Source organism: Lactuca saligna, chromosome 9 (genome assembly GCF_052625555.1).
Source record: "Lactuca saligna cultivar CGN05327 chromosome 9, ASM5262555v1, whole genome shotgun sequence".
Classification (NCBI taxonomy): domain Eukaryota; kingdom Viridiplantae; phylum Streptophyta; class Magnoliopsida; order Asterales; family Asteraceae; genus Lactuca; species Lactuca saligna.
The window spans coordinates 172,706,848-172,778,936 of NC_136425.1; the positions used below are offsets into that span (position 1 = coordinate 172,706,848).

General features: G+C 38.1%; 2 protein-coding genes across 2 annotated transcripts; both read left to right on the plus strand.

Moving 5' to 3' along the window:
• The first annotated feature begins 18,062 nt into the window (after nucleotides 1–18,062).
• LOC145017887 (uncharacterized) lies at nucleotides 18,063–22,551 on the plus strand. The gene is made up of 5 exons (XM_078975841.1): nucleotides 18,063–18,196; nucleotides 18,451–18,593; nucleotides 18,713–18,842; nucleotides 18,948–19,139; nucleotides 22,121–22,551. Exons 1-5 carry the CDS (start codon nucleotides 18,149–18,151, stop codon nucleotides 22,325–22,327), a joined length of 720 nt encoding a protein of 239 aa, XP_078831967.1. The 5' UTR covers nucleotides 18,063–18,148; the 3' UTR covers nucleotides 22,328–22,551.
• A 7,909-nt stretch (nucleotides 22,552–30,460) lies between these two features.
• LOC145017670 (uncharacterized) lies at nucleotides 30,461–32,379 on the plus strand. The gene is made up of 5 exons (XM_078975662.1): nucleotides 30,461–30,699; nucleotides 31,088–31,230; nucleotides 31,326–31,455; nucleotides 31,571–31,762; nucleotides 31,968–32,379. The coding sequence occupies exons 1-5, from the start codon at nucleotides 30,550–30,552 to the stop codon at nucleotides 32,178–32,180; spliced, it is 828 nt and encodes a 275-aa protein (XP_078831788.1). The 5' UTR covers nucleotides 30,461–30,549; the 3' UTR covers nucleotides 32,181–32,379.
• Nucleotides 32,380–72,089: the final 39,710 nt, after the last annotated feature.

Genomic DNA, 72,089 nt, shown 5'->3' on the forward strand with positions numbered 1-72,089 from the left:
ATAAAATTCACCAGATTAGAAAAAAAGAGAACCTGCGATCATAGGTTCTGCCATTGCAATCGCAGGTTTGTCAAATTGCCTCAAAATAGCAACGTACTTCATTAAATAATCCTGTGACACGTTTTTTATTGATACCTGTGATCGCAGGTTGTCCCTTTGCAAATCGCAGGTATGGCGTTTTGACAGCTAGACGTATAAATACTGCCTGATACCCTTCTAGTAACCCTAATTGGCGATTCCTGGTGATTCAGAGGCAATTTTCAAAGGTTTTCAAGTGAAGAACGCAGATCTGAAGGAGATGATTCAATTCCAATTCATAGCTTAGTAAGATCTATCGTTTATGTTCTATTTTCACTGTTTGTAGTCCATTTTTAGCCATGTCAGGCTGAAAACTCATATTTCAGTTTCGCAAGACATAACCTTTTTGTATGATTAATCGTTAGGCACTACGTTTGACTATGATTACTGTTTAGTTTGATCAATTCTGTGTTAAGTTGAATGTTTGATTTTGATTTCAGTTTCTGTTGGCCACTTAAATTGTTTGTGAATCATTCTACTCATCTAATTGTTTAGATCCGTAATAGTCTAGATTAATTAGTAAAAAGTGACAAGTATTAGATTAATTCTGATTTTAGGGTTAACTCTAGTATGAAATGATCAAACAAGTTTCTACGCCTCCGAGCTCATGAGAGGTATTGAACTTTATTGGGAGTTATACTGTGTCTAATGCAACTTTTCTTTATTAGTCAAGAGCTTGTTTGGTTAATTTAGTAAAAAGTTTGATTTAATTCATAGAGCTTATTTTGATTAAATGATTTTTGTAATAAAGGTCGTTAGAGCTTGTTAATGAACCTTAGTACCAGTTTAAACAAGCGCATAGTTAAATATTGTGTCGAATATTAATTATATGATTAGGGGAGTCACCGCAAAATTGGAATTGCTTTCTTATATTTGAATTTTCATCACTTTAAATTTAGTTGTTCTTTTGTAATTTTCGATTTCTATTAGTTTAATTTTCAGAAATAACCCCCCCCCCCTTTTATGTTTATTGCATTCATCAAGAATTAGATCACACCTTATGCAAAAGGGTGTAAACATTAGGATGTGTCCCTAAGGATCCGACCCTGCTTACTTGTACTACCTGTTAGTGCAATCAAGCAGTTTATTATTTATTTTTATTTGTTAAATCGTGCACAACAGCGGTCTTAACAGTACATGTGGGTACGATGAGCGTACTAGGGTGCGCCCTAGTATGCTGGACGAACAAATATGTACGATGGGCGTACTCACGTCTGGAAGTAACCCTAAGTTTTAGGGTTTCAGGAGTATTTAAACACCCTTATGGTTCATTTCTCTCCACCTTTTCAGCCTTCATACTCTTTGAGTCGTTTTTGGCAAACCCTAGCCCTTAGTGAGTGTGTTTTTAGCTCAAGAGTGTGTTTTTGATGTGTTAAAGGAAGAAGGGGTTTCATCAAGGAGCTTGGAAGCTTGAAGTAAGGCTTGGATCTGGAAGTTTTTCCCTTTCATTTCAAGGTATAAAGTTCATACCTTGATGGATTCTTTTCTAGATCTCTTTATTGGGTATTTTTATGCTTCTTTTAGGTCCCAAATGCTCCATCTTGAGCATGGCATGTTCTGTATGTTTTGATTTTTCCATTTAGACCCTTGGAGGGGCCCTTAGTCATAAAAGTGAGGTCCTAATGGCTAGAAGTGTCTCATGCATCTTGTGGAGTGTCTTAATGAATTAAGACCATGTATTAAGGACTTTTTAGACGTGTAAAGTCATAAAGTTGGAGACTTTATGACTCTAGGGTGAATTTGGACCAAAGATCTGAAGTTTGGGCTTAAGTGCTTAAGCCATTAAGCACTTAATGAAGTTGTGGATTTTGCGAGGGTACGCCCTACATAGGTGGGAGTATGCCCTGCGTACTCGGTCAACCACCCTATAACTTAATCAATGTGAGGCCTTGTGTACTCTAAGCATACTTCTGGGAACTCCTCATGTACTTGGATGGATCAACCGATGTTAAGTTAACTCGGTTGAGTTGACTTGGCTGGATTGACTCAGTGGGTTTGTTGAGTTTGACCATGTTTGACCAATTTTTGACCATGTTTTACTACACCGAGGAGGCCAAAGCAGCTCCAGATGTTGTGACAAGTATGTTTCTATCCATTGTTCTGTTGATTATGTTTTATGTTATGCTTACATTCCTACTGAACTCTTTGCTTGATATAGTGTTTTGTGACTCTGGTGCGAGTCGGTCTTTTTTGTCTCGATCATTTAGTATGGAGTTTGATATGCCCATTGGGGAGATAGAGTGTCTGTTGCGAGTTTCTATCGCCCACGAACACGGGGTTTCTGCATCATCAGTATATCAGGGTTGTATTCTGGAGATCTCCAGGGTGCCTTATTTGATCAATTTGATCATTATCCCCATAGGGGATGTCTGCGTGATTGTGGGTATGGACTGGCTTAGCCATTTCGGTGTTATAATTGATTGTGAGGGTCAGCATATGGTAGTTTGAACCCTAAATAAGGGAGAACCGGTTATCTATGGAGAGGGCACCAAGATGGGTTTAGGGTTTTGTTCTGCAGCCACAGCTCGACAGTATATTCAGCACGGGTGTGGGGGTTATTTGTCATATCTGGTGGGTACGCATTAGGTTTCAGTTTCATAGGTCCCATTTGTTATGGATTTTGATGATGTGTTTCCGGAGGAGTTACCCTGTGTGTCACCTGAGAGGAAGGTCGAGTTCAAGATTGACCTTGTGCCAGGTGCGACCCCGATTGCCAAGGCGCCGTACTGCTTGGCGCCGCCTGAGATGTTGGAGTTCTCATCTAAGCTGCTGGAACTGCTAGGCAAGGAGTTCATCAGACCGAGCAGTTTTCCGTGGGGATCGCCTATTGTTTTCATCAAAATGAAGGATGGTTCGCACCGGATGTGTACTGATTGCCGAGATTTGAACAAGTTAGCAGTGAAGAACCGTTATCCCTTTCTACGGATTGATCAACTATTTGATTAGTTGTAGAGTGCATCTTGGTTCTCCAAGATAGATCTGAGGTGCAGGTATCAATAGGTCAGGTTGAGAGAGGAGGAAGTGGAGAAGACTGTGTTTCAGACTCGTTATGGACATTACGAGTTTGTGGTGATGCCATTTGGGGTCACCAATGCGCCTGCAGTATTCTTGGATTTGATGAATCGAGTGTGTAGGCCGATGCTAGATCGCTTGGTTATTGTGTTCATTGATGATATCTTGGTATATTCCAAGACCAGGGAGCAGCATGAGGAGCATCTTCGTGAGCTTTTGGGGGTTTTAAGGCGAGAATGACTTTATGCTAAGTTCTCGAAGTGTGAGTTTTGGTTACGAGAGGTTCAGTTCCTTGGACACCTCGTTAACCAGGATAGGATATTGGTCTATTTGGCCAAGATCAAGGTTGTGATGCAGTGGGAGGTTTCGAAATATCCCTCGAATATCATGAGTTTCTTGGGGTTGACAGGGTACTACTGGAGATTCATTCAGAAATTCTCCAAAATTGTAGTATCCCTCACTCGTCTGATAAGGAAGGGGGTGGATTTTTTGATGGGGCTTTGAGCAGCAAACAACATTTGAGACTCTTCGGTAGAGATTATGTGAGGCCCTGTTTTTGACCTTCCTAGAGGGGATTGAGGATTTTGTTGTATTTTGTGATGCATCCATCACTAGTTTGCAGGCGGTCCTTATGCAGAGAGAACGAGTAATACTTTATGCTTCGCGACAGCTGAAGCCGCACAAGACACGATATCCCATGCATGATCTGGAGTTGGGGGCAGTGATTTTTTCCCTCATGATTTGGAGGCATTATCTTTATGGGGTCCACTGTACTATCTTCACAGGTCACAAGATTTCCAGGCATATTATGGACTAGTCAAACCTGAACATGAGGCAGCACAGGTGGCTGGACGTAGTCAATGATTATGAATGCGAGATCCTTTACCATTCGGGTAAAGCGAATGTTGTGGCGGATTCCTTGAGCCACAATTCAGCTGGACCTTCTTCGGGGATATTGTGTATGAGGATATTAGTGGATTCTCCATTGTTGGGATTGATTAGACAGGCTCGGGCATAGGTTGCAGACTACTCAATGCCGGTAGAAGAGCTATGCCGACCGGCGCTGATCCGAGTTGGAGTTCCAGGTTGGCAACATAGTTCTACTAAAGGTCTAACCTTGGAAAGGTGTGATACACTTAAGGAACTGGGGAACGTTGGGTCCTCGTTACATTGGGCCATTTTAGGTTATATCTAGGGTTGGCAAGGTTGATTACAGATTGGATCTTCCTAAGGAGACCAGTCAGATTCACAAAACTTTCCATGTTTCGTAGTTGTGGAAGTGCGTGTTGGATAAGGAGGTGGCGGTTTCATTGGATGACATTCAGTTTGATGAGCTTTTGAACTACATGGAGAGGCCTGTGGCTATTCTAGAAAAAAAAGGTGAAGGTTTTGCAAAACAAGGAGGTACCTTTGATAAAGGTATGAGGATAGCACTGGAGGAGTTCCGAGTGGACCTGGGAACTGGAGGTTGAGATGAGAGAGTATTATCCAGATTTGTTCTCTACATCAGACTTCAAGGTCGAAGTCTAGTTTAAGTAGGGGAGATTTGTAACACCCTGGTTTTCAGGCATTTTAAAATTCATCCCTTGGTATTAATTTATGTCATTTTAGCCCTTGGATTGGAATTAAATAGGCATGAGATGTCCTAGTGGCAAGTTTGTAATTTTAGGGATGAGAGGAGTATGCTAAGCGTACATGTGGGTACACTGATCGTACTAGGGCGTGCCCTAGTATGCTGGGCATACACATATGTACGTTGGACGTACTAACATCTGGAAGAAACCCTAAGTTTTAGGGTTTGAGGAGTATTTAAACACCCTTATGGTTCATTTCTCCCCACCATTTCAGCCTCCATACCCTTTGAGTCGTTTTTGGCAAACCCTAGCCCTTAGTGAGTATGTTTTGAGTTCAAGAGTGTGTTTTTGGTGTGTTAAATGAAGAAGGAGTTGCATCAACAAGCTTGGACGCTTGAAACAAGGTTTGGATCTGGAAGTTTTGCTCTTTTCTCCATCATTTCAAAGTATAAAGTTCATACCTTGATGGCTTGTTTGCTAGATCTCTTTATTAGGTGTTTTTATGCTTCTTTTTAGTCCCCAATGCTCCATCTTGAGCATGTCATGTTCTGGATGTTTTAAGTTGTCCATTCAAACCCTTGGAGGGTCCCTTAGTCATAAAAATGAGGTCCCAGTGGCTAGAAGTGTCTCATGCATCTTGAGGAGTGTCTTAATGAATTAAGACCATGTATTAATGACTTTTTGGACGTGTAACATCATAAAGTTGGAGACTTTATGACTTTAGGTTACATTTGGATGATATATCTAAAGTTTAGGATTAAGTGCTTAAGCCTCTAAGCAATTAATGAAGTTGTGGGTTTTGTGAGGGTACACCTTGCGTAGGTGGGAGTACGCCCTGCGTACTCGGTCAGCTACCCCGTAACTTGGTCAATGAGAGGCCTTTCGTATACTAAGCATACTTCTGGGAACGCCCCCATGTACTCGCATGGATCAGCCCATGTTGATTTAACTCGGTTGGGTTAACTCAGTAGGTTTATTGAGTTTGACCATGTTTGACCAAGTTTGACCATGTTTGGACCTATTTGACCAATTTTGACATTGTTTGACCGTGTTTGACTATTAAGGGTGTTTTTGATATTTTGGGGTTTTGATGGGGTTGGTCACTTGGTGGATGTAGGCATTAAGTAGGGAGCTGAGATTCGGAGTCGTTCCTTATCAGTTATGTTCAGCTTGTGAGGTGACTTTTCCTCACTGTACTAATAGGGTCTAAGGCACCAAGGTCGGCCCTTTGGTTTGATAACCTGTTATGTGTGTTATTGTATTGTAGAGACCTGTTAGGTTATTATCCTGGTAGATAGGACGATGTTATGTGATCTGTAGATTTGTCTGATTGTCTGTAAATTGTTTTATGATTATCTGTTATATGTGCTGTAATGCTTGAATCTCGGTAAGTTTTCTCTTTAGACCTTATATTATTAAAATTGTCCCATTTTGACCCTTGAGTTGTACGCAGGGCATACAACAAGGTACGCTTAGCGTAAAAAAGTGTAGCGAGTACGCGGGGCATACCAAGTTGTAGGCTTAGCATACTCATGCGAGGGTTTTGATCAGGGTTCCAGATGCGTACGTGGGGTGTACAACTTGGTACGTGGGGCGTACACGAGGTTTAATGAAAACCTTAATTTTAGGGGTTGGCCACTATTTAAGCAATCTTATGGACTTGAACTCTCATTTTTATCAGCCTCCTTAACCTACACTCGAACCCTAATCCCCTCTTGTTTGATTTTGGAGCTTAGAAGGCCATTTGTAATACTTTTTGGTGCTTGAATGAAGGGTGTTCATACTTAAAGCTTCATTGAAGGAGTGAAGGCTTATAGATGCAGAATTTTAGCATCCTTGTGCACTCATTTGAGGTATAAATTCTCATACTTGATGCTTATTATCTTAGATCTCTTTTGGTTTGGGTTTATCGAACCTTTTGGTCCCTGTGATGATATCTTACAATTCCACATCATTTTTGGAGCTTAGAGTTTCCATTCTTTGTGTTTCCTAGGTCCTTGAGTCATAAAGCTGTCATTTTTTGGGGTTGAAATTCATCAATGCATGAGTTAGAGTCATTTCCATGAAAGTAGATTGTTATATTTTGAGTTTGGATTCATTTATGGCATGCAAAGTCACCAAGTCAGTGACTTTATAGGAGTACGATGGCCTAATCAAACAAGTGTGTACTATGGGCGTACAAGTGTGTACTATGAAAGTAGATTGTTATATTTTGATTTTGGATTCATTGGACCTTTGGACTAAGCATTAAATTCTTAATAGTAAAAGATGGCCTAATAGAGGAGTACGATGGGTGTACAAGTGTGTACATACAACATACATGCCCACAAGCGTGTACGCACAACATACAACTGAGTACTCCCTGCGTACTCAGTTAGAGTGCACTATGCACAAGTGGGCTTCGGTTTGGGTCATTTCTTGGACTTGACTGCTTTGGGCCTTAGTAGGCCATTAGGGAATAGGCTTTTAGAATAAGTAAATTGTTGGGCCTTAGGATAAGGCCTATTGGAGGGGTTTGGGCTGAATTTGGAAAACGGGGCCATAAGTGGGCTACTAATGGGCTTTGGTGGATTGTTTACAGTTAGGCCTTTTATATTGTGGATTGGGCCTTAGTCATGGATCAAATTAGGGTTAGGGGTAGAATGGTCATTTTACCCCAAGATTGGAGTATTGGATATTGACTAGGTGTTATTTGTACGGCTAGCTCGGAGGGTCATCAGGGCAGTAGCTAGAGATTCTTTCTGTGAGATTTAGCATTTGAGGCGAGTTTCCTCACTCGGTTTAGCAGGTCTAGGGCACCAATGTCGGCCCTTACTGTGTATGTTAGGATGTTAGGAGTCGGTATGACCCTGACATGGGTTATGTGCTACTATGTATATCGGGCGGGGCTCGATGTCAGGCGAGGCATGCTGGAACATATGCTAGTGTTTATAATTATTATATGTGTTAGTATGATTATGTGATATAAATTGCATGTGTATAACAGGTGAGGCCCAGGGACAGGCTAGGCCTGAGAATAATAGATTTGTATACCGAGTGGGGCTTGATGTCTGGCGAGGCCCAATGAAGGCTGGGGCCCAATATGTGATATATGTATATGTGATATGTGGTAACTTGGGGAACTCACTAAGCTTTGTGCTTACGATTTTCAGTTTATGTTTCAGGTACTTCATGCGGCAAGGGGAAGAGCTCGGGGTGACTGCATTGCACACACCATTGGGATTCCGCATATGATACTTACTCTGATTTTTATGACATTTGATACTTGGATTTTGATTGAAATGTATGGATGATATATGAAATATTATTTTATCTATTTTAAAAATGAAATTTTCGGGACCATATTTTTGGATGTTACATGTACATATGTTTGGCTGATGGTTGAGGCTTTACTGCTTTGTGCGTGAGCCAACAGACCAGGGAATTCCAACCCAGTGGTTGAATGGGCCCGGGGATATTCCATCCCGAGGATGATTAGAAGCATAGTATGTTGGCATTCCACCCCGGTGGTTGAGGGACCTGCGGTATTCCAACCTGATGGTTAACTGGACCCAAAGTGTGTTGACATTCCAACCAGATGGTTGTGGGGCCTAGGGTATTCCAACACGATGGTTGATCGAACCCATAGTACACATTTTTTAGTTTATGTGATATTTGTATGTGTGTTGGTATTTTGGGGTAACTCACTAAGATTTGGGATTACAGTTTTGGATTATGTTTTAGGTACCTCAGATGATCGCGGAAAGGTGAAGGCATGATCGTGTACCTCCTCGTGTTTTGTTTTTATGATTTTGGTCAAACTCTGATATTGAAATGTTTTGAAACTATTTTGTAAACAATGAGGATATATGGGTTGTTTTAAAAGTTTAAAATTTTCATGAATTTTATGGATGTTACAATGTTGCTCTATGTTAGTCCAAGTTGCTCTAAGTTGCTCTTTAGCCCCGTTTAGAAGATCCATTCCTTTGTCAATTGATTTGTTCCTTTGCCTGCTAATCCATTCCCTTCTTAGATGATCCGTTTCTTTGTCACATGCTCCATGAACCTCAAGTGCTCTATTGAGTTCTAAGTGCTCCATTGAACTCAAATGCTCCATGAGAATGCTCCAAATGCTCAGGTCACATTTAGCATCTATGATCAATGGTCAACATCCTTCGCATCATAACTAGCTCCATAGTCGTATCGCAGTCACTATCAAATAAAACAGTCGCGATCCAAACACAACACCACATCGCAGACGCTCCTTGGTTGTGTCGTGTTAGCTCTAGTAGAATCCAAGTTCGTTAAGCGCTTAACCCTTTGAGATTAAGGTTCCAACTCTCTGGATAATATCAAAATATCAACTTAATGGATAATGTTTCCAACTTCATCCATTTGCATGCCTCAAAACACATAATATTCAATGTAGGTTATGAATGGGGATAAATGCTACAATCTTTATCCATGAACCAAATAGCAAGATAAAAATTTCTTCTCTCTACCACCATGGGTTCAAAAGTAATCAAGATGCAGCCTTTAGATCTGGAGTTGTAACGCCCGCAGATCCGGGCTAGTCAATTTAAAGGCAATAGGGGTCGAAAAAGACTTTTCGACAAAAAGATTATTTAGAATAAATAATCTTAACCAAGTTGTAGAATATGTCACAAGGTTTCCGTGCATATAAAGAACGCCGAAATCCGAGTTATAACGAAGAAGTTATGACCCGTCGAAGTTTCGCGTTGGAACCGGCACGGCACCGGGAAGCGTAAATAGTAAATTTATGATAGAGAGAGATTTAGCCTTAGCGCTCTAAACGAAAGTCGTATAATATGTTAAACTAAGAACATCGATAAAAAGAACGCCCAAATCTGACTTCGTATGAAGATGTTATGATTTTTCGAAGTTTCGGATTAGCGGTGTACAGCCCGAAATTCGAATTTTAGATCGATTGATTTTTAGCCGACACAACCTAAATAAGAATCGAAGATCTCGTTATTAGTAGCATAACGATAAAAAGACAGACGAAAATGGACATCGGATAAAGAAGTTATGAGATTTTAACGGACCAATCCTGTCCTGGCTTGTTAAAAATATAACTTTAAAAATAAAGTCAAAATTAGCCGACGGAGTCTAAAAAAAAGTTGTAGAGTACGTCTCCACCTACGCATGGATATAAAGAACGTCAAAAACGGAGTTCGTATGAACGAGTTACAAATTATAATAGCATATTTACGTATTAAAATAAAGTATAAATCATGTATACGTACACATATATATACATATGTATATATCATTAGAAAGGTATCGACGATGCGATCATTATAAGACTAATGTTGAGTTCTTTCGACATTAGTTTAGTACAAATATCATTAAATCCATTTCAAATAGTATTATAGAGGGGTGTTTAGTTGTTTATATAACTAAAAGGTCATTAAGTAATTATGGAGGGTAGTTTTTGAAAATTCAATTAGTATAAGTAAGAGCCTTGGGCTCTCATATTTCTTGCACCATTCTCTTGATTCAAGAGTCTTTCTCTCCTTATCCCCTGAGCATTTCGGTCCCTCGTGATTCGACTTCTCTTTCTGTAGTTTTAGTATAGTAAGGTGAGCGCTGAAGCGCTGCACGAATCTTTCTTAGAAAGATTCAGCGACGAAGTTCTGCCCCTGCAGAGCCCGACTCCTAGCTAAAATCCCCTTGAAAGTAAGTTATGCTTACCCTATTTTAAATATAGTTTATATTTAAAATTAGTATTGTTATTATAAATTTATAATAAATATTTGAACTATTATTATGACTTATATAAGTGTCGTTATAATATCTTTAAACTACTCGTGGTACGGGGAATCTGGTTTAAAGGGCCGCATAGGGTTGTTGGATTTCAGAAGTGCTATACGCCAAAATGGTCCTGCCCTCCGGTGTTTTATGTCTGGCCCTGTCTGTACATAGTAGTTGGAAAGTATTGTTTAAACGCTTATATAATAATAATAATAAGACTAATAATTAGTGACGGTAATATTAGACTAAAATCTAGTGGTGATAATATTAGGTTTTATCAAAGGAAATTATTTTAAAGTAAACGAAGCGCTGTCCGAGTACCGAGTCACCACCTTCTCAGGCGAGTGCATAGTTACTTTCATCTTACACATAGATATGAAGTATTTTATATAAACTACATGCTATGTGTGCTTATTATCTGTATACTTGCTGTCTATGTTGGATGAACGTTTTTATACATGTTTTAGATGATTTAAACTCTATACGTATTTTATATACACGAATATGTTGGGTATGATACGGGTAGATGAATGATGAGAGATAAAAGATGATGTGAGTAAACATTGGCAACTATAGACTTAGTGCCTAACTAATAAACATCGGCAGCTATGGACTTAGTGCCTATTGGACAAACACCGGTAGCTATGGATTTAGTACCTGCTAAGGAATTGGTAGCTATGGACTTAGTGCCTACTAGATAAACACTGGTAGCTATGGATTTAGTACCCGATGAATAGACTATAGCAGCTATGGAAATAGTGCTTTATGAACGAACATTAGCAGCTATGGATTTAGTGTCAGTCCTATAACCCTGGAGGTAAGGGACTTCGGAATAAACGAATGCAGGATAGATGACTCTTAGGTTAAATCCTTAAAGAGTAAAGAAGATAATGGGGATAGATAATTGGGTTGATTGTTTGATTGAACATAGTAATTATATTATTGTGGGTTGAAAACCCTATGTACTCACCAGGTTTCCCAACCTGACCCACTCAGTTTATGTATATCACAGGTGACGAAGTGAAGTGACATTACACTGAGAGATTTAAAAGAGATGTAGATCACTAGTGTAAATCATTGTAAGTTCTGTTTATGCTTATGTTTCGGTATTAACGATGACATCCCAAACATTTTAAAATGAAATAAATACGTTTCTTCGAAAATGTTTTAATAACGTATTTACCATGTTTTTCTGGGAACAAATTCCGCAACCTTTTTATAAAATGAAGTACTCTGATTTTTATAAAGCATAAACAAAATCGGTCTTTTCTGGCCGTGATTTTGGGGATGTCACAGTTGGTATCAGAGCATTAGTTTAAACGAACTAGGAATATGGATTTATTTTCTAGACTTAAACTTAGAATGCTAAGCGATGATTGTAAGGTGTGAGCACTAGCTTATTTTAGGAATAATGCCTAAATTGCTTTTATGTGCTAAATGCTTTTCGCATGATATGATTTGTTCGGATCTATGGTCTGTTGCCGACCGGATCTGGAAACCTTATGTGTTTAGGATTCTAAGCGTTTAACTACGATATTAGAACTAGCATATAAACGTTTCGGGGTGATAAGGATGATTTAAGACATCAATCCTAAATTAAGATCTAGATTCACCTTATTCGGTGTAGAGATCAAGATGGCAAGAACCCGTAGCGGAAACGTAAATGCGAATGGGAACCGAAACCAACCCCCAGTGGTTCAGCAAATACCTGTTGTTGAAGAAGTTGCACCTGAGCCAGTCACCATGGCTGGAGTTCAAGCCATGATTCGGGCTATGTTAGCTGAACAAAGGGAAGAAATGAGACAAATGTTGAACAGGGACGAACCTACCGTACATGTTGAACCGACGGAGCCAGTTCCCGAGCAATCTGAGGAAGGGAACTACAGCTGCCAAGTGAGTCAAGTAGGGACTCAAGGTGAGCAAAGGGATGGCCCAGAAGGGAGAAACAACAAGGATGGGCGGATGTACAAGAATTTCTTGGGTGCAAAACCACCAAGTCTCTCAGGAAGCCCGAAGCCGGTTGAGATTATGGATTGGATCTCTGAGATGGAGATGGTGTTGGAGAGCTGCAGCTGTAACGAGAAACAGAAGACTGTCTTCGCAGTAAGACAGCTGAAAACTGGAGTCTTGAGCTGGTGGAAGCTATTGGCAGATATGATGCCACGAGGAGAAGCCTTAAGGATGTCGTGGGAAGAGTTTTTGGAACAGTTGAAAATGCAATACTGCTCGGAGATAGATCTGATAGACCTAAACAACGAGTTTCAGAACCTGAAGAAAGGAAAGATGAGTGTTGACGAGTATGCCACCGCATTCACTGAGAGGATGAAGCTATTCCCCTACTTGGTGCCTATTGAACTCTCCAAGATTGATAGGTTTGCTAACGGGCTGCCCATTGACTTTGGCCCAATGGTCAAAATGACAACTACCTTGAAAGCAGCTGTTAGGGCAGCTAAGAACGTAGAGGCCCAGATAAGAGAAAAGGGTCTAGAAAAAGATAAGGTAGGAGAGAAGCGGAAGTTTGAAGGATCTTCGAGGCCGAACAAGGAAAGCAAATTCTCAAAGCTTGGAGGAGCAAATGGAGGTGAAGCAAGATGGTGTGATAGATGCAAGAAGAAGCATGGTGGAAAGTGCAACGAAGAAGTGACTTGTTACAAGTGTGGGAGGACTGGTCACTATTCCAAAGATTGCACGCATAATGACAAAGTATGCTACGGATGTGGAGGCAAGGGGCACATGTCCAGAGACTGCCCAAGGAAAAATAAAGCAGCAAGACCAGAAACGCCACCAAGGCCAAGGGCATTTCACATGATCCTCGACGAAGCAGAGAACTGTGCGAGGAATCAAGAATGAGGACTTCTTACCCGAGGATCGGATTATGTAGTAGTCACAGTTTCGTATGATGTAGCCTAGTAGAGGCATAGTCTAGGGTGAACTTGAACACCTTTGTAATCGTTTCAAGAAATGATATAAAACCTTCATTTTGTTATCTGATGTGTTGAATAATTGTATGAATTGTTGCATAGTGACTTGGGAAACTGCGAGACAATACTTGGGACGAGTATGAGTAGGTGTGAATGGTAGTAGAGGCCTATACTACCGGAAGCACAGGACTCACACTTGGATTAGGGAAAGTCACAAGGTTACCAAGAAGCTAGTAATTGATTTCGTTTTTTTTCAAGTATGTCATTACCATCGTTTCGATAATGACTAAAAAGATTGTTGATTTCCGATCCTAGTGGTCATACCAAATTGAGTCCGACTACGATGAGTATGTTGCGTGGTTCAGGGAACCAAGTTCAATGTAGCGTCCGACTTAAACCAAACAATTGAAATCAAAGCGATCAATAGAAGTATCGCGTTCGTTGTTAAAGAAGTTGGTAGCCAGAAACGCTACATATTAAAGTGTGATTATATCACATTAGAACATGAAGGAAGGCATAGTCTATTTTAGAATTTAACTCTAAGAGACCTAAGTCTAAACGTGCATCACATGATGATAGGTCATAATTTGAAGTCTAGCCTGAGGTAGAAAGCAGGTGCACGATCGAGTATTGCTTACAGTCAATGAGTCTAAGAGATAGACTTGAAGGAATATAGAAGTTATAATTATTACCTAGGATGAAGAGATGACGTATGGAGTCATTATACGAGCCCTTTTTTCGTTGATGATTCCGGGACGTAATCATCCTAAGGGGGAGATAATTGTAACGCCCGCAGATCCGGGCTAGTCAATTTAAAGGCAATAGGGGTCGAAAATGACTTTTCAACAAAAAGATTATTTAGAATAAATAATCTTAACCAAGTTGTAGAATATGTCACAAGGTTTCCGTGCATATAAAGAACGCCGAAATCCGAGTTATAACGAAGAAGTTATGACTCGTCGAAGTTTCGCGTCGGAACCGGCACGGCACCGGGAAGCGTAAATAGTAAATTTATGATAGAGAGAGATTTAGCCTTAGCGCTCTAAACGAAAGTCGTAGAATATGTTAAACTAAGAACATCGATAAAAAGAACGCCCAAATCTGACTTCGTATGAAGATGTTATGATTTTTCGAAGTTTCGGATTAGCGGTGTACAGCCCGAAATTCGAATTTTAGATCGATTGATTTTTAGCCGACACAACCTAAAAAAGAATTGAAGATCTCATTATTAGTAGCATAACGATAAAAAGACAGACGAAAATGGACATCGGATAAAGAAGTTATGAGATTTTAACGGACCAATCCTGTCCCGGCCTGTTAAAAATATAATTTTAAAAATAAAGTCAAAATTAGCCGACGGAGTCTAAACGAAAGTTGTAGAGTACGTCTCCACCTACGCGTGGATATAAAGAACGTCAAAAACGGAGTTCGTATGAACGAGTTACAAATTATAATAGCATATTTACGTATTAAAATAAAGTATAAATCATGTATACGTACACATATATATACATATGTATATATCATTAGAAAGGTATCGACGATGCGGTCATTATAAGACTAATGTTGAGTTCTTTCGACATTAGTTTAGTACAAATATCATTAAATCCATTTCAAATAGTATTATAGAGGGGTGTTTAGTTGTTTATATAACTAAAAGGTCATTAAGTAATTATGGAGGGTAGTTTTTGAAAATTCAATTAGTATAAATAAGAGCCTTGGGCTCTCATATTTCTTGCACCATTCTCTTGATTCAAGAGTCTTTCTCTCCTTATCCCCTGAGCATTTCGGTCCCTCGTGATTCGACTTCTCTTTCTGTAGTTTTAGTATAGTAAGGTGAGCGCTGAAGCACTGCACGAATCTTTCTTAGAAAGATTCAGCGACGAAATTCTGCCCCTGCAGAGCCCGACTCCTAGCTAAAATCCCCTTGAAAGTAAGTTATGCTTACCCTATTTTAAATATAGTTTATATTTAAAATTAGTATTGTTATTATAAATTTATAATAAATATTTGAACTATTATTATGACTTATATAAGTGTCGTTATAATATCTTTTAACTACTCGCGGTACGGAGAATCTGGTTTAAAGGGCCGCATAGGGTTGTTGGATTTCAGAAGTGCTATACGCCAAAATGGTCCTGCCCTCCGGTGTTTTATGTCTGGCCCCTGTCTGTACATAGTAGTTGGAAAGTATTGTTTAAACGCTTATATAATAATAATAATAAGACTAATAATTAGTGACGGTAATATTAGACTAAAATCTAGTGGTGATAATATTAGGTTTCATCAAAGGAAATTATTTTAAAGTAAACGAAGCGCTGTCCGAGTACCGAGTCACCACCTTCTCAGGTGAGTGCATAGTTACTTTCATCTTACACATAGATATGAAGTATTTTGTATAAACTACGTGCTATGTGTGCTTATTATCTGTATACTTGTTGTCTATGTTGGATGAACGTTTTTATACATGTTTTAGATGATTTAAACTGTATACGTATTTTATATACACGAATATGTTGGGTATGATACGGGTACATGAATGATGAGAGATAAAAGATGATGTGAGTAAACATTGGCAGCTATAGACTTAGTGCCTAACTAATAAACATCGGCAGCTATGGACTTAGTGCCTATTGGACAAATACCGGTAGCTATGGATTTAGTACCTGCTAAGGAATTGGTAGCTATGGACTTAGTGCCTATTAGATAAACACTGGTAGCTATGGATTTAGTACCCGATGAATAGACTATAGCAGCTATGGAAATAGTGCTTTATGAACGAACATTGGCAGCTATGGATTTAGTGTCAGTCCTATAACCCTGGAGGTAAGGGACTTCGGAATAAACGAATGCAGGATAGATGACTCTTAGGTTAAATCCTTAAAGAGTAAAGAAGATAATGGGGATAGATAATTGGGTTGATTGTTTGATTGAACATAGTAATTATATTATTGTGGGTTGAAAACCCTATGTACTCACCAGGTTTCCCAACCTGACCCACTCAGTTTATGTATATCACAGGTGACGAAGTGAAGTGACATTACACTGAGAGATTTAAAAGAGATGTAGATCACTAGTGTAAATCATTGTAAGTTCTGTTTATGCTTATGTTTCGGTATTAACGATGACATCCCAAACATTTTAAAATGAAATAAATACGTTTCTTCGAAAATGTTTTAATAACGTATTTACCATGTTTTTCTGGGAACAAATTCCGCAACCTTTTTATAAAATGAAGTACTCTGATTTTTATAAAGCATAAATAAAATCGGTCTTTTCTGGCCGTGATTTTGGGGATGTCACAGGAGTTTTCCATACTCCAACTAAACATCAATAAAGGGACCAAGCATGCATAAAAATCTAGATCTACAAAGAAGGATGCATAAAGCTTGAACTTGAGAACTTACAAAGATGCATATTATAATTAGAAGGTTAAATGCTTGTGGATCTAGCTTCTTGACAACACCAATCACTTGCGTCTTCCTCAAGTTCCACCAAGATACCTCAAGAACAACAAAGAGGGATTAGAGAGGCTGGGGTTTCAAGGTTAGGGTTTTTCTGAAGGTGGAGGCTAGAGGAAAGTGAGCAAACCCTCACATCAAGTTCCTTAAATAGGGCCCAAGGCCCTAGACCTAGGGTTTTGAAGCGTCACCGCATCGCCATACACTTCTTAACCGTGCTGCAACTTGAATAACGTGTCTGCATCGCGATACCTTTCCACCCGTGTCGTGGCCTCAGGTTTTCCCGAAACCTTAATCTCAAACTCCAGAAGTCTTTAATTGATCAGTCCAGAAAATAGATGTTATAATTCTTCCCAACTTAAATTGGATTTCGTCTTTAAAATTTGCCTCGATTACACTACAAAAATGTCGAACATTTGAAACCATTGTTTTAAAAACCGGTTTGAACAGGCCGATCGAATCAATTGGACTGGAAAGCGGAGAAGGGAGCGGTTCAACTATCACCGGTTTTATACCAATTTTTGAACTGGATTGAACCGGTTGGTTTTTTGAAACAACCGGTTGAACTAGTCAAAATGAACCGGTTAAACTAAATAAAAATACATGGAAAAAACCATTTTCAATAATAAACTTTGCTGGATTTTTTCACATTTATTTAGATTTTTCTCAATAAAAACATATGATAAATATTAATTATGATGTTTTTTTATGCACTTGTATTAATCTAAAACTATATTTTGTTTCGATATTATACTTTATTTTCTTTTTGACGTATACGAATTGATGTAAAACTTATAGTTATGTGTTCTTTTAATGTATTTAGATTGATCTGCAACTTATTTTTATGCATATTTTTAATGTTTGAACTTGTAGACGTCAAATCATGATTTATGAATTTATGTATATATGTGTAGAAAAATAAGAAAAAATGATGAAAATTATAGAAACCGGTTGACCCGACGGTCGAACCGGTTAAACCGGTTGAACTGAGAACCGATCGCCATACCGGTTGAACTAAAAAACCGGCTTTTAAAACATTGTTTGAAACCTTTATGACTTCATCAACTTAAACTGGATTTTGTACCTTAAAATCTGCCTCTGGATGAATCCATTGAGAAACAAAATTTATAGTCAATTCTTATTTTGGTATGTTATCAATTTTCTCCTTACGACCCTACAAAGATATAATAATTGGGATGGGCTTGACAAGTTAAATTGATTACACGTTTATAGTTTTACACAAAACACAAATTAATCGTGCATTTAGGAGTACCCTTCAATATTTAAAATTCCTCCACTCCAAACCAAAACTCTCACTCACTCTTTTGCTCGCCTTCAGATTCCATCCATGGCTACTTCCGAGTTCAAGAAGATTCGTATTCACAGGGACGATATTGTGAGTTTTTCATATTTCCTTTACCTACTGAAATGCCATTTGTTCCATGTTGATTAGAAATTCAGTAGTTTTCTTTTGGCGTTTCTACATTTGTATATGTATTCGTTTTTGTTTATTATAGTAAGGAAAAAAAAAAAAAGGAAATGTCAGGAGAAAGATGAAATGGAGAGAAACTCGATGTTTTGCTTTGTGTAAACATCGATTTTGAGAAAGATGATTTGTTAACCTTGAAGCTACACATCCATTCATTGCAGATATTTGATGCATATTTGATTGGCAAAGAAGACGCACCCGGAATCGTTGTTCTTCACGAGTGGTGGGGAGTTGATTTTGAGATCATGAGCCATGCACTCAGAATTTCTAAAATTGAATCTGGCTACAAAGTACTTATACCCGAGTAAACTATCAAACCTTACGTCTAGGCTTCTAGAACATAACATGTGATTATAAACTTAATTAATTCAACTCTCATCTCCCTTTTTATAATTAATAAATCATATCCTTTCATAATTTCAGTTTATACCATGGAAAATTTGGTCATGATGCTGTAGAAGCAAAACATTTGATGGATTGTCTTGATTGGCCATGTGCGTTAAAGGACATCCAAGCTTCGGTTAACTGGCTCAAGTGCAATGGCTCACGAAAGGTTTCTAAATACCAATAGTTTTAGTATTTTACTCGATATTAATGCATGAAATAGCAAATGTAGTTTTTAGTTGATATTAATGTGGTGATTGATGATTTGATATAGGTTGGTGTGACTGGATTTGGCATGGGTGGTGCTCTTGCTATTGCAAGTTCCGTTTGTGTCGCTGATGTTGTTACTGTTGTATCATTTTATGGAGTTCCTCCTCTTCACTTTGCAGATCCTGCTAAAATCAAAGCACCTGTACAAGCTCATTTTGGTGAACTTGACAATATTGCTGGATTTTCAGACAAAAAGGTACATTTTATATAAATTTTATGATGAATAAAAATGAGGATAGCTAAAAAGAAGGCACATAGTTCGTAGTAGAAAACATGTGAGTGAAAGAGCAAAGAAGTAAAAATGTCGCAGGTGGTATGAATGATGGTAAATGACCGAATTACGTTGTGTTTAGAACTAATATAAAATGCAAATGACAATAGCGACGAACAACTCACATACCTTATAGTAATAAAGAAGTGATGTTGAAGGATAAAAAGGTTAAAAGGATGTGTAAATGGATTAGGATTATGTTCCCTTCACTCACTTAACTTATTAAGATCTACTTTATATATTTAGAAAAAATCCCTACAATACCAAGCTTTTATTGAAAATCCGCTATTTTATTATTTTTTTCTTTTATAAAAGCCCTCACTTTATTTTTTTTCTTTTAGAACCATTCAAATTTCTTTTAAAAACAATCATCCAAGAAAAACTTTTAAAAACATCTTTTTTTATGAAAACATTTTTTTTTTCAATATACAAAATAAATTCTACCCATGGAACAAACTTCGTTAACCACTAAATGTGAGAAAGGATCTCTTACTAAAACCAAAACCGAGACCGAAAATTTCGGTTTTTTACTTTGAATTTTTGGTTTTTTTAGAATACATCATTTTTTTAGTATTTTTTTTCCTGCCCTTTATATAAAAACCACATTAACCAGAAACTTTTTGGTTTTTACGAAAAACAAAAACGAAAATGTCGATTTTCTAAAACAGTTTGATGTTTTTTGTCATTATGGGACCTTTTTCGCTTGCAATTTTCTTTTTATTTTTTTTACAAACCTTGCTAACCACCAATGTGTTTTAGACTCAAATATGATATACTAGTTTTGTAAAGATATTCATGAAATATATTGAAGTTTAAGCATGATGATGAAAGCTTATTAACAATGTATATGGCTACAAGAACACCGCAACCCTAAAGCTTTACGGGAAAATAAGAAACCTACAAAAAAAATCGATAATTTGGTATTTCCAAAATCAAAAACCAAAAATTTCGGTTCAGTGTTGGTTTTAATCAAAAATCAAACCATTCTAACATCTAATGGTTATCAAACTTTGTTTCATAGCCACAAATTATGATTATTCTAAAAAAAAATGTTTTTTGAAAATTTTTTAGTATTTTCTTAAAGAAAAAAAAGTAAAACAATGGGTTTTCTTATAAAAGCGTATAAAAACTATCTTTATGTATGTCCCTATTAAGTTCATCTACCATTAAATCAAATAGAAACAACACTTAAGGGGTTGTTTCTTTATTGTTTTTTCCTTCATCTAGTGGTGTATGGGTGTTTGTTTGGAGTAACAATTGTACAAGCAAGTAACTTTCTTTTTGTGTGTGTACCCTATCAGTAGTCTTTTTTTTTTTTTTTTTGAACGGCAAGGATAAAATATTCATTAAAAGAGCCAGCAGGACGTTGGGCAATCACAGTACATACATGAGAAGAAATAGGAAAGAGAGAAAATAGATGCAGATAAGACAACCTAGACTAAGTTAATGTTGATCTAGGAAATTTAAATGGAATCCAAAACTTGTTTACAACCAGATTCTCCGCCTAGGGTGCTTGAGGCATCGGCGACCTTTTGTTGAAGCAGCACTGACAGTTTAGTTCTGTACTACGAGTGAGATGGTTGTGCTTCAAAGCAAACTACCCCTCCAAAAGACTAGGTTCTACCGGATTCTGTGTTCCTTGACGATCCTCCAGATGCGAATATGAGATCCTTCATGGGATTTCTACAACTCCAATAAATGCAATTGAGAGATCCTGCAAGATGTTTTGCAACTACCTCTAAAACCAAGAGTGAGATTGAAAGGAAACTGCAAGAGAAGTCAAACACGAATAGAGAAAAACACACGCCAAGTTAACTTTTCCCCCATCCCATTTTAAATCAGCCCACACTAGAAAGAACCACACGAAAGAATGCCAGGCATAGTTATATGCCTAAAAAAGATGTCTACCCGAGGTAAAGGAAAAACGCACACCAAACACACACTTAAACTACTACCTGGCATACACCAAGACACCAAAAGAAATGGAATGGAGCCAACCCCCCCCCCCCCCTACTTGAATTTTACATCAGGCCAGCCTCTTGAATTGGGTTGCAACACCATTCTAACCATCTGAGCTTCTTAGTTTTATGTCTAACATTTATCCATAGATACGATAAGGTCTGAATATCGTTTATGAGAAAGGAAGGAGAGATGCATTTTTCTGAATAAGCCATTTTGTTTCTAAAGCTCCAAATGACCCAAATAAAGACCAAGGACACAGCTTCATGAAGTAAACCTAGATCATCATTAGATTGAAGATTTACTTTGCAGTGAAGTAAATCTATAACCGACTGGAAACCCGGTGGAAACCGGTGCCACCAAGATGCAACGTCACCCCAAACTTTTAATGAAACTGAGCAAGTGGTGAATAGATGGCTCTCGGATTCTGCATGCTGATTGCATAGGGTGCATAGAGGGTTGGATCCAATTCCTAATTTGAACAAGTTCTCTTTGGTTGGTAATCTGCCATGACTAACTCTCCAAGCTAGGATGTTTACTTTCCGAGGTACCAGATGATTCCAGATCCAACAGTTGCTTGATTTTGGCATGATCTTGTTATCGATATGGATTCTCAGAGAGGCTACTGTGTATACTCCTGAGGCCACAAGCTTCCAGAACCTACCTTCACTTTGGTTCGAGTAGTCTTAATATGAAAATTTTGATAATCGTTCTTTCTAGAAGTCATGCGGAATAATAATAATAATAATAATAATAATAATAATAATAATAATAATAATAATAATAAAGTTTTTATGTAGACATGATATAAATTGAAATTGTAAATGATCACACGATATAAAAAAGTCATAAATGAAACTTTCTACTAAATACAACTTGTTACAAATTTGTCCTAACTATTTATATTCTTTGTAATATTATAAGTTAATTTTGGGCTTGTTTTGTAGACTGCGAAAGCTCTGGAAGAAAAACTAAAGGCATCGGGAAAGCAATATGAGGTACATTTATATCATGGAGTGTCACATGCATTTATGAACACTTCTCCTGAAGGTGAGAAAAGGAGAAAGAGTTTAGGGATGATTGACGAAGACATAACAGGTACAGCTGACGTGGCATGGTCTCGATTCCAAGCTTGGATGAACCGTTATTTATGAGCTTGAGCTCAATCATAATTGAGGTAATAATAAACAGAAACACCATCTTAGGAATCAATGATTTGGTATATTTGATGCTAAAATGGTGTGTGTATTGTTTGTAAAATCGGTTTCTTTTTATTTCCGTTAAGTTGTTGATATCATTTCAATTATGTGATGTGTAACCCTCTCGAACTATTTGATATTAAAATGGTGTGTATAGAAATGTTATCTCGTGCCTAGAACCTAGTTGCATTTTCTTTAGCTAAATAAGCCTTTTTATTATTGAACACCAACTTGCAACCCATGATCTATATTCCCTTAAGTTTAAGTAAGTCATAAGTGAACAAATCTCCAACGTCTTGTTCTTAATTATGCAATGATTCCACCTCTTTTATCATAACAACCATCCATAACTCTTCCTCTTTTGAAGAAACCACTTTGTGGTAAAATAGTTGACTTATTGGAACTAATCTTGTCATCCGCTACTTGTAATGCATAAGCCCCCAAACCTTCACACCAAAACCATAATGGGGGGATGCATATTCTTTAATGGATTATCTCATGCTATGGAGGAACAATGATTTCACGTTAGAACTAGTTCCCCTTATCATAATCCAAATTATGTATTACCGGAGAAAACACACGGTCGAAATGGACTACCCTCTATGTGGTTGTGTATCATGATGAAATTATGTGACTCCTCAATGACATAACCATGTACCCCATCATTCTCAACCCATTAAACACCACTTTATACATGAAACTCATAGATATGAGACATAGTTATGGGTACATGGTTGGGTATTTACAGTTCTACATAGCTTTGTAGTCTCCTATGTTGTAACTCCAATTTGAGTACCGGAACCAATATTTTCGAAACGGTGGTAGTAGTCGACAAATTAATAGTAGTTTTACAAGATGGTGTATTCACTGTATTGTGTTAACTTTTTGACCTGTCTAAAATGTCCACCCAACTGAAATTACCCTCGTATTGACAACATTAAATAGTCATTTAATCAATGAACAAACATTTAAGTAAAAGATTTATAGATAGGGTCCCAAAAATTGAAATATTTAACAGTTTGATTATATTGAAACATAAAGGCGTACAAGGGTATGACAAAATAATCAAAGAGACAATAGTTGATGTTTTCTTTTTGAATAATTTGAATAAGTTTAATTATAGATCGAACACAAAAATAAACTTAATAATTAAATATATATATATACAAAATCTAAAGTTGATTATCCTTAAAGTCATTATTCATTAATTTTATTCACATGTAAACCACGTGTTAGTTGTTCCTAAAAAAATTCACATACCAAATATAAATAAATATCATAAAACAATATGATATTAATATGTATTTATTTTATAATATAAATAAAATGACAATATAAGTATTATTAATTATAATTAAAATTCCAATAACATATTTATTTTAAAATATGTATCTGATAAAAAAAAATTAACAATAATGGATATACACCTACTTTATAATATACCATTAGTATCTATAATCAAATAAAGAGAAAATTACAATTTGGTCCATGTGGTTTGCGATTTTCATTGGATTGAATCCAAAAACTTTCATACTTGAGAATTTGATATTTGATGGATTTGGTCCTCATGTAAGGTATATTTGTATTTTCACATGCCTTGCATACATATTTTCCACACCATTTGTTAAACAAAGTACATAAATAACAATACCACACAAAATACATATGTTTTACTTTATATAATACCAAAAGAGTATACCGTAATTAGTTAAGAAAATTACATATAATACTGATGTTTTTAAAACACAACAAACAAGTACAAATAACAAAAACATCAAATGACATCAAAAGAAACTTAACAAGCATCAAACTATATACACTGTGACATTCCCAATTTCACGGTAAAAAAAGACCGATTTGTTTATGCTTTGTTTTTAAAATCAAAGTAATCTTTTAAAGAGAACGGTTGCAGAATTTGTTCACAAAACAAAATATGATATGAATTTATCAAAAGCATTTCTTAAAAAAAATGTATTTTCATTATATAACAAAATCTCGGGATGTCATGTTCCAATAAAGACACATAAGCATAAACAGAACTTACATTTAATTACACTAATGATTTACATCTGCATAAATCTCTCAGTAAAATAAGTCTTCGTATTGATACATGTGATACAAAGAAAACTGATAGGGTCAGACTTGGGAGCCTGGTGAGCATATATGGTTTTCAACCCACAATAATATAATTATTATATTTAATCATTAAATAATCAACCCAATTACCCATCCCTCTTATCTTCTTTAATTCTTAATGTTTTACCCTAAGAATCAATTATCCTTCAATCATTCATTCCTAAGAATTGACATAAGGAATTGACACAAAATCCATCGCTACACAAGGTGCATCTGCCAAGGTTATCCTTTAAGCGCCTCTGCTCGGATTACAACATACACTATTAGGTGAATCTGTCAACATTATGACATTCTATTTTAGGTACATTTGTCGACATTATCGTTTAAGCGTATCTGCCAGGACTACGACATTCATTATTAGGTGCATCTGCCAATATTATCCTTAAGAGCATCTGCTAGTATTATGACATTCTCTATTTGGTGCATCTGCCAAAATTATTCCTAAGCGCATCTGCAAGTATTATTACATTCACTATTGGTGCATCTGCCAATATTATTCTTAATCATCTTTCGCACCTCATCATTTATCTACCTATATTTTCCCCAATATAATAGTAGATATAAAACACATACACAGTTTAACTTATTTAAAACCTATACCAAACATTGCATTCAACACCAATCTCAAATAAAACAAACAACTTATTAACATATATCACGTATTTTATAGTCAATACTTCGTATTGAACACTCATCTCAGATAAAAAAACAACTTATTAACACATAGCACGTATTTCATAGCAAATACTTAATATTTATGTGTTAGAAGAAAGTAACTATACACTTACTTGATTAGATGATGCTCGGACAACACTACGGCTTGTAAAAGTAGTATTCTTTGGTAGATCTGGAAGATCTTCACAAAAACCTGGCTTCTTGCGGGCAGAGCTTCGGCTCGGGAATTTCACTTCTCAGAATCTTCGAGGCCTCGGGACTCGCTTTGGGTATCGGGAATGATACCAGGGATTCGAGGTATTTCTTACATGCAAAACGAGGTAAAAACGCGAGAGAAATGGAAGAATGGAGCACCAAAACTCGGCAGCCCTCAACATCTATTTATAGGGTGCTGGAAGAAGGATTACGTTGGGCGTAATCTCTAGTTACGCTGGGCGTAACCTGGATAAGGTCGTTGACTCCCCCCCCCCCCCCCCCTCTTTGGATAATATCGAAATTAAATTTAATATTTTAGTTATTTAATAAACTTCAAAAATTCATATCTTTCTCATACGAACTCCGTTTTCGACGTTCTTTATATCCACGCGTAGGTGAGACTATGCTCTACAACTTTTGTTTCAACTCTATCGGCTAGTTTTGACTTTATTTTTAGTAAGCCGGGACAAGAAAACCCCGTTATAAATTCATAACTTCTTCATCCGACGTTCGTTTTCATCTGTCTTTTTACCGTTGCACTAATATCAACAAGATCTTTGATTTTCGTTTAGATTGTTTCAGCTAAAAACCGTTCGATCTCAAATCGAGTATTCGGGTTGCATACCGCTAAGTCAAAACTTAGAAAAATCATAACTTCCTCATACGAAGTCAGATTCGGACGTTCTTTTTATGCACGCTCACGGTTTAACGAACTCTACGACTTTCATTTAGATTTCTAAGGCTAAATATTTCTCTAACATAAATTCACTTTTTACGTCATTCAACGTAGTGCCGGTTCTATCGCGAAACTTCGACAGGTCATAACTTCTTCATTATAACTCGGATTTCGCCGTTCTTTATATGTACGAAATCCTTGTAAAATATTCTATAACTTAGTTAAGATTATTGTTTCTAAATAATCTTCCATCAAAAAATCATTTTTGACGCTTATTGTCTCTAAATTGACTAGCTCTGATCTACAGGCCTTACATACACCTTGACCTATCTTTAGCTCGACCTATAGTTTGCCACAAATAGTCAAGAATTCTCAGCTTCTCTATACTTTCCATAACTTCATCAATTAAATCCTTCACCTTTAAGTCAGACTCGTTTTCTTCATGAAGATAGAAAAATTATTTAGTCCTTACGCTGATTTTAGGTTTCTTCTTCATAGCTTTGAACTGTTTGACCATACTCTCCCCATGATAATTTAGACACAACTTTTCAACATTAAAATCTAACCTCATTTATATAAGTTAGTTGACCTGCATGGTAGAAAATTTTGCAATATGTTACATGTATTCTTTCTGGTGTGAGTCTATTTTATATATATATATATATATATATATATATATATATATATATATATATATATATATATATATATATATATATATATATATATATATATATATATATATATATGCACTTAGCTTTAATAAACCCAAATTATACATACACTTTTGTTTATATGATTACTAAACAACACAAATAAAATTCTACACATTTATTAATATCTTGAAAACAAAGTATGGGTTTTCTCAATGTCATAGCAATAATGCCAAATTCACCCATTTTTTGGGATTACTATCTGGGAAATGTAATAATTACAAGGATTTATACGTGGCTTCATGATTACCACCTAAGAAATTAATTAAGACGTTGATTACAAATTAGGGGTCTTTTCATTTGGGGGTTGACTAATAAGACACCCTATTTTACCATTTAGACAACCCTAATTAATGTTTGAAATATTTTTATTGGTTGAAATTGCATTGTTTTCCGAAAAAGATGATTACAAGAAGTTGATTATAGGTTGATTTTTTATAAAAATGATTATAGGGTGTCTAAGGGGTGTCTTATTAGCATCACCCTTTCATTTGTCATAGTACTTAAATGATAGTAGCCTAAATTATCCATATAAGCAACCACACCTAGAAAAAGCTAATCATATTTCCAAGTTTCAAACAAAACCTAGTTCTCTAAAACAAATCCACAACAAAGAAATGACGTCAAGCATTCAATTCCAGTTAGCATTAATCCCTGAAATTGAGTATGATATATCGAAGGACATGAGAAACATAAAAAAAGTTTTAATAAGGTTCAAGGAGATAAACTCAAACTTTAAGAGGAAGGTAATATGTTGGAGTAGCTCAAAGGCTTCCCATACTTCATCAATGGGTTTATCGCACAATTTTACATCTCCAGATCTCAAGTTAAAGATACCGAGCTCCTTTTGGCCCTCAACAGTCTGTTGGAGGTAGTTGGACAATGATTGAATGATCGTATGACACATCTTGATAGGGTCCGACATTAAGCCTCAAGATTGCAACTTTTAATATTCTTGTTAGGTTTAAGCTTGTGATGTTTTTTTGGTAAGGGGTTAAGGTTTTTTTTTGCTGTAAAAGATTCAACATTTTTTGTGAATGAATGTAATATAATCGATGTTTTATTATCTTTAGTGTATGAATATGAATGAAAGTGACATAAATTGTAGTGTAATACCTTATATTAGATGAGGATGCCATGAGTCGGTGCTTAGGGCTTATGATGCCAGTGTTGAAGAGGTGAATGTCGGAGATGAGAAACAAAGTGATTATCGGAGTGGATTGGAGAAGAAAGGGAAAACAATGGATTGTTTCTTGAATTAGCGTTCATATGGGATGGCATATTCGGCTAATAAATGAAATGGTAGGTGAAAAAACAAATATACCTCACGTAAGGTGCACATGGGGTGGAATAACAACCAAAACAGATGGTTGTTAAGTCTAATAACCAATTCCACAACAAAAGTTATCAATAAAAACCAAATCCACAAATTAAACAGTTTTTGGATTCAATTTAAGTGGTGTGGTTTACAAGTTGTTCAATTCAGTACAATAACGGAAATTATTGATTTTGCTGCATCCTAGGGTAATTGTCCAAAGAAGAGAAGTATCCTTCAAATCATTGTCTACGACACCTTGTGGATTATCTGAAAAGAAAGAAACATTATAATATTTAACAACCGGCGAATATCACCCAATAAACATACAGTCATTAGTATTCACTTGGATCAAATTCTGAAAAATAACCGGAAGAAAATGAACCGAAGAATATTTGGTGTATCGATCTTTTTTCTTGTACTTAAGTTGTCTTTGTATCTATGCTTTTTACTTCTCCCTCTCTAACATCATGCTAGAGTTGGGTTTCTTTTATTTAATATATATTTATTTGGGGGTTCTAAAAAACCATAGACTATTTTACAATTTTTGTAAAAAATAAATGATTAATTTTAGTTTGTACTTTCAATAAAAACAAGTATGCTGAAAACGACACAGTTCAGTTGAATAAAAACTAGGGGTGTTCGTGGCTCGGTTTGAAACCGTGAAACCGGCCAAACCGGTCATCGGTTTGGTTTTACGGTTTGTATTTTTCTTTACGGTTTGGCTTGCGGTTTCGAACTTTTCAAACCGTAGTGAACGGTTTGGCTTATGGTTTTGAAGATCTCAAACCGTATAAAAACCGGACCGGACCGTAAGTTTTTTATATATATTATTTATTTTTTATATGTAATTATATTTTGTTGTATTATATATTAATTTTTATATATAAATAATAAAATTAAAACCAACCACATTTAATTATCACAACCCAGTCATTCTATTGTGGTTTCTTTTGTGAAGTCCAAGCCCAATCCAACTATCCCACAATCCAAAGACGGGAAGTAAGTTTTTCTTGCTCTTAACCTAATCGCAAAAGACGCAAGCTCAGGAGTGAACTCAGAAGAGTTGAAGCCATTTCCCTTTCGTTGTTCTTCGCTTCTTCAGTTCCTCTACACCTCGTTGCCACCTGCAACAGCTCCGACTACACCTTGACACGGCCTGCAGCAGCTCCGACTATAGGTTTGCTTCTCGTTCAGAAGAGAGCAGCTCCGCTTGCAGGTTCGCTTCTCGTTCTTCCTTTCTAAACAAATCGTTTTTTTATCTTGATCTGAGCTCTAAGCCTCTAGCTTCTAAGCAAATATGATTGATAATCTGATTCATACTCAAATGGATGTAGATTTAGATGTTTGTTCAAAAAGTATTTGAGAAAGAAGAAATTGTTCTTGTTTTAGATGGCAACTATCAACATTCAGGAGGATCTTATTTCAAAAGAAAAAATTAGGTGTGTTATTCATCACGTATATTTGTAACTTTACATATGTTTTTGTGAAAGCTAATGATTTGTTAATCTTTTACATCATCAGGAGTCATTGGTTGCTAATGTAAATAAATATTATTCTTTTGAATAAATCTGGGATGGATCTTCCAATACTTCCTCATCAGATCAGGAAAGCTAGTACGTCCACCCCCCCCCCCCCCCCTCCCCCTCCTTTTTTTTTCCTTTCTTTATGATAAATGATGTTTAAAAAAGTAATTGAGAAAATTGATACTAATCAAATCTTTATAAATATCCTTGTATGACCCATTTTCTTATATATCCTACACTTGTAGTGTAGTCTTATATTTTACACGATTATTTGCATAGATATTTATTTACTTGTTTTTTATTTGAAATTTGAAAATGCAGCCAGGATGGTAGGTTGGTTGAAGGGGTGGGTGGACATCCATCAATTCTATATCACAGAGACATAGACTTCAGCTTGATTGGTTCCCAATATAATAAATTAAATTATTCTTTAATCATTTTGTTTCTCCTTATTTGTATTAATATTTAAACTTTAATGTTTTTATAACAAAACATATACCATCCAGTTCACCTGAACTCCTGAAGGAGCACGCATAACATATATTCACTCTAGGGAGCACGCACCGCTCGGTTTAATACCTTTAATAGTGCAATATTTTTTATTTTATTTTTTCTAAATTAGTCTAATGGGCTCGACTAAAATGGGCCTAAAAAGCCCAAACCGTGAAACCAAACCGGAGCCAAACCGTTAGTAACGGCTTGGTTTGGTTCGGTTTTAATTTTTAATGGCTTGATTTTGGTTTTCGCTTGACAAAAACCGTTACTAACGGTTTGGCTTCGGTTTTACCTAAAAACCGAAAAAACCGGACCGTGAACACCCCTAATAAAAACCCAAAAGTCATATCTTGTCGAGGTCTTATTAAAAAAATAGAAATAAAATCATCGGTCGGTGAGCAGCGAGTCGCTGAGCCATCGAATCGAAGTAGAAAAGTTCAAACTCAATGGCACTGCTCAATTATTCCCGAGTCTTCTCAAAAACCCTCAACTCAAAAGCTGTAAGCAGAACTCTCACTCCCTCATTTGCTCGCCTTCAGATTCGATCCATGGCTACTTCCGAGATCAAGAAGATTCAGATTCAAAGAGACGACACCGTAAGTTTTTCGTATTTCCTTTATCCATTGAAACGCCCTTTGTTCTCTGTGGATAAGAAGTTTAGCAGTTGTCTATTGAGTGATTACTTTTAAATTGTTTGTCCACGATTACGAGCTGTCAAATTATGATACATATGATGGTTTCTTTGCCCTAATCATTATCATACTACGATTTCTTTGTTCTAATCGTGCGCATGCTTAGTCTGATGCATATGATGATCCTTTGATCTAATCGTGCAACTCCATTAGATTGTTATTCTATAGATTTGATCAATATTTTTGAGCTTGCTACTTTATTCAAGTTCACTCTCATACTAGTGTTCGTTCCTTCTGCCTTTCTTGTACGATTCGTTGACCTTGAAGTTACACATCTATCTCTTCATTGCAGACATTTGATGCATATGTGGTTGGAAAAGAAGACGCACCTGGAATCGTTGTTCTTCAGGAATGGTGGGGAGTTGATTTCGAAATCAAGAATCACGCCCTCAAAATTTCCAAACTTGACCCTGGATACAAAACACTTATACCCGAGTAAACTATCAAAACACTTCTAATTATAATCTTTTACTTCCCATCTTCTTCTATAATCTATAATCAATAAATCAAATCATCTTCCATGATTTCAGTTTATACAGAGGAAAAGTTGGTCTTGATGCTGCAGAAGCACAACATTTAATGGATGGTCTTGATTGGCAAGGTGCTGTAAAGGACATTCAAGCTTCAGTTAACTGGCTCAAGGCCAATGGCTCAAAGAAGGTTTATATACTTTAAATACAACAACGATTTTAGTATTTTACTCGATGTTAATTCAAGAAAATAGTAAATGTAGTTTTTAGTTAATTTTGATGTGGTGATTGATGATTTGATGTAGGTTGGTGTGACTGGATATTGTATGGGTGGTGCTCTTGCTATTGCAAGTTCTGTTTTAGTCCCTGAGGTTGATGCTGCTGTTGCATTTTATGGAGTTCCTCCTAATGAACTTGCAGATCCTGCCAACATTAAAGTACCTGTACAAGCTCATTTTGGAGAACTTGACAACATTGTTGGATTTTCGGATGTTAAGGTATGATAAATGACCATTTTACCCTTTTGTTTGAAATTTATCTTGAATAGAAATGACATTAGCTAGAAATAACTGAAATAGTTCATAGTGAAAAGGAAGTGAGGGTGAAGAGTAAAGAAGTAAAAAAAATAAGTGGTGTAATGCTAAATACAGTAAATGACCAAATTACCCTTTTTGATATTGTGCTTTTGGTTTTGTTTTGTAGACTGCTAAAGCTTTGGAGGAAAAACTGAAGGCATCAGGAAAGCCATATGAGGTATATATTTATCCTGGAGTAACACATGCATTTATGAACACTTCTCCTGAAGGTGTGGAAAGGAGAAAGAATTTGGGAATGATAGATCAAACTGAAGCTGATCCTGCTGACGAGGCGTGGTCTCGTTTCCAATCTTGGATGAATCGTTATTTATCAGCTTGAGTTTAATCATATAATTGAGGTAGTAATAATAATTACAAAACCTAAACACTATTTTAGGATATAATCAAGGATTTGGTAAGTTTTGTTAAAAGTTGTGTGGTGTTGGTTTGTAAGATCAAATTTTCATTTGTGGTTATGTTTGATGTTAATGTTAGAGATCTCATTTTAAGTACAAGATCAAAATTTCATTTGTGGTAAATTTTGCTAACATAATAATGATTTCCATGCCCACAAGGCCACGACATAAGAATTTACAAAAGTTTGAATGTGATGGTTGCAAAGAGAGCAACATGAACAACATTACATCCTCGTTCTCAATCTTTATTCCAACATTCTTAGCTCCAATAGAACGGAATTTGACTTGTATAAACGATCCCTTCACACTAAACTTTTCTTAATTCAACAAAAACAAGTGTTATGAATAGGGATGAGAATTTGGCATGAAAATCCAAACCGAACCAAATTAGTCCGTAATAAATAATTCGATTAGGTTTTTGGGTATCTATATTATGTTTATTCGGTTTTCGGGTTATCCAAATAACGGCTTAATCGGGTCAAAAAGACCAAACCCGAAATTGAAAAGTCACATTTTTTAATCCCTATTAACGCATCATTGATTTGCCTTGTGTAACATCTTGTTTATTGAACAGATAAGTAGATAAAGATTTATAAATGAATATTAGTCCTAAAGTAAATAATATTTAGCGTGGTGTTGGTGTTGAGGAGCCAAATGATATATTTTAGACTTCGGGGGTCAAAGTGTAATTTAAGGATGTATTTTGTAAAGATTTTTAGAAGTTAGGGTGTGTTTGGTAAGTATTGGACTTGATTTGAAAGAGATTTCAGAAGGCAAGGGTTAAATCGTAAATTTTGGATTTGAATTAAGAAGATTGTGAAGGGGAGGGACCAGGATTACCAAATCCGTTAATAGTTTGAATGGACTTTAACCGTGCCTTCCATTCCCGGTGGTCGTTGTTTCATTAAGTAACCCTAACCCTAAATCGTTATACCATCGGCCGCCACCATCAAATTGTAGCACCTTCAGCCACCGCCCCTGTCGTGACCGAGCACCACCCTCCGCCAACAAGCACCTTGTCGCCGAAAACGCTACCCTAATGTCGGAGACGTTGTGACAGTCGAATGAACCACCGAGGCCGAGTGTTGAAGTGTTGATTTGTCGTTGTGCTGGGTGTAAGCGAATGGGAAGCTGTCGGTAAGTCTAAACGCAACCCATCTTCTTTCTTCTTCTTCATTTTTATTGGTTGAACGCCGTGGGACGTCGCCGCTGCCGCCAGTGGCCTTATGGCCTCCGTTTTCTGTCCATTCTAGTAATGGCAGCCACCGTGAGGTGGCTGAATACGAGTATGAGCAAGTATATAGGTTATTCTCAACGTTTTTGGTATTATATGCGAGTTATTAATTGGAACAATCCACCACCACCACCTCTAGGTGGTGGCTACCACCCTTTGCCATTTTTCTGCCACCCTTTTCCGCCACCAGTGACCGTGGGAGGTGGCTGTATGTGTATATATATTATGTGTGAGGTTGTTTATGCTTTTTTGGGCAGGAACTACCACCACCACCACCACCACCTTTGGAAATGGTGACTGTCGCCGCCTGCCGCCGTGAGCCACCACCGACCACCACTGTCGGAGGTGGCAGTGGGTGGTGCATGGCCTAGTGGAACCCTAATGGACCTAAACATTTAATCTTGGATTGGGCTGCTTCGTGATTAGGTTAGAAAACCCTAATTTTGGGTTTGTTAGTTTGGAGTTTACCGGGACTCGCGGTTGGATTGTTAGATTGATATTGTGAATTATGTCCGACTTCATTATGTGAATGGCCTAGTAGAGTGACAGACTTAATGGGTTCAGTAAGAAACACTTAACCCTAATTGTCCTTTTATGTGAAAACCCTAATTTTACCTGGGCCTTGAGTTGAGCTTTGGTGATTGGGCTATTGATGGGCCATCCGAGAACAATCATGTGGACTAGAATATATAGATGGGCTTTAGGGTAAGGCCCATATGAGGGTTTGGGCCGAATTTGAAAAATTGAGCCATAGTTGGGCTATTAGTGGACCTTTGTGACCCCATTTGGTATTGGGCCTTGGTGGGCCCAATGGGATTGGGTTATTTATGGGACGGGTTGGTGGACCATATTTAGACCTAATATGTGAAGGTTTGGTTTTAGATCCTAATGTGGTTAATTGTGGGTTTGGCTCAGTGTTAGAGGCTGGAGTACAACATCAACATTTATAGGATCTGTCCGCCATCCGCCATTCGAGGTGAGTCTTGTTACTATACTTACATGTGTGGTAATTTATGTTTGACCGGAGGGTCTTATTCGTGTTATTGACTGGAGGGTCTTAGTACATTATTGAACGGAGGGTCTTGGTACATTATTGACCGAGGGGTCTTGGTACATTATTGACTGGAGGGTCTTAATTGTTTATACTGTGATATGTGTTATCGTGCATACTATCTTTGTAACTTATGCAGTTATATTATTCTGTGTATATGTTGATCCTATGTGCTCATATTCAGTTATGTGATATTATGCAATTTTGTCTTTATGACATATGCTATATTATTCTGAGCCTTATTGAGTTGGGACCGGAGGGTCCCACCCGAGTTGTGAGACAAGAGGGTCTTCACTGAGGTACCGAACTGGAGAGTCCGACCCGAGTTTGTGAGAAAAAGAGGCTTCTCACTGAGACACATTACCGGAGGGTCCTTATTGAGATATAACCATGAGAGGCTAATTATTTGTGTGTGGTATTTTGGGGAACTCACTAAGCTTCGTGCTTACCATGTTATGTGTTATGTGTTTCAGGTACTTCTCAAGATCATAGGAAGGCGCCGACTTGATTGTACACATGAGGTAGAGTTGTGTTTCGACGATCCTGGATTTTATTCAAATAATTATGAACACGTGTTGTTGATAAATGATATATTGAGATTTTGTGGAAAGTGTTGATGTCATTTATGTGATTTTAAAAATGAAAAATCTGTGCAAAAATTTACGGTGTTACAAGTTGGTATCAGAGCCTTGGTTTGAGGGATTTGGATGTGCTCTCGGGTATGTATGAACTCAAATTGAGGATTTGAGAAAATTTTCTAAAAATAAATTATTTTTTTTTAAAAACGAGAAAGATTTTTTAAAGAGGAAACGAGATGGAGCAGTGTATACAATCACCTCGAGCCCAAATGGTGATTTCCCAAAATACCATTATTTGATTGTATTATGAGATATTTATGAGATATTAGAGTTGCATGCTAGATGATAGGCTAGGTATTTCAGAAATTAGGGCTAGAGTTGACTGATTCATGATGCCTTAGCCTAGGGGATGCTATTAATTGATATTATCTGCTATTTGCTCTGTATGTACTGAGTAGAAGTATCTAGCAGGAATCTTTTAGAGGGAGTCTTGAGTCGAGGAGTAATCTAGGAGAGATACCTAGACGAGTATTTGAGGAATCTACTGAGAGAGTAGTTAGAGATCCACGAGAGGTAAGACTGCCTGAGTTCGGTGATGCCTTTTGAGTTATGAGAAGAGCGAGTGGAGTGGTATGCTAGAGTGGTTTCATGTGCTGGTTCTTCGATGCCCGAATGCTGCTTGCTTTGTGCTTTGTGGAACTCTCGAATGATGGGAGTCGGCTACTAAGTGAATATGACGATATTCAGGAGGTAGATGGTTGGCATCACGAGGAGTTCTTCAACAGCTGATGGAAGAGAAGTGTGAGAACTAGGGAGTAATTCTAATCTGAGGAGTACGCTGTTTTGAGGTATGTATTTGCTGGAAGCGAACATGTGTATTGGGAATGGTGATTGAGAAGGTTGAGCAGCTTCTTAGAAAATCCGAGACGGTCTGTGTGGAAAGTATGGGTAGATGTGGTAGGTAGTATGGGCCTGTACTATTGAAAGCAGAGGACCCATACTCGAAACATGAAGAATTCTGAAGGTTCTAAGTAGCAGGATGAGGAGAAATGACATGGTTCGGGTACCATGATTCGTAGCAGAGTGTGTTTTCGCCTTTATCCATTATCCGGTTGTGATTATTCAAATTGGGAGTTGATATGGGAGATCGTGGGACCAGAGGGCCATGTCGGTTGAGCTTAAATGGAGTTTGCCCTGGGTGGGAAATTTTGAGTTTAGATCTCGAGGGTTTTGACTGGTGAGGTGCCACTTGGAGTCGGAAGACTCAAATAGGGGATGGAGATGATGCATCGTGGAGGATTGCAGTTTGAGTTGAGTGGTCGGGCGATGGCATGTGATGTCAAGTTTTATATTAAGAATTATATTGTCCCTGATTCCCATTTTGAGAGGATGGGTGAGTGAGCTTCTGATGCTAGAGATTAAAGGAAGACCCCGTAGGGCACTAGGTAGTTGCGATATTGACATCAAGAGTATTTTTGTTGTATGAGATCATTAGGTTACACTCTTATGTTGGGAAGGAGTCATTAGTGGGGACTGTGACCAATGAGGGCTTGAGTATGCCTTGTTTGAATTTGGTAAGCCGTATATCAGCAACTATTTCAGGAAAACGAGAGGAGTATATCAGGATGACAGCTTTCGTGGTGAGAATAAGGTCTCCCGTGCTATGTTGATTCTTAAAGTGGGGTGATGGTTGAGGATTCAGAGAATGAAGTGTGTGATAGTCCATTATCTCCAAGAAAGGAGATGGGGCTATTCTAGGACCGTAAAAATATTTGCATGTGCAACCGGACGAGGTTCTGGGTGACTGGAGGCAGTCACATTGGGAGGATTCTGAGGTTTTCACATGGGGTTCGGGGTACTTGGAGTTATTTGGTCATTTTCCAGAAAGTCATCGAGTGCTGCGTGGTACGTCTCCTGAGTCGGGAATGATGCATCTGGAGAGCCAGTCTGTAGTGTGGTTGTTTGGGTATGACTTTGGGCGATGGTTCAAGCCCTAAGTGGGGGAGAACTGGGTATTCTATTGAGAGGATCGACAATATGTTTAAGTTGCGGTTAGGAGATTTGGTTATGGGGATCTGCGGTAAAGACATATGAGACATGGGATTAATGGTGGATGAGGCAAGGTGCAGAGCAAGATGATGCATGTTGTATGTGTTCAGGAAAGAACGAGTGTATCCACGGCTAGTAGCTGTGGGTTAGGGTATCTTCGAGTTTTCAATGGTTGAGTTCGAGGTGGTGGGTTCGTTGAGGTCCAGCTTCGATTGTTGAAATTTTTTAGTTTGATGTATAGATTGTTATCTATACCCCGGGAGGGGCAACAGTTAATTTGTCAATCAACTTTAGCATCATTATGAGTAGTTTCGCATGGGATTGATCAATAGAGTTTAGGATTTCGGATTGTCGTTGACGTTTTCTCAATCACCTGCGATTCCTCCTAAATTCAATTATGAGTTGAAGTTCTTCAAGGGTTTCGATTGGTGAAAGCCAAAGATCCGAGGTAATGGCAAGCTTGCGTGAGATTTTATGATGGTGTATCGAGGTATCCGAGTATAATGCCCTAACATGTTGGATTATTTTGAGACTCGGGTTTTTGAGGCGGCAAGTGGAGTATCGAGTGGTTATTGTCCCAGTGGGAACCCATCAACTAATTGTCATCGGATGAGGATTGTCCAAGAATGTAAATTGTATTGAGGGAAAGTGCTTTGTTGCGGCGATTGTTGTCAGGGCTAGTGTTACTTAATCTGGGTGGGTGTGTGCACCTGTCCATGATGGATCGCAAAGCATGAGTTTAGTGAACGCATTATGGTGATGGTATAATGATGAGATTGTAGGGTGATAAGAGAGTGGAGGGATCCAGGCGGGCGTAATCACTTGGGATTATTAGGGAAAACTATGGGGTTAGCCCATGGCAAGCGAGAGAGTGATGTAAGACTGCGGGGAGCCGAAGCAACCACGAGTCAAAGAGAGAGAGAGAAAGAGAAAGAGAGAAAGAGAGACTATGGTAAGACTGTAGCGAGCTATAGCAATCATGAGTCAGTGAGGGAGTGTCTTAAGACTGCGGGGAGCCGTAGCACTCATTAGTTAATAAGAGAGAATTATGTAACTACAGGGAGCCATAGTATTCCCTTTTTAGAGCATGACGTAGAGTAGTTCTTAGGTTTAGGTAAGCTTACCAACTGAGTCTTTGGGAGCCTGGTGGTCAGACCAGGGGCGAGATCGGGGTCTCTGTGATGGTCGGAAATCGTTATATCTCGAGTTAGGGAGGGGATATCGCAATCGGAAGGAATTGGAGAAGTGATGTACATGTAGATTAGTGGATCACTAAGTTATAATATATTAATATGAAATCATATTATTTAATAAGTATTGATCTAGAATTAATTTGGAATTAATTATGTGATCAAAAGAGCCTAATTAAATATATGGGGATTGATTTGGTAAACCAATGATTCTTATAGTGTGGGCCAATTGTTATTTAGGATGGGCTAAACTAATATGGTAGTCCATGGATTGTCTATGGAGGTTTAACCCATGGAGCCTAAGTAATATGAAAGGTCATAGGCATTAGGGTTTGCATGGATGTAACCCTAGACTTTGCCACACTAAAAACGGACTCCCTTAGTACCCAAAATTGGTAACTAGAGTTCTTGGAGTTCATTAGAGCTGATTTTGGAGCTAGCAACATCTCTCTCAAGTTCTCCTTTGTCCTAGGTGTGTTGTGAACTGCTTGAGGCATCACACTTAGGATGCTAAGTTCTTAAAGGCCAAATTTAACAAGTTCTACAAGCTATATAAGAGGTAAACTCCTAACTAGTATTTATGTTGTTTATGTCAATTGTATTCTAGTTGTAGGCTTAATGCTTTGGAAACAATATTGAATGTATAATTAGAGAAAACATAGATCCAAAGCATTTAGGGTTGTATGTGCTCCATAGGATGTTGTAGTATAGAAAACCCAGCAGTACGAAGATAAGATGGGTTGGGAATCCATCACGTTTCATGGAATTGGAGAGCTTTGACAAGTCAAAGTGGGGTAGTATCGATCAGAAATTTCCGGGAGTTGGATTGGGTGTGAATCTAGGGTAAGTTTCGTATCCCAGTTAGGAGGAGAGATGACCCAAGTTACCATTTGGATTGAAGTTGTGTAAGTTGGAAGTTCAAGAAACTCTTTTGTTATGAATAACAAGCTTGTTGATGGCTCCAGGTGGAGGGTTGTGTTAGAGTCTTATTGCATGTTCTTGTATGATGAAGGATTTGGGGTTCGAAGCATGACCCGAACACCTCATTGGATGCAGTTGGATGTAGGTTTCGGCTTATGATGCATGGGGTTGTGATGGGTTAGGTTTGGTAAGACCATGGTTGGTTAGAAGTGTTGTAATACTGTGATGGGATCGTTGCATTCACCAGTTTGAGGTAGATTGTCATTGGAGGTGGTCATGAGTGTAAAGGAGGATCAATTTGTGCCTTGGGCACAACATTCGGGATTGTCGAGGAGTATTTATTTGTTTTAGGTTGAGGACTATTGGGTTCTGCGGCGGATTCGAGCCTGTGTAGCTCTAGATGGGCGGGATCTGTGGGGGGGGGGGGTGCTTTATGATATAGTTTGGGTGAGACCTATGGACGATGCCTGTATCTATATGGAATTACATATGCGACCTAGTAGAGACCGTTGGGTCAAGGTGTTGGATCTTGGTTTACCGGATTGAGTGTGTGGTCAGTGAATGGCGCAGAGGGATGTTTATGTTGGTAGCCTTGTCATTTGCACTCCTGGGAATCTGGTGGCTGGACCAGGTATAAGACTGGTAGTCTCAGTGATGGTTTGGTAATATCTATATCCCAGTTTAGTGAGGGGTTGTGGTGAATCATAAAGGTTTCAGGTGAAATGCAAGTGTAGATCCTTAGATCTCAGGTTATAAGTTATGTACGAAGTTGGTTCTTGATGGGAACTCGTATTAGAAATCGCAAGTATTTGTGTGCAAGGTCCTCATTTTAGTGGGATATGAATTAAGGAATATGCATGCCAAGGGTATTAGTTGAAGGATTCGGAGTTAAAGGATGGGTTCAGTTTCAAAGGTAGATCAGGCTCTTGTGATTATGTTTTGGTTTGGTTCTATATGTGTAAGGGTCAGGAAAGTATGGGGTTTTGGAATTTCAGCAGTGCTATATTGATTATGTAGTTCAAGGAAGCAGTGTCTTGTTCAGCATCAAAGGTTTTATCTCCTAGTTTATCTCGCATGGTTTAGTATTTTCATGAAGCTATTATTATCATGATGGGTCTTTTCTTGAAGGATTATCTAATTCCTTTGGTCAATTGGATTGGAATTAGCAATATTACAGTATGGGCGGTCTGCCAGGGAGTCTGATCAATTCGAGACTACCGATTTCAGGATGGGTAGATGTTGGTATTCTACAAGGGATTATTTTAGTCTGGGAAAGGATTCATTCATTTCTAGGTTTGGAGAACCCTGCTAGGGTTGGGCTTGGATGCCTTTCTGTAAGGGTGTTGTATTCTTGTTGTGCATTTCGAGGTAGAAATCTAATTCAAGTGGGGGAGAGTTGTAACGCCCTAGTCCAAATTGTTTGCCATTTCAGGGTGGTTATCAAGGATTAGGTATTAGCAGACTAGGGACCCTTGAGGAATTGAGATCTAGACTCATTTGGAGGTGGATGACTTAATTTAGATGATTCGGGTGTTTGGTTTGTGTTTTAGAGCCAAAGGGTATCTTGGTAATATATCAGTTCGGGATTTTATGGAAATTGGATTTTTATTCGGGATGTTGCAAGGCTAGTATGATTTGATTAAAGCATAGAGCTTCTCCTTACCTTTTCATGGATATAAGGATTGTCAAAATTGGATTTATAATTAGAAAGTTATGGCCTTCGGAGTATATTAGGGTTACTGGTGCTAGGGTCGATATGCGAGGCGTACACTAGTGTATGCGTCGCATACTAGGAGGGTCTGATTGTGGATGCAAGACCTCATACATTGGGCGTATGAGGAGTACGCGGGGCGTACGAGTAGTTAGTGGAAACCCTAATTTAGGGTGTTGTACCCGATATAAGAACCTTATGTCGTAATGGATGGCCTCCTTACCAGCCCAAAACCCTAGAAATCGTCTCTTAAGCCTCCATTGTTGTGTTTTTGAGCTCATTGTATGCATCTTGGTATGTTTTGGTTCATATTCAAGAAAAAGGAGTTTGGTTCAAGGTTGTGGATCAAGGAAGTTCTTGTGGATCCTAATTCTCTACTTCATTTCTAGCTTGTTTGAGGTAAAAAGCTATGACCTTTATCATTAGAAGTTAGATCTAGTTTTTATGGGGTTTGGACCCTTTTTGGCACCATGAATGAGATCTAGTGGTTTTTCACCATGTCAGGAGCTACGAGTTGCCACTCCTGATGTTTTTGAGGTTCAAAGTCCATAAAGTTAGCACCTTTAAGGTTTAGAATCACCCATACATGAGATTATGTCCATTTAGCTAAAGGAAAGTGTTCTATCTTGAAGTTGGGTCCTTTTGGGGCATGCAAAGTAACCAAGTCAATGACTTTATTGTTGGATTAGGTGTCTAAGTCCATAGCTATAATTGGTATGTACTTGATTTGATAGTAACATGATCCTTTTGGGTTGCCTTCACCATAACAACTTGACATGATGACTTTTGGAGAAAGAAGTTAATGAATGATTTATTAATATATTATAAGAATAATATATTAATTAATTAGAAATCATATTATTTAATTAGTATTATTTAGAAATTAATTTGGAATTAATTTTGGGATTAAATGAACTGGTTAAAAGAACGGGGACTGGTTTTGTAAATCATTGATAGTTGCAAAATTGGGGTGTTGGGCTCCTTATTTATAGACTATACATAATCTATAGGAGGCCCTATAGAATTTCATCCAAGACTTCTAGATAGGAGGTCCATGGACTGCTTAAGGCCTAAGCAAGGAAATTAGGGTTTCCACCTAAAAACCCTAGCAACATCAACTATATAAAGAGCCCCAAGCATATGATTTTTTTGACCCCATGCCTTCTTGGAAAACCCTAGCTAATTTTCATAGTGTTTTACCTCCTCTCTCCTTCATCCTTTGTTATTGGTGTTTGTGACTCCATTAGAGGAGCAACACTTGAGGCACTAAAGCTTTCAAGATTTAAGATCAACCAAGGAATTCTTATTATTACTAGATAGCAAGCAAGATAATATTGTATCCCTATTTTTCATATGGATTTCGAAATTGTATGCTAGTATTAGGGTTAATGCTTTGGAATTTCTATTTGCATGTATAACTAGTGAAAAATTAGATTCAAAGCAATTAGGGTCAGAAGATCACACAGGAATGTAGATATGCTCAAAACCCATCGGTGGGATCCGAGCCTAGGATGTTTTTTAGTTATATGTGATGTAATAGTGATATGTCCAAATCGAAAGAAAAACAGAATTTTCATTCTGTATGATAAACTCGACAAGTCCATGCCCTGACTCGACGAGTTGACTCGACGAGTTGACTCGTCCGTTAGCTGATTTTTCGATTTTGAGATCTTGTTTGGATTAGGATAATTATCATGATTCGTTTTTAATACCTTAAACTGAATTTTCTGAATGTAATCTAATTTCCTTATCAAATAAGATTGATTTGGTCAAATTTTAAGATAATGACAAATTATTTGATTAATTTAATTATTTGAAATTTGATCTAGTAATTTTTGAAAAAGTTTCAAATTGCACCTTTTAGTTTTGGAATTTGAAATTTAATTAAAAGATTAATTTTGAAATATTAAATTCTGAAACCCTAGTATTTTAAAAGTTTAAAATACACCCTTATACTATTATAATATTAAAAGTTTAATTTATATATGTATAAGATGAGTCAGTCTTGCCATTAGTAGGCATCATTCACGAAACCGATCTATAAGGGGGTATAGGGAAACTGCCTGTAAAATGGCAGTTGAATGGGTGTCCACTCTAACCCACCGCTTCCTTGATTGGTGGAGGGTCGTTATCCGAATAGGTTGGATATGCCATTAATTCTCTCGTTAATACGTGGAATGATGAATATAAAGCAACTAAATGATTTATAAATTCCCAATCTTAGTTACTTTAGGAAAATGTGAATTTGATGCTAGTACATGAAACTGCACATTGTAGTTTGTCAAGTCGTTAGTGGAGCATGTGTGGTTAACTGACACACTAATGTGGACTAACAAAGAGTGGCAATGGGTAACCTGTAAATTATCATTGATCAATGGAGCGTGTATGGTTAACTAGCACATTTATTAGATGGTAAATGACATCGAGAGTACAAAGCTAATTGGCATGGTTATTCACACCTTGTTTGTGATCCTCGGTATCCCAGTCACAAACTTAAAGGGTATAATCGAGATTAAACATGCCATTGAATAATTTAATGAATCTAAAAAGATCTAGGAATTTCATCTAATAAAACCTTATTTATTTAAATTTGGTTTTTCATTGTGGAATTGGTAAATTGTCATTTACCTATCTTCAAATAATTTACAATTGGATTGTGGCATCACTTTTCTGAATTGTGAATTATTGGATTGGGTCCTAGCCTTAATATTTCATTTTGGGTGTTATATTAAGGATTTCCTATCTAATAAAAAACTTGTCTTTCTTCTTTTTCAGATGTATGGCCCAAAAAAGTTTTTTTGTCTAAAAATCCAATAACAACAACTCCTCAAACCCACTCTCACTCCTGATCATTTGTGGGAGGGTCACATTTGATGGATCAATTTCAGTGATTGAATCGGAACCATCAGGATGGCCTTACATTACAAGGATAAGGAACATATTCTCGACAAGGAACTGGTCGAGATAGATGAAGCCATTGCTAATCCCAAAGTAACGGCTGAGTATAGGGCCTAATGCAAGGAAGTGACCAAAGTGTCACGCATTATGGTGGCCACTATGACTCTTGAGCTATTGTGGTTCTATGAGGACTATTGACCTTACGAGATGTGCCAGGACTTGATAGAAATGTACCATCAAAGATCATGTCAAGAGAGGTATGAAGTAGTCACCTTATTCATAACAACCAAGATAAAGGATGGATAGTCCATCATGACCCACCTGCAAAGGATGCAAAGGTATGTGGATCGTTTGCTCAAGTTGAATGTCAACTTTAATGAAGAGCTGGCTATAGACATAGCCTTGCACTCTTTTCCTCCCTACTATAATTAGTTCAAAATGGCTTGTCATCTGAGGAAGGATGAATTCACATTGAGCAAACTTGAAGGTATTTTAAGAACTGTTGAAAGTGGATTAAAAGGAAAAAGTGTTGAATCCACTCCTGCTGCTGCCCCAGTGCTGGTTATTGGACATGGAAAAGGGAAAAAGAGGAAAGCTCCCTTACATAATTGGAAGGGAATGTCTCATGATGGATCTTTTTCTAGTGGATCCAAAGGTAAAGCCAATTATGCCCCTCCCTCCTCTGATCCAAAAGAAGCAACGTGCTTCTACTGCCATGAAAAAGGTCATTGGAAATGAAGCTGCCCGAAGTACTTGCAAGGAAGATAAACATAATAATGGGCAATAGGAAATCATCTCCTGTTACCAAGATCGAAGTTTACTCTTTAATGCTTAGTAGTGGGTTAGGTTTAAATTTGAATGATTGTTGCTACTCGTCAGAAATGACGAGGAATATTATTTCTTTTCATAGTTTGTACATAAAAGGGTTTAGATATTCGTCTAATAATGAAAGCGGTTCTATAAATGCTTATTATAATGGTATTTTTTATTTTGAAGAATTTCCTTGTAATGGTGTATATGAAATTGTGATGGTTGTAGATAACTTAGGAAATAATGTATTGCATATTGATTAGTCTAATGGTTTAGACAAGGCATGATTGTGGCATTGTCGTCTTGGACATGTCAACAAAAAGCACATTGCCCAACACCAAAAAGGATGGAGTGTTGGAGTCATTTGACCTTAGGTCAGATGATGTGTGTGAGTCCCGTTCACTTAGGAAGATAACTAAATCACCTTTCACTGGTTCTTGTGAAAAAGGTGACGGATTGTTGGATCTCATACACATAGATGTGTGTGGGGCCTTCAGATCCACCATAAGGGATGCATATCGCTTTTATATGACTTCTACTGATGATTATAGCATATATAGATATATATACTTGATTAAGCACAAGTCAGGAACCTTTGAAAAGTTCAAAAAGTTTATGAAAGAAGTGGAGAATCAATTGGGCAGGAAGATAAAGATGATCAGATCTAATAGAGGTGGTTATTATCTTAGTATCGAATTCCATGATTATCTTAAGAAATGTGGAATTGTTTCACAACTGACACCTCCTAGGACACCACAACTTAATGGTGTGGCTGAGAGGTGTAATTGGACCTTGTTGGACATGGTTCGTTCCATGATGGGTCGAGCTTCGCTACCAATTTCATTCTGGGGGCATGCCTTAGAGACTGTCGCCCATATCATTAATCTAGTCCCAACAAAGAAGGTTGCCAAAACACCTCACGAGATGTGGACAGGGAATGTTAACAAGAGACTCACCACAAGGTTCAACCTCGAAGTGAGCGATGTATTTTCATCGCCTATCCACAGAAATCCTTTGGATTTTTGTTCTATAGACCTAGTGAGAATGTGGTCTTCATAGCATGGAGGAGAGTCTTCCGTGAGAGATAATCATATGCCAAGAGGACAGTGGGAGCATAATTGATCTTGAAGAAATTCAAGAATCAAGCGGTGAAAGAACCTCTAACACTAGCGCTCACCTTGAGGAAGAGATTCTTGTTTAACCAGTTGACCAGCCATTGCCTCTTAGGCATTCTAGCAGAGATAGCGTTCCACCTGTGTCGTATGGTTTCCATATAACAAAATATGATGACATGTTTATTAATGATATTACATTGATAAATTTGGATGAACCCGCTAACTAAAAGGATGCCATAGTGGTCCCTGAGGCTACCAAATAGAAAGCGGAAATGGACAGTGACATCCAATCCATGTATGACAATCAAGTTTGGAACTTGGTTGACAATGTATAAGGTCGTAAGACAATTAGGTGCAAATTGATCTTCAAGAAGAAGACCACCATGGATGGAAAGGTGCACATGTTCAAGGCACGACTGGTTGCAAAGAGCTTTACTAAAACCCTAGGGGTTGACTATGATGACACATTCTCACCAGTGGCCAAGATCAAGTCTATTTGGCTTATGTTAACCATCGTTGCGTTTCATGATTATGAAATTTGGCAGATGGATGTCAAAACCGCTTTCCTTAACGGGAATCTAGATTAAGATGTTTATATGTGTCAGCCAGAGGGTTTTGTCGATGCTAAATACCACAATAGAGTGTGCAAGCTTGAAAAATCCATCTATGGATTAAATCAATCATTTCACCAGTGGAGTCATTGCTTCGATGAGAAAGTAAAAAGCGTTTAGTTTCTATAGGAGTGAGGATGAGTAATATGTGTATTTCAAAGCTAGTGGGAGTATAGTTAGCTTTCTAGTGTTGTATGTCGCTGACATACTACTCATAGGAAACAACGTCCCAACCTTGCAGGAAGTTAAGTCCTTGCTTGGAAAGTGTTTCACTATGAAGGATCTAGGAGAATTTGCTTATATTATGGGGATAATGATCTTAAGGAATAGGAATAATAGACTAATTGGACTTAATCAAAGTACTTACTTGGATAAAGTGCTGAAACGTTTTAGCATGGAGAATTCCAAGAAAGGGAGTTACCTATCCAGAGCAATACGAAATTGGGTAAGACTAAGAGTTCGAGTACCGATGCAGCGATAACAGAAATGAGTCGAGTGCCATATGCTTCTTCCGTTGGTTCAATCACGTACACTATGACATGTACACGCCCTAATGTCGTATTTACGTTAAGGATGGTAATTCGATATCAAGGGAACACGGGTAGAGCTCACTAGATAACAGTTAAGAATATTCTTAAACATCTTTGAAAGACTAAGGATTGGGTCCTTGTGCTTAGCGGAAGTGATGACCTAAGAGTCACTAGGTATAGTGACGCTAGTTTTCAGACCGACAGAGATAATTTTTGATCTCAGTTGGGCTGGGTGTTTACCCTAAATAGAGGAGCAATGACTTCATTGGAGACCTTGAAGTTGCACCAGCCATAAAAGAGCCCATGGAGATTTTCTGTTATAACGAATGAGTGGTTTCTATAACCAAGGAACTGGGGGAGCATGGTAGATCCAGACACATCGACAGAAAATACCACTTCCTCAGACATCGAGTAGAAGAAGGAATCCTCGTTGTCAAGAGGGTATCGTCCGAAGAGAATACTGCAGATCCTCTCATAAATGGTCTGAGTAGGATTAAGCATATTCAACATGCGAGGAGGATTGATCTGAAGGACTATCTTAGTTTTAGTGATTAGATAGACATTTAGAAACTTATAACAATATAAATGTAATTGACATTTGATGACTAAATAATGGAAAATTTATTTATGAGTAAAGTTGACTGTCTTTTGTTAATTGGTTATTTTGTGTTGCACCTTTTGCATGTTTTACTTCCTGAATTATTGGATTATTCAAATTATCGACAGTCAATCATACTTTGGAAGTAAGTAGTGAATTAAGACTATCATAAATTGGCTTGTAGATTTTTTAAGTGTTTAGAATAGCAAAGGTTTGCTGCAACGTACATGAGTACTCCTAAAATAGGATTTGAGTATTGGATTAAACTCACCCTCATTTGAATTACTTCATGGAATTTATCGTGAGTAATTGTGAGACGATAATATCATATAATCTTTAAACCAAGAAATATGAGTTGTTGTTTACGAGTTGGTTGTGCATTGATAATGCATAAACACATCAATAACTTGATGTTATAAAACGTATTGTTGTGTACGATTTGATAAGCACATAGTACAAGAATATAAGTCAAAGTTTGTCTGTTCCTTTTATCTCATGGGGTAAATGTGATATCTTGGGCCCCTCGATGATCTTGTGTTGACTAATGTGTCGGTCCCAGTCAACAGAAAATTGATGTGTTCAATTAAGTTTGTTGTCAAACAAATCTGAAATCGGGAAACAAACTGTTATACATTGAGAATGATTCTGTTCCATGTCTTTGTGAACATGATATCTTGCAGAATGGAGGATTATATGATCCCTTATCTAAAGGATGCGTCATTGACTAGTTCAGAGTTCAACGACGACTTTTGAGAGCTACGATTACTAATCTAATTCTGAAGTCATACTTGAAACTATAATTATTTGACTTATCCAAGTGGGATACTGTTGGATTAGGTGTCTAAGTCCATAACTAAAATTGGTACGTACTTGATTTGATAGTAGCATGGTCATTTAGGGTTGCCTTCACCATAACAAATTGATAGGATGACTTTTGGAGAAAGAGGTTAATGAATGATTTATTAATATATTATAAGAATAATATATTAATTAAAAATAATATTATTTTATTAGTATTAATCAAAATCTATTTTAGAATTTATTTTGGGATTAAAGGAACTGGTTAATAGAACGGGGACTGGTTTTGCAAATCATTGATAGTTGCAAAATTAGACTGCTGGACTCCTTATTTATGGAGTGGACGAAATCTTTAGGAGGCCCTATAGAATTTTGTCCAAGGCTTCTAAATAGGAGGTGCATAGACTCTTTAAGGCCTAAGCAAGGAAATTAGGGTTTCCACCAGAAAACCATACCAACCTCAGCTATATAAAGACCCCCTAGCATATGATTTTTGGCCCCATGCCTTATTGGAAAACCCCAGCTGATCTTCATAGTGTTTTACCTCCTCTCTCCTTCATCATTTGATATTGGTGTTTGTTACTCCATTAGAGATGCAACACTTGAGGCACTAAAGCTTTCAAGAGTCAAGATCAACCATGAATCCTTGTTATTACTAAATAGCAAGCAAGGTAATCTTCTATCCTTAGTTTTCATATGGATTTCAAAATTATATGCTAGTATTAGGGTTAATGCTTTGTAATTTCTATTAGCATGTATAACTAGTGAAAAACTTATATCCAAAGGAATTAGGGTTGCATGATCACATAAGAATGTAGATATATTAAAAACCATCATTTATGGTTCTAGACATTTATTAGGGATTAGATCTGTGGTTTGGACTTCTGGTCTTAAGCGTGAAGTGCTTAAAAAAGGTTTTAACTTATTGGGTGAGTACGTTGGGTGTACAACTCTGTACGCACGACGTACAAGCCATTTAGCGTCTCCACTTACCATACAGCTGAGTATGCCCCGCGTACTCAGTTTGATTAGACTTCGGTGTCTGGGCTTTGGTTTGGGCTTAGTTGGTTTAGGCCCTGTTGGGCCATCAGGTTTTGGGGTGAGAATTATTTCAAGAAGGCCTACAATGGGATTTGGGCCCAATTTGGAAAATTAGGCCATTGTAACACCCGAAATCAGAAAGTCCAATAAAGGAAAGGAAAACCATAAGTTAAAGAGGGTCGAATCGTCGAGTCCAGGGAGGAACTCGGTGAGTCGGAGCGGGATCCGGGTGTAAAGTAAGTGACCGACTCGGCGAGTTGGCAAGTGGACTCGGCGAGTTTGAAGCTTGGTACCCTATTTAAGCACCTTATTCTCTTCCCTAGGGCTCATTTGCGGCCCCTATAGTCCAAAACCCCAAACCCTGGCCACCATATCTATTTTTTGGAGCAAGATCTACCCTTGGTGAAGTAATTTGAAGCTTGGAAGAGAAGAGATTCATAGTGGTGCAAGAGGAGGCCTTGGATCTAGAGTTGGTGGAACTTTTTAGAGAATTTGGAGGTAATGAATCGTTATCCTTGGATTTCTCCTTTCTAGATCCATCTTTCATGGAGTTTTAGGGTTTCTTTGAGAGTATGTGATGAGAAATTGGTGCACAAGTTAGATCTGGAGTTGAAACTCTAGATCTGAGCTGTATTTGGATCGAAAATGCAGAAAGCCCTGTTAGTTGTTATGCAAAAGCCATTCCCCATGAGTTAAGTTCCTCTCTAGCTTGGCTTTTGGTATTATGAGACAAGTAGCACGTAAAGTTAGCAACTTTATGTTGCTAATGGACTCTAGGAACCCATATCCATTGTTTAGAGCAAAGGATTAGCTCTATGACTCAAGATTATGAGAATATACGTAAGGACTCAGCGAGTCTGGGAGAGGACTCGGCGAGTCGGGCTATATACCAGGCTTAAATCGCGTAGTAACTCGGCGAGTCACATGGGTAGACTCGGCGAGTTGGGTGAAGACAGGCAGGAACTCAACGAGTTGGAAGAACAACTCGGCGAGTTTGTTGAAGATTGCCTTAGAATCGGTGAGTCTGTTCTTGGACTCGGCGAGTCAGGTCGCGAAACCCCAAACCCTTCTAGTTAAGAAACTGATCAGTGAGTTGAGTGGAGACTCAGTGAGTTGGACAGGTTAGGACTCAGAAATCAGTAGACTCGGCGAGTTATGGTCTGACTCGGCGAGTCGAGTTGCGAATGAAAGGGGTTTCTGAGCTTATGAACTCGACGAGTCAGTAGGCTGACTCGGCGAGTAGAGTCAACCTGGAAGGTTGAATTTGACCAAGACTTTGACTTTGTCAAGATTTGACTTAGTTGACTTTTAGAGGACTGTCAGACTAAGTGTTATATTGATATTGGTTGCTCGGAGAGCTAGAGGAGCAGCGCCTCAGAGGGTTGTCGGTTAGCAGCCAAAGGGTTATCAACAGAGCTCAGTAGTTCAGGTAAGTTTCCTTCCAGTAGGAACGGGTCTAAGGCCATAATGTCGATCCGTTTAGCTAGCAGTAGTTTCCGGACTTCGGTCCGATGCAGTAGTTGGTATGTTTTATGCCTTCGTGGCTCAGTCAAGATTTATGTGTTATGTGTTCCGGGCTACGGCCCGATGCAGTATGCAGTATATGTGTTCATGCTAGTTGATATGTTTATGCTATGATATGTTCAGTCAGTTTTCGGACTTCGTTCCGATGCAGGGGGCAAGGCCCCAGTTAGTCCAGACTTCAGTCCGATACAGGGGACAAGGTCCCAGTCAGTTTCTGGACTTTGGTCCGATGCAGGTGGCAAGGCCCCAGTTAGTCCGGACTTCAGTCCGATGCAGGGGACAAGGTCCTAGTCAGTTTCCGGAATTCGATCTGATGCAGGGGGCAAGGCCCCAGTTAGTCCGGACTTCGGTCCGATGTAGGGGACAAGGTCCCAATCAGTTAGTCCAGACTTCGGTCTGATGATGGGGACAAGGTCCCAGTTAGTCCCACCCTCAGTCTAATGTAGTGGGCAAGGCCCAGTATGTGGTTTATATGTTTGCATGGTATGTGGTAGTTTTGGGGAGCTCACTAAGCTTCGTGCTTACGGTTCCAGTTTTTGGTTGCAGGTACTCAGTTTTCAAAAGAGGAGCTCGGAGAGGTTGCAACGCACACACCATAGTTAGTTAGCCTGGGAATGTGTTCCTCTGATAATAAGATTATGTTTTGAATTAATACTCGGAAATTATGTTATAACTTATGATACAATTTTTATAAATATGGTTTTAATAACGTTTTAAAAGAATTTTTTTGTGTAGTGATTTTTGGGTCGTTACAGCCATGTTTGCGCCTTGTGTGATAATTTGGTATTTGTACCTTTTGGATTATTAGGTTTAGGCTTTAGTCTTGGTCCAAACTAGGTAACGGGTAAATTGGTCATTTATCCTAATAATGGACTTACGGTTTGGACGGGAATCCAATTATTAATTGAATGTTATTTGATATTGATAGCTCGAGGATTTTTTGGACCAGCAGCTAGGGATTATCAGTGTGATTCAGCGGTGCAAGGTGAGTCTCCTCACTGTGCTTAGCGGGTATGAGTCACTAATGTCGGCCTATGGTTTATTATGTTAGGATGCTAGATGTTAGCGTGATTCTTGCACGTGTATGCATTGGTATGTATGTCGAGTAGGGCTCGATATCGAACAAAGCTTGATCACTGTATTGTATGCTGTTATATTTATTATTATTGCATGTGTTAGAAGGATTTTGTGTTTGTATGTTTGGCGGGGCCTTTTATGCGAGTTTGGATGGGGCCCGTTATACTCAGTGGGCGGGGCCCGTAATATTCAGTGGGCAGGGCCCGTTATATGAGTGTGGGTGGGGCCCATTATCTCAGTGGGAGAGGCCCGTTATATTCAGTGGTGGGGGACCGTTATACGAGTGTGGGTGGGCGCATTACACTCATTGGGTGGGGCCCATTATATGCTTCGTTGTGTATGCTACGTGGTATCTTTGGGAACTCACTAAGCTTTGTGCTTATGGTTTTTAGTTCATGTTTCAGGTACTTCGATTTTCAAATGGGATAGCTCGGGATGATTGCAAAGCACACACCACCTTTGTTGAGTATTAGAGTTGCGTCATTGGGCTTAATGTTTGGTTTATTTTGTATATCTGGAATGGGCCTGTCCATCCATGTTTTTTTTATTAGGGTTTAGCTATTTATAGTGGATGCATGTATTGCACTAAGAAGGTTGTTTTTCATTAATAGTTGCATTGTAACCCTTAAACACCTCTACAATTGAAGTTCTTAATCGAGCTCTTCTGAGGTGTTAAAGTTTAATCTTTCGACATCATTTGAGCCATTCTTGAGTTCCTTACATTATTGTTCTTGCTTTTCTGTTTAGAATCAATCGATCCAAATAGTATATTGATCCAACAAGTAGTATCAGAGTAGGAGACTGTGTAACAAATACACATTCCTTCTATTTGAAGAACTGTTAGGGTTTCTGCTTTTATCAAATATATAGAAGCCGTCCTCTTCCTGTTGACGGTAACTACTGTGTTAGATAAAATCCTAATCTCAAGTTTACAGGTCTAATTCTAGCAGTACCAAAGAAGGCTCATCCTGACTCACGACAACTCTCAAGCTAATCCGATCAACATCTCCAACATCATAGGATCCACTACAAGGATTCCCATTCTTTACACTCAAGACTATGAAGTGTGGGCACATCACTTTGAAGATTAGGTAGTTGGATCTGAAGACAATGGTTATCTTATCTGGGAAGCAATCACGTTGGGTCCATTCGTTCAATCTGGAACGAGTAAAACAGTAAAGACTCAAAAAGAGTATAATCATCTCTTGGTGGACGTGGAAAAGATCCCTCAAGACGAGAAAGACAAGCTGTTGTGCAACATCAAAGCTTTGAGGATGATTAGATTTGCCTTACAAGCAGACACTTTTCGTCTGGTAAGTTCGTGCATACCGCTAAAGAAATATGGGACAGGCTAAAAGTACTGTACTCATCCGACGAAGATCTAGAGCACTCAATCCAAACCTTACTATTCTATGAGTTTGGAGCTTTTACGCAAAAAACTGAAGAGACACTACTTCAGACGTTCGACCGTTACAATAATCTAATTAGAAAGATGGTGAAGCATGGCATTGAAAGGAAAGGGATTGAACAGAAAGTCACGTTTATGAATGGCCTGAGACCCAAATGGATGGCGGTTGTCTCAACTGTGAAAGCTCATGAACACTTTAAATCATATATGCTGGCGAAACTGATGGGAATTTTAAAATCTCATGAAAGCATGGTGACAAAAGAAGCAAAGGTAGTTTCAGGTGTAGGTTCATTGGCTCTTGTTTCTAAGAGAAAAAGTGTGGTAGACAAAGAGGAGGAATCTGACATGTCAGAATGTGATTTAATCAGTGAAGATTATGCGATGATGGTCACAAACCCAAAGAAGTTTGCTCGAAAGAAATTCCCTGTTAATAAGAACCGAAACTGGCAAGGAAGCTATAGTTCAGAGATGTTGAAGGAAGAGACAAAGAACACTTCTCAGAAGGATGATGAAAAGAAGGAAAGCAAGGTTGTGGGAGACTTAGGGTATGACTGCAATTATTGTCATGGCAAGAACCACTTTGCCAAGGATTGTATGCTGAAGAAGATGGCTGAGAAAAGCGATGGTGAAGACGACGGAGCTTACTACATGAGAAAGCTTGAAGAAATAAAGAAAAAGAAGACAATTAACAGTCCCATGAATGCCTTGATTGTGCAGGAAAACGTGTATGAAGATGAGTTTTGAGGTGTCGAAGTTTGGTCTACAGATTCTGAGGATGAAGAGGTGAGAAAACCTACACATGGAAGAGTATTTGTGGCAAGAGAAGAGGATGGAAAGTCGTCCGGGAAATGCTTAATGGTGACGGCTGGAGTGTCAACCGAAGGTAAGCATGAGGAACTGAATGCGTATGAAGATAAATTCTTTGCGGCCAAGCCTGTAGGTGAAAGGATCAGTGACTACGATCGTTTGATCAAGAAGTTACAATCCATCCTTGAATCTCTTAAAATTCTAGTAAAAGATTACGAAAAAGAATTAAATGAATTATAATTCAAATTCTCTAACTTAAGTAGAAGTCTTATGCAAACTCACTTAACAAACTCTAACTTAACCGACCAACTTAGCAGCACGTCTTCGAAGAGTGAGGAGAGAAGGATGTGGATAGAGTTGAAGGAGGCAGAGTAAGTTAGAGCTAGGGACGAACTTATTTACTTACAAAGAGACAATTTAATGTTTTTAAAGCAACGAAATGTTTTTTGTTTAATTGCAAAACGTTTATACATGAATATTACTCAGTTGTACTTAGATTGTGTAATACGGGAAAAAGATTCATAAGATGATCTTACCCTTCCTTGAACTTAAGGAGGATGAGGTCATTGCTGATTGTGAGTCCATAATGTCCTCAGATGAGATTTCAATCTCTTACAAAATTAGACTGGACAAGACTGAGAACTTTATTGACTCCAGAGAACACAAATGCATGCTTAAGAATCTTTTGGATGAAAATGATAAGTTGAAAATTAAGTCCGAGACTATAACATCATTTGACTCATTAAATGTCACAACTAGAAATTTTTGTGCCCTGTAACTACAACACTTATGTCATCTATGAATCAAAAACATGAAAGCATGCATGATGCTTATTCTATGACAACAGAATTTCAATCAAACACTTCATACAAGCACTGCAAATAGTCAACAAATAATTGGAAACCTTAGAAGTCCATGTTTAAGTCCATTTTGGACTATGACTTCCTTATTGGGCCCAATGGACCAATAAGCTTCCAATTGGACTATCGTGGGCTTAGAACTCTTGAATGGGCCCAAATTGGACCCACTTCCATTTGTTTCAAAATTTTGGGCCATATTGGGCCTAGAATGAAATAAGTTAATTTAATGAACCATATTGGGCCCTAATTAACCTAATTTAGCCTTCATGGGTCATAAAAATCACATTTATAATTATTTGGACCAAAAATCACTCAACATAACCATGAAAATTGGGCTTAAGCAATTAAGGCTCAATCCCTTCCTTTTTCTTCACCATTCTCGGCCTAAGCCCAAAGCAAAAGAGGAAGTTGACATCTTGCATGACACATCACTTTTATATGGAGGATATCCATGTTTTACACTTCGTACATCCATGCAATCTCATCTTTCCATGCAAGCACTTCTCTTCTTCTCCCTCTCTCTCATTCTCGGCTAAAACCAAACAAACGCACACATCCCAACTAGATTTCTCTCTAAACCACTCAAAGATCATCTCTTCTTCTTCATCCAAAATCTCGAAAATTTGGCTTGAAGTCTAAGGATCTTCATCAAGTAATTCATCATCTAAGGTAAGTTAATGGCTAACCTGTGATCTAACTCCCTTCATTTCATCAAAATCTCTTCTAAATCCATTCAATCTTGTGATCTTCCACCTTATAAGCTCTTTAAATTCAAGGTCTTCCAAGAAAGGTTGCGAGGATCAAATTCTTCTCATCTTTTCCTTCCAAAACCACACCCAAGGTGAGTTTCATACCCCCTTCTTTTCGGTTTTTATAAGTTTTTATGGGGGAGAATACAAGTAAATGTGTAGATCTATGTGTGAATGTATGCTATGTGTGATTTGATGCATGTACGTGTGTGATATTATGTGTTTGTGATGAATATGTTATTTAACACGTGTGTAAAACTGAGATCTAAAACATGGGAAAGGAAATAAACATAACCTAAACTATTTTATACTAATCAAGTCAAGAAAAATAGTTTATATGGTTCGGATGAACATACTTGAACATAAAACTCATTTTTGGGCTTAAATTGTCAAAAATACAAAACTTGGGGTCCAAACCGACAAATTAAAATTTCTGGAGGGTCAAAAGTGTCCAAACAGTTTCTATGATAATTTTTCTGAACATTAACATTTTTGGAGGGGCTTAAACGTAAATTTTGAATTTAATGGGCTAAATTTGGGCTTTTCGGCCCAATAAGCTTCAAAATGCGAAATTTCCAAATTTGAGGGGCTGAAAATGCAACTTTATGTAAAACAGGGGATTTGAAGTGAAATAAAACAATTGCAATGGTCAAAAATGCTTTTCAAATTCAAAAAGGACAAAAAATGTAAAATTTTTCTATTTTGGGCCAAAACTGTCAAAGTTGCGAAATTGAGGGTTTTAACAGAGAAAACTTTATTCTGGAAGGACTAAAGCTGTTACAAAACAAATTTTGGGGTAAAAATGTCTTTTCTATAATTTTATGACACAAAAGTGTCAAAATAATGTTTTAAGGACTAAAATGAAATTCTTTTATATAAAGGACTAAAAGTGCTATTTTTATAAAAGAAAGGTTGTGAAAAAGTAAAAATCTTACTTTTAAACGAATTAATTCATTAAGACGAAATACAAGACCCACGACTACCGACAAAGCATAAGAACAAATACACACTCAACACCCAATATCGTTACAGAACGAATTGATTCGGTCTCGAATCAATAATAAAACAAAAATCAATAAATCATAGGATTTCAATAAACACGCGATAACTACGATGAATCAACATTCAATTTTTGGGCTTGAAAGTTTGAAATCATGCTTGTTGGGCCTTGCTAGCCCAATAACATGATCATTGGGCCCGAAGGGAACGCGCTTACATGTTAATGGGCCTTCTATGACCTAGTTTCATGTAAAAGAACTTTCAATATCTCTATTGTGCTATTGGGCCCTAATGGCCCATTAGTACTGCTAGTGAGGTCGAGAAGTCAAATGTGATTCGGGCCAAGTGCTTTTCGCATTCCCGATAGCCTTGAATAACCTATGGAAATAAAGGGGGATTCGTACCCTCCTTTCTCCTCGGTTGTTGGGCTTATGAGAATTCGAGTAATCAGATTCGTAGCGTTAATCAATAGAAGTCAGGGTGGTTGGATTGTGTGAGTAGTACAAACGACGCCTTAGGGATCGTTCGTAACCTGTAGTTATAAACTAGTCATTTTCATTAATGCGTGATTCTAACCACTCACAAACCCTGGTTAATCCAATGTCACCTAGGTAATCAAAAACATTCGTCGTATCGGTATAACAATAAATAAGTCATGTGATTTACGTATTGGGAAAACATCGAGTTTTCCCGGGAAGTTCAATGTTTTAATCTATGTGATGTATACAAAGTTCAACAATTATACATGTTTTCAAAATCGACAAACATATTTACGGATCTTCACACTTGTTTTTTGTAAACAAATACTATTTTCAGAAAATATCGGATTTTCTGGGTGTTTCAAACTTCAGAAAAATCAATTTTCCATAACATTACTTATGAACTCACCAACATTTCATATGTTGACCGTTTTCAAAATAACTTGTATTCTCAGGTAACAGGTAAGCCGGAGAATAAGTACGAAGTCATGTCATGGTGCTTTGCTTATACTATCTATTAGACAGTCTATGTTATGAAATTGTAACATTTAAACAATGTACTGAATGTAAACAATATCAGTTGTAATATTTCAATGCATGGTGATGAATGATGTTATGATTTATGTATAATCATTGTGATGGTATTCAATTTAAGTCACAAGAGCCCTCGGACGTTTCCACAATTCGGTTCGGGGGTGTGACAGGTTGGTATTAGAGCTCTGTTTATAGTGAACTGGCATATCTAACCACACATTGATATGCAACTATAAACCAAAAAGAGGGACTAACACAACTCTGAACAAAACAAGTAAAACATAAGAATAAAAACATCCTTGCTTGTATTAGGGAAAGAACATAATACCGAACCAAACAAGATAATGCTAGTATCTCGGTTAAGCCAGAACTGTTCTTAGTCGTATCAAGGAGTGGATGTAGCCTGATCAACTACATTTCCTCCAAGGTATAACTATCACATGTCCTGAGGAAATCGTGATAGCTAGGGAACCTAAAAACATACCCCTTTATCACCAAAAAGAGAACATCCGTTTAGTCTATACAATAGTTGTAAAGTCATAGGATAATGATAGTTTATTCGTATACCTTCTCCCAGTCTTCATGGAAGGAGAGTAGCAGGGCATTCAGTTTCATCAAGTCCTAGTGGCTCATGGGATGCTTGAAGATGAACCTGAAGGGTATCAAGGGGAAGCACACGACATCCGACCTAACGAGTACACGGACACTGACTACGAGTTTGAGGAGACCGATGATGACATGAAGGAAGGACACGACTCTAGAAAAGATAACACCACATCATTTGTCGGTGAGGCGCAACCGGACCACCCCTCCCCACCAGTGAACCCCGCAAGGGAGAATCGCTCTCCCGAAGCTGAGATTGCGGCCCTGCGGCAACAGCTGTTCGCCATGGAAGCACGTGCAGTGCAAGCTGAGCATGAGAGGGATGAGGTCATTGGAGACATGACTGAGATGGCTCAGTTGTTGGCTCAACACTTCGGCATATGATCTCACCACTATCTTAGGACACACCATGGAGTGTTAGGGATAGACTTATCTTACTAGGTCATTAGGATCTATGGTATGTACCCCGACTCTATGTTTAAGTGACTACACTACTCATAGAGTCGTTATGCTGTCGAACTAGTATCACTTATGTATGCTCTTACGAGCAAAAAAAAAATCATGTATCAAATGCGGATAATATTAGTAAAACTTATAATCTGCTATGTGTTACGTATCCATGATTGTATGCTAAATTGTAGAAATACTTAAGTTTGTGCCACGCACCTAGTCTATAGGATCACAACCTCACAAAAACCACATACACTCAACATCTTTCTGTTCTGTGACAGAAAGATGCCTCCACGACCCGCTCGAGGAAACCCTGGACCAACCCCACCCGAAGTCGACTCAGCTGCATTCCAGGAAACTGTATCTACTGTAGTCACTGCAACAATGGCACAAATTCACCAAGGGAACAATGGAGGAGTTAACAGACAAGGGGCCGGAAGTTCGAACAATGGGATGAATCAAGGACCCACCAAAACATGTTCCTACAAAGACTTCACAAACGCCAAACCACGAACCTTTAACGACACTGGAGGAATGATCACCCTGAAACGATGGATCGAGACGGTGGAATCGGTATTCGAGATATGCGATTTCCCTGAAGAGATGAAGGTGAAGTTTGCCGCATGCACTTTCGTTGACCAAGTGCTCACTTGGTGGAACGGACACGTGGAAGCCATGACAATCCCCATAGCCAATTCCATGCCATGGGCAGAAATGAAAGAAATGTTGATGGCCGAATACTATCCTCGTGGTGAAATTCAGAAAATGGAACAAGAGCTATGGAATCTCACTGTCCGGAACGCTGATACAGATGCCTACATATCAAGGTTTAGCGAACTGTCTCTGTTATGCCCTGGCATGATTACCTCATAGGGTAAGAAGATCGAGCGATTCACCTGGGGACTAACCTCCCCGATCCAAGGAAACGTGATAGCTGCAAATCCCGAAACTTTCAACAGTGCTAAGAGATTGGCCAAGATGCTGTATGACCACAACAACAAGAAGGGTGAGAAGCCAGTGGAGAATGAAGTTAAGAAGGAAAATGATAGCAAGAAGGGGAAGAACAACAAGAGAAAGGGGCGTCAAGGCTCCGAATCGTCCAAGAAGCAGCAAACTGTGGCAGTTAATGCTGCAACCGCTCAAGTTCCGTCCACACCACATGCTCCAGCCTCAGCTGCTCCAAGTGCTCCTAGACCTTATTCCGGTAATCTTCCCAAGTGCAACAAGTGCGGTCTCCATCACAATGGAGAATGCAAAGAGATGCAGTGCACCAGCTGCAATCGGAAGGGGCACACAGCAAGGTACTGCAGGACTTACCCTCCTCATAATCAACAATAGGGAAGCAACAACAACAATAACCGCAACAACAACATCACCAACACCGGTGGCAACAATGCAGGACCTAGCCACACCTGCTATGGATATGGAAGGACTGGGCATTTCCGTCGAAATTGCCCTAACAACAACAATCCCGAAAATGGAGGAACAGGAAGGGTGCTGACCATGGGTCAGGGGGAAGCGATTCAGGATCCCGCTGTTGTTACTGGTACGTTTCCCCTAAACCACTCTTATGCATGCATCCTATTTGACACCGGAGCGGAGCGAAGTTTTATGAGCAATAAGTTTAAACATTTGTTAAAACAACAACCCAGAAGCTCAATGAAACCTTTACGGTGGAAATGGCCAATGGGAAAACCGAATCCACTAGGGAAGTCTATATCGGATGTACCCTAACTCTAAATCAACACGTCTTCCAAATAGACTTAATGCATGTTTCCATTAGGAGTTTCGATGTGATTATTGGCATGGACTGGTTAAGCCCCCACCATGCTGAAAGTATGTGTCACGAGAAGGCCGTTCGCCTTCACCCTCCCAATCACGAAACCCTAGTTATTTATGGAGACAAGCCGAGCACGAACCTTCGCCTCATCTCGTGCATCCAGGCACGGAAGCATCTGCGAAAGAACGATTTGACATTCCTGGCTCATATAGTGGATAAAACCAAGGAAGAGGTTAGCATTCAAGACATTCCAGTAGCACGTGAATTCCCAGACGTATTTCCTGAAGATCTTCCTGGAGTACCCCCCAGAGAGACAAGTTGAATTCCGAATTGATCTTGTTCCAGGAGCAACTCCCCTCGCTAAATCGCCTTACCGACTAGCTCCTGTTGAGATGTAGGAAATGTCTAGCCAACTCAGCGAACTCCTGGGCAAAGGATTCTTCTGACCCAGCTACTCGCCATGGGGAGCTCCAGTCCTCTTTGTCAAAAAGAAGGACAGATCTTTTAGGATGTGCATCTATTACAGGGAGCTAAACAAGCTCACTGTCAAAAATCACTATCCACTCCCACGAATCGATGATCTATTTGACCAGCTCCAAGGATCTAGTTACTTCTCTAAGATAGATCTACGATCTGGATACCATCAACTCAAGGTTCGGGAAGAGGATATACCCAAAACCGCTTTCCGAACTCGTTATGGACACTATGAATTTTTCGTAATGCCCTTCGGTCTAATGAATGCCCCTGCCGCATTTGTAGACCCAATGAACCGAATCTGTCGACCATTCCTCGACAACTTTGTTATCATTTTCATTGACGACGTTCTAGTCTATTCCCGAAGCGAAGAAGAGCATGGACAACATCTCCGACAAATCCTGGAAACCTGCAAACGGAGAAGCTATATGCAAAACTCTCCAAGTGTGAGTTCTGGCTCCATAGCGTGAACTTTTTAGGTCATGTCGTTAGTCGGGAAGGAATACAAGTGGATCCTTCTAAGGTCAAAGCCGTTGAAGGATGGGCAGTTCCGATGACACCCACTGAAATTCGCCAATTCTTAGGCCTAGCAGGCTACTATAGGAGGTTCATTCAGAACTTCTCTAAGATCGCCAAGCCACTTACCTCGCTTACATAAAAGGGCGTACCATTCAAATGGACGGACAAACAAGAAGTTGCATTCCGAACTCTGAAACAAGCACTCTGTCGTGCCCCGGTACTATCTTTCCCAGAGGGAACGGAAGATTTCATGGTCTACTGCAACACGTCAAATCAGGGTTTAGGTTGCATTCTTATGTAGTATGGAAAAGTGATAGCTTACGCATCCCGCCAACTAAAGACACACAAAGTGAACTATACAACCCATGATCTGGAATTGAGAGCAGCGGTTTTCGCTCTGAAGATTTGGAGGCATTACCTCTATGGTACGAAGTGCACCATCTTCACAGACCACAAGAGTCTCCAACACATCTTGAATCAGAAAGAGCTGAATATGAGGCAACGAAGATGGGTTGAACTATTAAATGATTACGAGTGTGAAATCAAGTACCACCCATGTAAGGTTAACGTGGTAGCTAATGCCTTGAGCCGGAAAGAGTACTCTAATCATCGTGTGAAAACTCTCTCAATAACCATCCAATCTCACCTAACCACTCAGATCAGGGTAGCCCAGTCAGATGCCATGAAGGCGGAAAACACAACAAGCGAAGCATTACGCGGAATGGAGAAGAATCTCGAGGTGAAAGAGGACGAAGTATACTATTTCATGAACCGTATTTGGGTCCGTAAATTTGGAGGATTTAGGGAGGTAGTCATGAACGAAGCTCACAAGACGCGATACTCCATCCATCCAGGTTCGGACAAAATGTACTTGGATATTAAACAACATTATTGGTAGCCTAACATGAAGGCAGAAATTGCCACCTATGTCAGCAAATGCCTTACTTGCGCCAAAGTAAAGGTGGAATACCAGAAGCCCTCGGGGTTATTACAGCAACCAGAAATCCCCGAGTGGAAATGGGAAGGGATTCTATGGACTTTGTGACCAAGCTACCCAAGACGTCAGATGGATTAGACACTATATGGGTAATAGTTGACCGACTGACGAAATCCACCCATTTCCTGCCAATAAAAGAATCCTACAAGATGGAGAGACTGACAAGAATATACATCCGAGAAATCGTGAGGCTTCACGGAGTGCCAGTGTCTATCATCTCAGATAGAGACAGTAGGTTCACTTCTAATTTTTGGCAATCACTTCAGAAAGCACTTGGAACCCATCTCAACATGAGCACCGCTTATCACCCACAAACGGATGGTCAAAGCGAACGAACTATCCAGACGCTCGAAGACATGCTTCGAGCATGTGTGATAGACTTTGGGAAGTCCTGGGATACCCACTTACCCTTAGTTGAATTCTCGTATAACAACAGTTACCATTCGAGCATCAAAGTCTCTCCTATCGAAGCGCTATATGGACGTAAGTGTAGGTCACCGTTGTGTTGGGCTGAGGTGGGCGACACCCAACTGGCAAGGGGACTAGCATCAAACAAGACGTTGATAGGACCGGAAATCATACGTGAAACCATGGAAAAGATAGTTCAAATCAGAGCTCGACTACAAGCCTCGCGCGACCAAAAAAAGAGCTACGATGATAGACGGCGAAAGCCCTTAGAATTTCAGGTCGGGGATCGAGTACCGTTAAAAGTTTCACCATGGAAAGGGTTCATTCATTTTGGAAAACGGGGAAAACTGAACCCACGATACATTGGACCTTTTGAGATTGTTTCCTGAATAGGTCCAGTGGCATACAAACTGCAGCTACCCGCTGAGCTCAGTAGTGTACACCCCGTGTTCCATGTTTCCAATCTAAAGACGTGCCTATCCGATGAAACTCTCGTCATTCCCCTTGATGAAATTGAAATCAATGAGAATCTCCTATTCGTTGAAGAACCAGTCGAAATCATGGACAGGGAGGTGAAGCGTACTAAACAAAGTCGCATCCCGATCGTGAAAGTACGGTGGAACGCGAAGCGTGGGCCAGAATTCACGTGGGAATGCGATGAGCAAATGAAGAAAAAGTACCCTCATCTATTCTAGCATTCTCAAATCTAGCTTTCAAAAGAATTTCGGGACGAAATTCCCTCTAACGGGGGGATGATGTCACAACTAGAAATTTTTGTGCCTTGTAAGTACAACACTTATGTCAACTATGAATCAAAAACATGAAAGCATGCATGATGCTTACTTTATGACAATAGAATTTCAATCAAACACTTCATACAAGCACTAAAAATAGTCAACAAATAATTGGAAACCCTAGAAGTCCTTGTTTAAGTCCATTTTGGACTATGACTTCCTTATTGGGCCTAATGGACCAATAAGTTTCCAATTGGACTATCTTGGGCTTAGAACTCTTGAATGGGCTCTAATTGGACCCACTTCCATTTGTTTCAAAATTTTGGGTCATATTGGGCTTAGAGTGAAATAAATTAATTTAATGAACCTTATTGGGCCATAATTAACCTAATTTAGCCTTCATCGGTCATAAAAATCACATTTATAATTATTTGGACCAAAAATCACTCAACATAACCATGAAAATTGGGCTTAAGCAATTAAGGCTCAATACCTTCCTTTTTCTTCACCATTCTCGGCCCAAGCCCAAAGGAAAAGAGGAAGTTGACTTCTTGCATGACACATCACTTTTATATGGAGGATATCCATGTTTTACACTTCAAACATCCATGCAATTTCATCTTTCCATGCAAGCACTTCTCTTCTTCTCCCTCTCTCTCATTCTCGGCCGAAACCAAACAAACACACACATCCCAACTAGATTTCTCTCTAAACCACTCAAAGATCATCTCTTCTTCTTCATCCAAAATCTTGAAAATTTGGCTTGAAGTCTAAGGATCTTCATCAAGTAATTCATCATCTAAGGTAAGTTAATGGCTAACTTATGATCTAACTCCCTTCATTTCATCAAAATCTCTTCTAAATCCATTCAATCTTGTGATCTTGCACCTTAGAAGCTCTTCAAATTCGACGTCTTCCAAGAAAGGTTGCTAGGATTGAATTCTTCTCATCTTTTCCTTCCAAAACCGAAACCACACCCAAGGTGAGTTTCATACCCCCTTCTTTTTGGTTTTTATGAGTTTTTATGAGGGATAATACAAGTAAATGTGTAGATCTATGTGTAAATGTATGATATGTGTTATTTGATGCATGTATATGTGTGATATTATGTGTTTGTGATGAATATGTTATTCAACAAGTGTGTAAAACCGAGATCTAAAACATGGAGAAGGAAATAAACATAACCTAAACTATTTTAAACTAATCAAGTCAAGAAAAATAGTTTATATGGCTAGGATGAACATACTTGAACATAAAACTCATTTTTGGGCTTAAATTGTCAAAAATACAAAACTTGGGGTCCAAACCGACAAATTAAAATTTCTGGAGGGTCAAAAGTGTCCAAACAGTTTCTATGATAATTTTTCTGAACATCAACATTTTTGGAGGGGCTTAAATGTAAATTTTGAATTTAATGGGCTAAATTTGGGCTTTTCGGCCCAATAAGCTTCAAAATGCGAAATTTCCAAATTTGAGGGGCTGAAAATGCAACTTTATGTAAAACAGGGGATTTGAAGTGAAATAAAACAATTGCAATGGTCAAAAATGCTTTTCAAATTCAAAAAGGACAAAAAATGTAAAAATTTTCTATTTTGGGCCAAAACTGTCAAAGTTGCAAAATTGAGGGTTTTAACAAAGAAAACTTTATTCTGGAAGGACTAAAGCTGTTACAAAACAAATTTTGGGGTAAAAATGTCTTTTTTATAATTTTATGACACAAAAGTGTCAAAATAATGTTTTAAGGACTAAAATGAAATTCTTTTATATAAAGGACTAAAAGTGCTATTTTTATAAAAGAAAGGTTGTGAAAAAGTAAAAATCTTACTTTTAAACGAATTAATTCATTAAGACGAAATACAAGACCCACGACTACCGACAAAGCATAAGAACAAATACACACTCAACACCCAATATCGTTACAGAACGAATTGATTTGGTCTCGAATCAATAATAAAACAAAAATCAATAAATCATAGGATTTCAATAAACACGCGATAACTACGATGAGTCAACATTCAATTTTTGGGCTTGAAAGTTTGAAATCATGCTTGTTGGGCCTTGCTAGCCCAATAACATGATCATTGGGCCCGAAGGGAACGCGCTTACATGTTAATGGGCCTTCTATGACCTAGTTTCATGTAAAAGAACTTTCAATAGCTCTATTGTGCTATTGGGCCCTAATGGCCCATTAGTACTGCTAGTGAGGTCGAGAAGTCAAATGTGATTCGGGCCAAGTGCTTTTCGCATTCCCGATAGCCTTGAATAACCTATGGAAATAAAGGGGGATTCGTACCCTCCTTTCTCCTCGGTTGTTGGGCTTATGAGAATTCGAGTAATCAGATTCGTAGCGTTAATCAATAGAAGTCAGGGTGGTTGGATTGTGTGAGTAGTACGGATGACGCCTGAGGGATCGTTCGTAACCTGTAGTTATAAACTAGTCATTTTCATTAATGCGTGATTCTAACCACTCACAAACCCTGGTTAATCCAATGTCACCTGGGTAATCAAAAACATTCGTCGTATCGGTATAACAATAAACAAGTCATTTGATTTACGTATTGGGAAAACATCGGGTTTTCCCTAGAAGTTTAACGTTTTAACCTATGTGATGTATACAAAGTTCAACAATTATACATGTTTTCAAAATCGACAAGCAGATTTACGGATCTTGACACTTTTTTTTTTTTTTTTTTTGTAAAAAAAATACTATTTTCAGAAAATATCGGATTTTCTGGGTGTTTCAAACTTCACAAAAATCATATTTCCATAACATTACTTATGAACTCACCAACATTTCATATGTTGACTGTTTTCAAAATAACTTGTATTCACAGGTAACAGGTAAGCCGGAGAATAAGTACCAAGTCATGTCATGGTGTTTTGCTTATACTAACTATTAGACAGTCTATGTTATGGAATTGTAATGTTTAAACAATGTACTGAATGTAAACAATATCAGTTGTAATATTTCAATGCATGGTGATGAATGATGTTATGATTCATGTATAATCATTGTGATGGTATTCAATTTAAGTCACAAGAGCCCTCGGATGTTTCCGCCGTCCGGTTCGGGGGTGTGACATCAAATGCCAAATTAAGTTTAGAAAATAAAATAAATATCGAAAACATGTCTGAATTTGATGAGGAAAGTGATATGAGCAAAATCTCGGTGGAAGATGTGGTTGAATGTTCTGAATACATGAAGAGCGAAACCGAGAATGAAAAACCACTTATATCTGAAAACTTGGTTGAATATGCTCGCCTGTCAATGAACACCTCAAAGAAACTCAAAGAAAAGGCGGCTATCTATCAGAAAGTTCAAACAGTACCAAATCAAGTATATGTTGTTGCAGGAGTCACCAAAAAACAAACAACATAATCGAAAATCTTGGTCGACAAAGATAACACTAAAGGGTGTGACAACTACTTATGGTCTGTCCTTATCGATAATGCAGACGAAACCATCGGATTGTCAGAGCAAACCTCATGGAGAGTAAAGGGTAGGTACGTCGCTGAACCCATCAACAATCCCACAGGTTTTGACAAACCAAGATCAAGTGGAACAAAATATATACCGGAAGAACCAAGGGAGGCATCCAATGTATCCTCCAAGACAACCGAACCTCAAAAGAAGAAAACAAAACCAAGCTTCAATATTCATAAATCTCAGAAGCAACTCGCTGAACAAAAATGCCAAAGAAATCGAAGATACATGAAGAACCTAAATGAGCGAAAACAGTTTTGGAAGTCACAAAATCCTGACTTCGTCTCAACCAAGAAAGAGACTAACATCAAATCATGTGACGAAACCAGGTTCAGATCTCCTTTACATAATCACCACAAAACTCAGAACCAAAAGCCTAGTTTTGGTCCCAAATCTTTCTACTCTCAGAAACGAAAGCCCAGTGTTGGTCCCAACTCTTTCTACTCTCAGAACCAAAAGCCTAGTTTTGGTCCCAACTCTTTCTACTCTCAGAACCGAAAGCCTCGTTTCGGTCTCAACTCTTTCTACTCTTAGAACTGAAAGCCTAGTTTCTGTCCTGAAGACAAAGTTCCTAACCGAACGTCTGGTTTCTGTCATAAAACCCAAACTCCTCGCTCTCAACCAAAGATAAACTCTGAGAAATACATCAATGGAAAGAGAAGGCTAGTCTCGAAAACTAATGTCAATGATAAGAAAAAGTCAGCTAACTCTAGGACTCAAAAGAAAACATCTAATGTGAAACCATCTGACACACCTCAATTGAAACAAGATAAAAATAAAATCAAAGTATATACAATCAAAAGTAAAGACGAAACCACTTTGATTAAACAAACATATTTGGTTGATCTTACTGTTGCAATTCCCATTTCTGTAAAAGACACACCAGGGCCCAAGAGACTTTGGGTTCCTAAATCTGCTTAAATTTACAGGTGATAAGTGACGAGCAGTTTGATGAAGAATGGTACATAGACAGTGGATTCTCTCGTTATGTGGGTTCCTAAATCTGCTTAAATTTGCAGGTGATAAGTGACGAGCAGTTCGATGACGAATGGTACATACACAGTGGATGCTCTCGCCACATGACATGAAGGAGGGAAGAATTAAGGGAGTTTCGGTCCTTAAAGACGGTGGTTGTGTCAAATATGGATATAACTCCTATGGAACGATTAAAGGGTATGGAATGATTAGCAATAGAGAATTCTCAATTCGTAAAGTGGCTTACGTGGAAGGATTGCAGCACAACCTCATTAGTGTTTCTCAACTTGTTATGGGAACCAGTTTGAAAGTATCATTCAATGATGAGGGCTTAGAGATAATTGAAAAGCAAACAAAAAAGGTTCTGTTAAATTCTAAACGCAAGGGAGAAATGTATCCTCTCAATCTCAACCTAATTCGGGGTAAACCGGCTGTATGTCTGTTGACGAAAGCGAAATCTGATGAAAGTTGGTTGTGGCATCACCGACTTTCGCACCTAAAATTCAATAACATTAATAAACTTGTGCTTGGTGATCATGTTCGGGGTCTTCCAGTTCTTAAGTTTGAAAATCAACACTTGAGTGTAGCATGCGAGATGGGCAAGCAAAATAGAAAGAGCCATCCTACTCGTATCAACACAAAAATCATTGAACTCCTGATCTTCTACTTATCGACTTGTGTGGGCCTTCAACTATCGAAAGCATCGGTGGTAGTAAGTTCATTCTTGTTATAGTATATTATTTTTCACGCTTCACCAGGGTTTTCTTTCTTAAACAGAAATCAGAGGCAACTCCTAAATTGAAAGCATTTATCAAGCAAGTGGAGCTGCAACTGCGGAAAGTGGTGAGGAACATATGAAGCGATAATGGGCATGATTTCAAGTATAAAGAGTTTGAAGACTTTCTGGATGAAAAGGGAATAACTCACAACTTTTCTGCTCCCTATACTCCATAGCAGAATGGGATCATTGAAAGGCGAAACCGTTCGTTGTGTGAAGCAGCCTGAACCATGCTAAGCTTCGCTTCTCTTCCACTCTACTTCTGGGCTGATGCCATTGCAACTACATGCTACACTCATAACAGATCCTTCCTCAACAAACGATTCTCAATAACTCCATATGAGATTCTGAACAATCGTAAGCCCAACATGAAGTTTTTCCACGTTTTCGGTTCTACATGTTTCATTTTCAATTCTAAAGAGAACCGAAACAAGTTCGATGTAAAAGCGGACAAGGGGATATTTCTTGGTTATTCGCTTACATCAGACGAATTTAGGGTTTTGAAAAAACTATCCAGGAAGATTGAAGAAATCTACTATATGACTATTGATGATAATTATGTTGGATTAGTGTCTAAGTCCATAACTATTTTGGTATGTACTTGACCCGATGGTGCATGGTCCTTTTGGGTTGCCTTCACCAAAGCAACTTGATACGATGAATTATGGAGAGAAAGGATTAAATATGATTTATTAATATATTATGAGAATAATATATTAAAGGAGAAATCATATTGTTTAAATTGAAATTAGTCAAGAATTAATTGGTAATTAGTTTTGTGACTAAAAGAGATTAATTAAACTAAAGGGACTGCAATTGTAATTATAAGATAATTGCAATTTGGGCTATAGATTGTCTTCTATTAAGGAGTGGACGAATTCTATGGGGAAACCCATAAGAAATCATCCAAGGCCTTAAGGAAAGGAGTCCATGGGTTGCTTAGGGCTTAAGCATCCAAATTAGGGTTTCCTTGTTAGATAACCCTAATAGCTTCACTATATATAGAGCCCTTATGCTCCAAAAACGGGGTGAACTGATCATAAAGGGTTTCCACACGTCTTTGAGAGCCTCCTTCTCTTATCTTCTTCATCCTCTTGCTCTTGGTGTTTGTGAACCATTAGAGGAGTGACATTTGTGACTCTAAGCTTTCTAAAGTCAATACAAGGAGGAATTGGATTGTTATTGCTACATAACAATCAAGGTAATGTCTTAAACCCATTCTTATGTTAATATGATTACTTGTATGCTAGAATTAGGGTTTATAGTCTTGGATAACGTGCATGTACAATAGAGAAACGTAGATCCAAGCATTAGGGTTTGTATGAGCACATAGGATGTTCTTATGACTAAAACCCATCAGTGGTATCAGAGTCTTGATTGGTTTCTATTGTATTGATGCCTTGTATGTTGAAAAAATTCGTTTTTTGTGGTTCTGCTGGCTGAAGTCGCCGAGTCCATGCCTGACTCGACGGGTCAGTCGGTCAGAATGAGGGAAAACCGGGATTTCTTGCTGTTTTTGCTTGAGGATACTTGCCTTATCATGTTAGATCAATATAAATCCGTTTTTTATATATATGGGTATATTCTTGATCTAATTGAAGATATTTATCAATTAAAAAAAATATTTGTTTCCTTATGTGATAATTGATTAATTATTTTGATTAAATTGGTAAATTGTTTTGCAAGAAATCATTAAATAAATCAAATATGGATAATTATGTAATTAAATGTTAATTTAGATTATTTGTTATTTGATCCTTGTGTTATGAAAAGTTTCATATTTTCCCCTTCAGGTTTTATAGTTTAAATTTGAACTTAAAAGTTTTGTTGTTTTGGAATTTAAATAGTTAAAACCCTCATGTTTTGAAAAAGGTTTCAAAACTTGCCCTCAAGTTTTGGAATTTTAATTTTGATTAAAAGTTTAATTTTGATGTATATTTAAATTCTAACCCTAATGTTTTGAAATGTTTCAAAACTTTCCCTCAAGTTTTGGAATTTAAAAGTTGATTAAAAGGTTTAATTAGGAATGTTAAATTCTAAAACCCTAGTAATGTTTTGAAAAGTTCAAATCACACCCTTATGGTTTTATTAATTAATTAAGGAGTATAATTAAAAAAGGTTTAATAAATCCATAATAGTTTTGGTTTAAAATTTAATTGAATTAAAGGTATAATTATTAAATTTGACCACCTAGTATTTTAAAAGTGTAAAATACACCCTATACTATATATAACATTAAAAGTCTAACATTATATATATGTATGAATAAAAGTCAGTCTTACCGTTAGTAGGCCTCATTCACGAAGCTGATCTATAAGAGGTGTTAAGGAAATTGCCTATAAAATGGCGATTGAATGGGTATCCACTCTTACCCACCGCACTCTTGACTAGTGGAGGGTCGTTAGCCAAACGGGTAGGATAGGATGAAACCTTCCATTATAAGTATAATGAAGTATAAAAGTAACTAAATATTTTCATAAAATTCCCAATCTTAGTTACTTAGGCAAAAGTGAATTGATGCAATTCCATGAAATTACGCTTTATGCCCTTGCGAAGACGTTAGTGGAGCGTGTGTGGTTTACCGGCACACTAAATGGTTCTAAGCAATGGTAGCAAAGGGTGACTCAATGTTTGTCATAGTTTGGTGGAGCGTGTGTGGTTTACCGGCACATCGAATAGGTGACTGTAACATGTGAGGGCACCATGTAATTTTGCATGGTTATTCACACCCGCTTTGTGATCCTCGGCATCACAGTCACAAACAAGAGGGGCATATCAAGATTTAAAGATGCCATTGAAATGTTCAATGAATCTCAAAGGATCTAGGAGTTTTCATAGATTTAAAACTTAAATTTCTTTTTCGTTTTTTCATGGTGGAAATTAGTGAATCGTCATTCACTTACCTTCAAATGTTCTGCAATTTGGGTTACGGCATCCCTCTCCCGAGTTGTAGAATATTGTGTTGGGTCCTAGCCTTAGTATCTCATTTGGGTGATTTACTAAGGATTCAATCAATCAACTAACTTGAATTCATTTTCTCCTGTGTTGTAGATGTCAAA

What these genes read in the sequence shown, in the direction of transcription:
- LOC145017670 (XM_078975662.1), top strand. Translation starts at nt 30,550, where the DNA reads ATGGCACTGCTCAATTATTCCCGAGTCTTCTCAAAAACCCTCAACTCA. An exon ending in AGATTCAAAGAGACGACACC is followed by an intron (nt 30,700 to 31,087) that starts GTAAGTTTTTCG and finishes TCTTCATTGCAG; the next exon opens with ACATTTGATGCATATGTGGT. An exon ending in AGGCCAATGGCTCAAAGAAG is followed by an intron (nt 31,456 to 31,570) that starts GTTTATATACTT and finishes GATTTGATGTAG; the next exon opens with GTTGGTGTGACTGGATATTG.
- LOC145017887 (XM_078975841.1), top strand. Translation starts at nt 18,149, where the DNA reads ATGGCTACTTCCGAGTTCAAGAAGATTCGTATTCACAGGGACGATATT. An exon ending in AGTGCAATGGCTCACGAAAG is followed by an intron (nt 18,843 to 18,947) that starts GTTTCTAAATAC and finishes GATTTGATATAG; the next exon opens with GTTGGTGTGACTGGATTTGG. An exon ending in CTGGATTTTCAGACAAAAAG is followed by an intron (nt 19,140 to 22,120) that starts GTACATTTTATA and finishes CTTGTTTTGTAG; the next exon opens with ACTGCGAAAGCTCTGGAAGA.